The sequence below is a fragment of the Lactuca saligna genome, chromosome 1 (genome assembly GCF_052625555.1).
Source record: "Lactuca saligna cultivar CGN05327 chromosome 1, ASM5262555v1, whole genome shotgun sequence".
In the NCBI taxonomy this organism is placed as follows: Eukaryota; Viridiplantae; Streptophyta; class Magnoliopsida; order Asterales; family Asteraceae; genus Lactuca; species Lactuca saligna.
In genome coordinates, this window is record NC_136417.1 from 52,344,127 (window position 1) to 52,416,215 (window position 72,089).

The 72,089-nt window shown below is 34.7% G+C and overlaps 3 protein-coding genes, 1 long non-coding RNA gene and 1 pseudogene across 6 annotated transcripts in view; 1 reads left to right on the forward strand and 4 right to left on the reverse strand.

Moving 5' to 3' along the window:
• Window positions 1–13,012: 13,012 nt before the first annotated feature.
• LOC145036146 (Late embryogenesis abundant (LEA) hydroxyproline-rich glycoprotein family) lies at window positions 13,013–13,681 on the forward strand. Its single transcript, XM_078984620.1, has one exon. The coding sequence runs from the start codon at window positions 13,113–13,115 to the stop codon at window positions 13,653–13,655; it is 543 nt and encodes a 180-aa protein (XP_078840746.1). The 5' UTR covers window positions 13,013–13,112; the 3' UTR covers window positions 13,656–13,681.
• A 6,293-nt stretch (window positions 13,682–19,974) lies between these two features.
• NLP1 (nitrilase-like protein 1) lies at window positions 19,975–22,283 on the reverse strand. Its single transcript, XM_078984628.1, has 9 exons — window positions 22,066–22,283; window positions 21,590–21,638; window positions 21,388–21,479; window positions 21,115–21,266; window positions 20,971–21,017; window positions 20,817–20,850; window positions 20,531–20,697; window positions 20,351–20,447; window positions 19,975–20,265 (listed from the first exon to the last, which is right to left on the reverse strand). The coding sequence occupies exons 1-9, from the start codon at window positions 22,149–22,151 to the stop codon at window positions 20,090–20,092; spliced, it is 900 nt and encodes a 299-aa protein (XP_078840754.1). The 5' UTR covers window positions 22,152–22,283; the 3' UTR covers window positions 19,975–20,089.
• Window positions 22,284–27,240: 4,957 nt separating this feature from the next.
• On the reverse strand, window positions 27,241–30,798 carry LOC145036165 (glucan endo-1,3-beta-glucosidase 14-like). Of its 2 annotated transcripts, XM_078984639.1 has the most exons (5): window positions 30,620–30,738; window positions 30,355–30,447; window positions 29,184–30,217; window positions 28,969–29,095; window positions 27,241–27,570 (listed from the first exon to the last, which is right to left on the reverse strand). In XM_078984639.1, the coding sequence occupies exons 3-4, from the start codon at window positions 30,003–30,005 to the stop codon at window positions 29,030–29,032; spliced, it is 888 nt and encodes a 295-aa protein (XP_078840765.1). In that variant the 5' UTR covers window positions 30,006–30,217; window positions 30,355–30,447; window positions 30,620–30,738; the 3' UTR covers window positions 27,241–27,570; window positions 28,969–29,029. The 2 variants fall into 2 exon arrangements, with proteins under 2 accessions (XP_078840765.1, XP_078840762.1); XM_078984636.1 differs by lacking the exon at window positions 30,355–30,447 and having other exon boundaries at window positions 30,620–30,798.
• Window positions 30,799–68,480: 37,682 nt separating this feature from the next.
• Window positions 68,481–70,478, reverse strand: LOC144998215 (uncharacterized). Its single transcript, XR_013660199.1, has 2 exons — window positions 68,860–70,478; window positions 68,481–68,729 (listed from the first exon to the last, which is right to left on the reverse strand). It is a non-coding gene; the product is annotated as an uncharacterized LOC144998215 (long non-coding RNA).
• Window positions 70,479–71,068: 590 nt separating this feature from the next.
• LOC145036176 (ferredoxin, root R-B1 pseudogene) overlaps window positions 71,069–72,089 on the reverse strand; it is a 1,282-nt pseudogene continuing 261 nt past the window's right edge. The window contains exon 2 of the transcript XR_013678433.1: window positions 71,069–71,711. The product of XR_013678433.1 is annotated as a ferredoxin, root R-B1 pseudogene (transcript). The remainder of the gene's footprint in view (window positions 71,712–72,089) is intronic.

Consider the following 72,089-nt stretch of genomic DNA (forward strand, 5'->3'; position numbering starts at 1 on the left):
AGGTTTCCAAAAACATAAAGAACACTCAAAGCCGAGTTATATTGAAGAAATAATAACCACTCGTATAATTACGACACGACGTTAAAACATAATTTGACGTAAAAAGTGGAATCTCAATAAAATACATTTTAGCCTTAAAGTATCTAAACAAAAGTCGTAGATCTCGTTGAAAGATGAGCGTGCATGAAAAGATCGCCCAAATTGGACCTCGTATGAAGAAGTTACGAATTTTCAAAGTTTCGTAACAGTAGTAGAGGGCTAAAAACTCGAATTAAAGATCGAGTGTTATTTAGCTATCGCCACCTAAACGGAAGTTGAAGATCTCCTCGGTGGTAATAAAACAATAAAAAGACAAACGAAAACCAACGTCGAATAAAGAACCTATGAAATTTTAACGAACTTTAGGAGGCCCGGCCTATTAAAATTATATCATTAAAAATAGAGTCCAAACTAGCCGACGAAGTCTAAATGAAAGTTGTAGAGCATAATCTCACCTATGCGTGGATATAAAGAACGCGAAAAACGGAGCTCGTACGCGAAAGTTACGGAATTTAGAAGAGGGCAGGCCAGATTACGCCCCGCGTACTCTAGGAGTACGCCCCGCGTACTAGACCCAGAGTCGAGTCTCATCGACCCGCCCAAGCTACGCTCGGCTAGACCCAGTAGTCCCATCGACCCACCCAAGCTACGCTAGCTAGACCCGAGTCGTAAGCCATGACGCCACTTTACGCCCCGCGTACTCCGGAAGTACGCGCCGCGTACGGGGTTTTCCAGCCCTATAAATGGAAGGCATAAGCTTCGAGTTTAGGCACACCTTCACCATTTCTCAGCCATTCTCCCAGCTCCAGAGACCCTTTTCTTACCTTGGTTTCCGCACTCGAGCCCCCGACGAAAGAATTACGTTGCAGAGATCCCCGAAGAGCCCGACGACGCAACTATCCGCGATCGAAACTCTGCTCAACTCTAGCCCCTCTCTTCAAACTTAACGAGTGAGTTCATACCCCTACTTTTCAATTCTTTTTCATTTTTTAGGGGGGAAATACAAGTACATTACACGTTAAAGTATCGTTTTATAAACATAAATGAAATTTCTGTCTCCGAATATCGATACAAACATCTTATGTATACAAGAGTGATTATGTCACTAAGTGATTTCTACTAAAATGGAATATACTATTTGAAAAACTATAATGGGTATAGTTAACAAGTCAGTCCTACATTTTACATATACATCTTGAAAAACGAAACACTTTCAAAAGAAGTAAGGTCATTTCATTGTAAATCTACTTATACTAGGCAATGTGAGATATTCAAACTTCAACGTACATTTTTGTATGCATTTCAAGTCCTGTATTATATACCATAATCTCTTGGAGGGAGAGCGTGATACTTGTGTATAGATCTATACGGGATTGACAATCCCGCACCTAAACTACTAGCTATAGTTAGACCGGCAGGTCTGGGGTGACAAATGTCATAACACTGCAACACTTGAAGAATGTTGTTACAGGCCGTCAGTGTCATTAGTATGGTTATAAAACTCACATAAAAAGTATAAAACAAGATTGATTTACGAGATTCATATGTGCATCGCAGTTTTCCTACATTATATTTCCATACTAAATTATTGTCATCATTTGTTTATAAAAGTTACTAACCCATTCCAACTTGGGAACCTTTTTCATTTTACAAGAAAATATTGGATTTTCTGAAAACCTCGTTTACCAAATTACTACCAAAAGGAATATACTTTTCAACTCGGAACACTCATGAACTCACCAACTTAATTGTTGACACTTTTCAAAACCACTTGTATTTCTCAGGGAATCAGTGATACAGGTAAACTACCAGCTTTTGGAAGAAGGAACACAAAGGATGTTTTTATCATTAAACATTTATCATCATATTGTAATATTCTTTTGATAACATGTATAACGCAACAATGTACGTTTTCATCTTTATATATATGATGGTTATGTTACTTTCTTTACAATATTCAATCGTTGTGATACTACGTGAAGTCATCCACCCCCGAATGTTTCCGCCATTCTGGTTTGGGGGTGTGACATGATAGGTTATCATCCTCAATTTGTGTGCTAGTGATTACTAAAAGTTTTATTCTTGTTTAGTTCTTGAATCCATTCAAGACCATTAATACTCCCACTGATTCCTTGACAAACAAACATTCAATAGTTAGTGTGTGTTCTTATCAAGATAACACTTCATGTAATTGGTCTTAGTTGGTCTTTGTTTTAGCCAAAACATCACAACTGCCAATATAAATGTGAAAGAGTAAGAAAGCATATCCACTCCACATTTCATGAGGTGTTGTATACCTATTTAGTTATACGTCATTCAAGGTACAATATGGAGTAACTAGAGTATAAATCTAAAACTCGTTTTGGAATGAAGTATGACTCATCTCCTTGATTTAACCATTTCAACAATTTTAGATTCCTCTTCTTAGTCATGTAAATCCACTAAGGTGTCCTTAGAGGATCAATTATGATATGGTTCCATATTTATTAGGATGATCATATAACACAATACTAAAGTACTCTCATTTCCTTTCAGATTTTCTGCATAATTGATTATTCCTATTCGTTCTGCTATACATTAAAACTTTTCAAGGTATTAGAAGTACACTTAAACTTATAAGAATAACCATATTTACTGAACTATCAGTAAATCATGACGAATAGACTATATCGTCCTTTGTGGTGGATATAACCTATACACATCAATGCGTACTAGATCCTTTAGTCTTTCATTTGACTCTCTCTCTCACACACACACACACACACACATATATATATATATATATATATATATAAACAAGGAATTTAGTCTTAATTTCCCAAAGATCAAGATTCTTAAACATCACACAATTCACATCATATGATTCCAAATTTTTGTCCAGTTGAAACTTGGGTGATGAGAATCCTTCCTTATCTGGTAAATTATGACAACCAAGAATCAAATCCTTTTTCAACATTGCTAACAATAGAAATATAAACACCAATTTTCAAAGATTCCATTGCAAGGATACGTAAAATAGGATAAAATCAAATTTTACTTTATTTATAAAAATGCAGAAAAAATTGTCATTGCAATGCAAACACATATGAAAACTATGTTACTGAACATTCCTAGAAATATATCATAACTCCTAAGTAGCAGCTCAAAAATCCGATCATCGAATCATGTGATTAAAACTCATCTCTTCACGATCAGACTCAGCTTACTTCTTCTTTTAAGCTTCCTTTCTTTTATTCGATCCTACAAAATATCAAAATGAAATCTTATCACATCATGTATTAAGAATCTATATATAGGAACTTAATAGAGTTAGATAGTGGATATACCTGAAGTAGAGTCATACAGTTTGACTTGATTATCCTTGTGATCTTTCAGGTAGATGTGGCAGCTTCGCATCCAATGCCCCTTCTCTTGGCAATAGAAACATGTGGACTCTTTGGGAATGACACATGGGACTATCTCAGAGTTTGCCTTTCTCTTATTATCAAACTTTTTGATCATGGTTGATTTATATCCTTTAAGATAAGAACCCATTTCTGGACTATCACCTTTGCCATCACCATTGTCCATAGAAATTTAGGATGTAGATCTTCTAATCAAATTTGCGTTACCAGTGCGCCAAATCATTGCTGATTCAACAACAATTAGCAAATATGTCAAGTAAATAAGGGCCATGTCGTGATATGTCATATAGTAGTTTTTAACAAACTGACCATACAACTCATGAAGTGATTGAAGAACCAAGTCAACAACTAGCTTCCTCGGGAAACCGACACCCAACATTCATAGTTTGTCAAGGTGCGACTTCATGTTTAGAACATGTGCACATACAGAGTTTCCATCTTTTTGTTTACATTCCAATAGGGCTTCCGTCACCTTGAACTTTTCTAGTCGATGAAATTGTGGGTCAGGGAGAATTACTGGAGGAGGTATAGGAAGAGAAATACGATTTCCAGTTCCACCTTTATACGAAGAAGGGAATAATCTTTCACCTTTATCGCCATGTGGAATATCATCTTCGAATGGAAAGCCTTCTCCAAAGGATTGAGGAAGACCATAGTTGTCAAAACTAGACATCTACAAAAGGGGAGAAATTGAAGTTAGCTGATTTAATCCTTAATATAACACCCAAATAAAATATTAAGGCTAGAACCTAACACAATAATTCACAATTCGGAAGAGGGATGTCATAATCCGGTTGCAAATTACTTGAAGGTAGGTAAATGACGATCTACCAATTCCACCAAGAAAAACGAAATGAAGAATTCGGCTTTAACCGAAATGAAATTCCTAGATTCTTTTGAGATTCATTGAACTTTTCAATGACATGTTGAATCTCGATTATGCCCTTCAATTTTGTAACTGGGATATCGAGAATCACAAACAAGGTGTGAATAACCATGCAAATTAGCTTGGCACTCTCGAGCCATTAACCACCTAATCAATGTGTTGGTTAACCACACACGCTTCATTTATCTATGATAACTCTCGAGATACCCTTTGCCACCCTTGTTAGACCAAGTTAGTGTATCAGTTAACCACACACGCTCCACTAACGACTTGGGAAGGTGCAAAGTGAAATTTCATGGAATAGCATCATTTTCACATTTTCCTAAAGTAACTAAGATCGGGAATTTATAAAAGCGTTTAGTTACTTTGTATGTTCATTATACTTTTAATGGGATCTTAGTGTCCTATCCTACCCATTCGGCTAACGACCATCCACTAGTCAAGAGTGTGGTGGGTAAGACTAGATACCCAATTGCGGTCATTTTACAGGCCGCTTCCTTAAACACCCCTTATAGACCAGCTTTATAAATGAGACCTACTAATGGTAAGACTGACTTTTAATTATACATACATATATACATATATATATATATATATATATATATATATATATATATATATATATATATATATATATATATATATAAAACTATTAATATTATAATAGTATAAGGGTGTATTTTTAAACTTTTAAAATACTAAGTGGTTTAATCTTTTAATAAATTAATCTTTTAACTTTAGTAATTTTAAACCTATCTATAGATATGTTAATTGTATTTTTAATTTAAACACTTAATTAATTATTTAATAAAATCCATAAGGGTGTATTTTAAACTATTCAAAATACCAAGGTTCTAAATTTAAGATTTCAAAATTAAAGCTACTTAATCAAATTTTAAATTATAAAACCATGAGGTGCATTTTTGAAACCTTTCAAAATACTTGGGTTTAACCATTTAAATTTCCCAAAACTAAAACTTTTAATTTTAAATTTAAACTATTAAATCAAAAGGGTGTAATTTAAAACTTTTTTCAAAATCTACGATAAATCTTTGAATCAAAATAATCTAATATTATAGATATTTAACCAAATCTTCAATTTTGATAAGGATATCATATACTAATGAGAAAAATCGAATTTAGCCATTAAAAACGAGTTATTGTAATTATCCAAATCAAAAATTGATCAAAAATCGAAAATTTTGGCACCAGACGAGTCAACTCGTCGAGTTTGGCTGCCAGACGGCAAAAAAATCGATTTTCATGTTCTATTAACTGTTCACTCTTGCACAATTTCAACTGAAAAACAACCTAGGTTCTTATACCAGTGTTGGGTTTTAAGCATTACAACAATCCTATGGTGTACAAGCAACCCTAATAGCTTTGGATCTAAGTTTTTCTCTATTGAACATGCGAATACAAACTCCAAAGCAATAACCCTAGATCTAGTATGTACAATTTCGAAATTCATGTATAAAACTTGGGTTTGATGATTACCTCACTTGTTATGTAGTGTGACAACCGTCAAATTTTGGTCAAGTTAAGTCAACAAGTCAACTCAGTAGTACTTGTATATTAGGGATTACACTATGTTTCTTAATGTATAACTTGCCATTTCAATACAAAGTATCACTCGAAAGTTTCATATGTTCAAAAAGATCTAAACCCTAAATAGGGTGAGTGATGTAATGACTCGATAATTTCAATTACCTATCCTTCGAGGATAAGTAACATTTAAACGTGAGACATAGTGAAGTTCATAATCCTAACACTACGGGGTAAAACCATAAGAAAAACTACAAGCAACATCTCTCCCAAATCTCTCTCAACTTTTTTATTAAATACCGACATCATCCTATCCCTTCCTTTGTTGAAAACGGCCCAAAACAAATGAAGAAACCCCAAAAGAACAAGCTCATTTCGGAATACACTGTTCATTTTTGGAGACTCTCTTCTTGGTCCGGATACCTCTTAGTCCGGAACATTTCTGACTCCGGACCATCTGATCTGCCCCGGGAATTCCTCTTGACTTCGGAACCTGCTCATCTGGACCAACTCGCTTCAGAATACCCTCTCATCCGGACGAACTCGCTCCAGAACTACTGGTTTGCTTCGCAACTTTGCTCGCACCGAAAGATCTCGCATGCCCCGGACAATCTCGCATTCTTGGAAGATGATGCCTTCGGAACCAAATCCACTATGGAAGCTGCTAATCAACTCCAAAACCTCCTGGTTGACTCCGGACCCTCGCAAATCCGAACACCATTCCGTAATTTTGACCATTTCGGACCTTTTTTGTAATTGTAAGAGTTTTTACGCCGGAAATTTCCTCAAACTCGTATTTTTCATGAATTAAATCCTCTAAACTCCTACTTTATGCCAAATTTGAAGGGTTAAAACACATCTTCTTAAAATAATATCAAAGATTATATTATAAAGAATATTACCTACTTCGCCACTTGTGTACCCACTTGGTTTGAGATTTACCTTCCCAAAGTAAATATCATTTCTTATTACATCACTTTATCTCCTTCCCTTCATATATAAACATGAGTGGAGTCATGTTTCAATCCTTACTTCCAGTGAACAAAAATCCTTCACTTTTACTCTCAAGATCAAAACCCATTTTCCTTTCAATACTTATATTCAAAACCTCCATGAGACTATTATCTTACCTTCAACAATTGTTATTTGAATATAAGGTAAGATCATCTAATCTAGTGTTATTACTAGTACATTTCGAGATTAGTCAAAATATCATACATTATTTTGTGTTAAAAATATTAGGATACGACTACTATTACGTATTCTAAACTCGAAGATTAACATCTCCATCCCGTTATCTAACCGCGATCATCACATAAGGTGAATTCATGCCGCTACAATTTTTAACGATTTTTCTATATTTTAGGAGGGATACAAGTATAACACAAGGAAAATTGTGTTAAAAGACAAACCATTATTTATGTTTTCTTACAATTTATGTATCTTTTTACATAAAAATATCAAATATACAAAACGACATTACTACCAAATTTAAAAACGTTTACATGCAAAGTTGTCAATATACAAAGGCATTCATTTTATCTACATACATTTTAAACTATAATACGTATAGTTTGGGGATCATTGACGTTATTTTTACCCTTTCGGGATTTAGAAATAATTATATAAAAATATAATTATTTTCATACTATACAAACACTATGAAAGGGTAATACTTACATTTACAACAAGAAGGAGTTTTCATTTCACTTGACATGAACCTGTTAATGAATAAATTTGCGAGACATTCGGCTTCACGGTACTTTTAAAGTACTGCATTAAAGTCCTGTAATTGTAACCAGAATCTCTTGTAGGGGGAGTGTGATAGTTGTGTATAGATCTATACGTGATTGACAATCCCAAACCTAAATTGTTAGCTACAGTTAGACCGGCAGGTATGGGACGAAAAATGTCATAACATTTCTGATGCCTAAAGAATGTCGTTACAGTCCGAGTGGGTCATAACATGGTTATAATAACTCACATAGGGTATTAGCAATACATATGGTTCCTAGCGAATAACAAACACATAGAAAGGAGTTTTATTGATATAAAACTACATCATACTATTACAAGAACATTAGCATTCATACATTTTTAGGTCTTAGGGTAGCTAAGTGTAGCACCTGGTTTCTGGTACGTAAAATCTATCTAAGTATTTGTTATTTTTAGCCTTGGACTCGACGAGTTGTAGGTCCGACTCGCCGAGTAGGGACGGGGTCCGGGAACACGTTTGAATTGGCGACTCGGCGAGTCCCCACTGTCTGTTGAAACCCTAAATTTCAAGGGTTTTCACCCTATTTAAGCCTTCTTATCCGCCCCAAGCTCGCCCCTTCACCCCCCCAGAGCCTTATACTTCGTTTAAGCTTGTTCCTTGTGAGTTTGAAGCATTTTGGTGTGTTTTCTTGAAGATTTGGAGAAGGAAGGAGAGTAGATCAAGAAGAGAAGAAGGAGGCCAGGCTTATTGGTGTTATATCAGTGATTTCCTTGAGGTATAACTCATTTTCCCTCTGTTTTCATGTTTGTTGTCCCTTGTAGCTCCATGAAAGTCTTTCTTCAGCCTTTCCCCAAGCTTGTTTGTGTATTATAGTGGATGATAAGTTGTGTAGCCTCTAGATCTAGGCATGATTGAGCTCCAGGAGCTTGGATCTACTGCCTTTATGGAACCATAGTGCATGAAAGCCCTAGATCTACTCTTTTGGTTCATTTTGAGCCCTAAATCTCTCATTGGTGTTTATTTACACGTAAAGTTGGAAACTTTACGTGTAAACCAGGCCCTAGGAACTCAGATCTATCAATGGCATGGGCTGGATTCAAGCAAAATCGCGTGTATATTATTTGTATGTGACAGACTCGGTGAGTCGTTCATCTGACTCGACGAGTCGAGTCGCGAGTTCCTGAGTTTTCCCCCTTTTCGTGTTTGCGGGTTGGAATAGTGAGTCATAGGGTGTGACTCAGTGGGTTGGAAGCTAGACTCACTCATGTAGTAACTCGGCGAGTCAATGCCATGACTCGGCGAGTTCAAGGCAATCTTCTTGCCTCAAGAATGGACTCGGCGAGTTGTTCATACAACTCGGAGAGTCTAAGCATAGAGTGTTCTTTAGATGAAGGCGAACTCAACGAGTTGTTCATACAACTCGACAAGTAGAATGAAGATCGTTGGGTCATCAGCTTAGAAGGAAAACTCATCGAGTCAATGCCAAACTCGACGAGCAGAGATAGGTTAGTGGTCAGATAAAGGGATAGGGACTCGGCGAGTTGACAAGCCAACTCGGTGAGTCGGGTCAACTGGAAATTGACTTTGACTAATGGTTTGGTTAAGGGTAAATGGTCAGTTTACCCTGAGGTCGGTTAGCAGTATTTGACTAAGTGTTTGATGGGAATTACAGTTGGAGGATTTCCGGAGCAGCAGCAGCAGACAGACCGTTCCCACACAGATCAGTAGCTACGAGGTGAGTTACCTTCCAGTAGCGGTGGGTCAAAGCCCACAATGTCGGCCCACCAGTAGGGTTGTATGATAGATGTTTGTCTCTGTGATATTCATCTAGGTTTCCTACTACCTGTGATATGCTAATGTGTTGGTAAGATATGATGATATGTGCTAATGACAGTAGGGGGAGATAGTCCCCAGTATACCGGTCGATAAGGCCGAAGGGGCGGTCATGCCCAACCATGCTAGATAGATTATGTGATATATGTGTTATGTGGTAGTAGTAAGGGGTGAAATAGTCCCCAGTATCCGGTCGAGAGGACCGAAGGGGAGGTCAGCTCCCAGATATGCTAGTCAGTATCCGGTCGAGAGGACCGAAGGGGAGACCAGCACCCAGATATGCTAGTTAGTATCCGGTCGAGAGGACCGAAGGGGAGGTCAACTCCCAGATAGACTAGTCTGTATCCGGTTGAGAGGACCGAAGGGGTAGGTCGGGCACCCAGATATGCCTGAAAATATATTGTATGTTATGTGATTGTATGGTATGTGGTATGTTGGGGGAACTCACTAAGCTTCGTGCTTACAGTTTTCAATTTTGGTTTCAGGTACCTCTTCTTCAAAGAGAAAAGAGTTGCCGCGGTAGCGGCCCATCACACACACGCTTGTATTCCGCACCATGAGATCTTCCTGGGGATTGTACTCTGACGTTATTATGTCTTTATAAACTGTTTTCCAGACACGCATACTTTTATGAAATGATGTGGTTGGTGTATGTTTTGCTAAGTATATGTTTTCAAAAATGAAATTTTTGGCTCGTATTTTTGGGATGTTACACTAAGACTACAATACATTTTTACAAGAATTATTGGATTATCTGGAAATCACACTCCATCATTTCTTACAAGGAAAAACGACACACTTCTCAAACAAAACTCTTATGAACTAACCAACTTAATTGTTGACACTCTTTTCAAAACTACTTGTATTCTCAGGAAATCTGTGAACATGTAACCGACCACTTCTGAGGACGGGACTCTAATGTGTTAGTTTAAAACTCATTTTGTCATCATACTGTAATTTATTTAGAAACATGTAACACATGAAACAATGTAACCTTTTAAATTATATTTATGATGGTTGTGTTTACTTTCTTTACTACTATTCAACTGTTATGATACTATATATGAAGTCATCCGCCCCCGGACGTTTCCGCCGTTCTGGTTTGGGGTGTGACAGATTGATACCAGAGCATTGTTTATAGTGAACTAAGTATATCAAAACACATATGATATGCAAACTATAAATACAATGGGACTAAAACTCTCTGACGTAACACTTTTATGTACAAGTATACTTCAAAATGTTACAATATTTTTATAAAAGTATAAGTACAATCACATTCACCAGTTCAATGTCTAATGATAACAAAACAAAAAGTATTAAGATGAGTTGAACACTACAAGTAAGCCTCAGGGTATGTAATAAAATCAGTTGTAAATATAGTCTGATCAACTATATTTATCCGGGATATGACTAACGTATGCCGAGGAATGGTCGTAGTAAACAACAAGTCAAAAACTTACCAAAGAAACTCTAGAACCAAACATAAAAGTTTTAAAATACTATAGGAGTATTTGTAACGACAATGTTTAGGACTCGACATTTATTAAAAATTTATAAGGAGCCTCTTGGTAAAAACTAAAAACCCTACTAGTAGATCTATAATTACAAGGTGTATACGCTAAAGTTGTATATAATAATAAATTTATAAACTTAGGATTTTTTATTCTACTTTAAATCATGTTCCTTGTTTGGTGTTTTTAAGTGCTTTAGCATGTCCTTGGTGCACCATGGAGAAGAAGAACTCATTGAAGAAGCATTAGTTGCATTGGAGCTTATAGATGCAGAACTTGTTCACATTGATATTTCTTCTGGAGGTATAAAGTTTGAATCTTGATGATGAAATTTTTAGATCTAGCTAGTTTTGGGTGTTATGAGTTTTTGGTCACTTTAGTGCATAAAGTTTAGATCTTGAAAATTTGTGACCTTGTTATGGATAAAGTTTGAAATTCTATCCATCTAAACACCATATTGATTTAGATCTAATAGCTTGAGATTTGGACTTAATGGATTAAGTTGGAAAGGATGCATTTTTTGGTCCCTTTGAGACTTAAAGACTTGATCTTGGTTGGTTAAACCATTCTAATGGATACAGTTGGAAACTTTATCCATTATGGAGTTATTAGGAACCATAAAAATATCATCTCAATGGGTTTTGATGAATCATGCTTAAGTTGATGTTCATATTATAAGTTTAGATGGATAAAAATGGGTTTTGGGTCCCATTAGACATGCAAAAGAATAAAGTTGGCAACTTTATGGATTAAGACCTTATTTAGAGGTTAGATATGAGTTTGGACGTTTTGGTCTTAAGCATTAAGTGCTTAATATAAAGGTTTGGTCATCTAATGAGTACGTTGGGCGTACATATGTGTAAGCTCAACGTGATGCAAGAAGTCCCCATCCTTGAGCTTTAGCGAGTTGTACCTTGTGCTTCAGTATGTCGTACGCGGGGCACATGAGTTGGGTACGTAGGGCGTACTCGCGAGGTCTTCTTTTGGGCCTTTTTGCCCTTGGGTCTTTTATAGTTTGGGCCATAGGTTATTGGATCATATATGAGAATGGTAAAATGGTCTTTCACCCATTGGAAGTATAGAATATGGATTGGACATTGGATTTTAGGAAATAACCTTAATTAGTGATTAAGATATCTGATTATGTTCAGTGTGAGGTTTCGGATGAGAGTAGCGCGTGTGTCTCGGTTTATCTCGGATTGAGGTGAGTCTCGTCCTGTGTTTGGCGGGTCGAATGCACCAATGCCGATTCATGATTTATTATGATTAGGATGCTAGTTGTTTGTGTGACTCTTGCATGTGTAGTATATGATATGTATATCGGATGGGGTCCAATACCAGGCGGGGCCTGTTGAGTGTACTGTATGTTATTTGTCTAAGTGATTCTTGCATGTGTTTTATGTGCCTATATGAATGTCGGGTGGAGCCTGATGAATGTGATGGGGCATGGCCCATCTCATGTTATTGACAGATCTGTTCCGAGTGGGGATTGATATCGAGCGGGGACCGATGGTTGTTGGGCATGACCCATTGTATGTTTGATATGTATGGTATGTGATATTTTGGGAAACTCACTAAGTTTTGTACTTACAGTTTTATTTTTATGGTTTCAGATACTTCCAATACAAAAGGGAAGGACCTGTTGTGACTGCACTACATCCACCAATGTTTTCGCAAATTTATGATTTTAGGATTATACTTTGATATATTTTCAAATGATTGAAAACGTCAAATAGTGTTTTATGGTTGAATTATAAATGAAAATTTTACCTTTAACATTTTTAGAATATTACAATAATCTTATTATATATTGTATGTCTTCTTGTAATCTTAGTGTATTTTCTTTTAATCTTATAAAAAATATTATTTTATTATAATATTTTTTTTTATTTTTTTTATGTTCGACAAATTATCATATGATAATTTTTTATTTTGTTTGTTTGATAGAAAATATTATTTTACCGCAACACTTTTTATTCGAAAAAATAAAAATAATATGAAATTGCAAAAAGGAAAATGTAACTAAAATAAACACACACTCGCAGAGAAGAAATGAAATTTACAGTTTTGACCTCACCGATTGTCAATAGTATCAAGACCAAAGTACCAACGCAAACATTTTCTAACCCAGATTTTCAGTAACACAGAGAAAACGAAACGCCGCCAGGGTCAAAATGGTCAACTGGAGCTGGACCTCTGCCCTAATCGGAGCAGCAACGGCAACCGCCACAGCAGCACTGATGTCGGCAAAGCCGAAAGATCCGACGTTCCACCTCGTCTCCATCAACATCACTTCCTTCAAGCTCAGCCTCCCGTTAGTCGACGCCGAGGTCGTCCTCACCGTCCACGTAACGAACCCCAACGCCGTCCCCATCCACTACTCCTCCACCGAGATGTCGATTTTCTACGCCGGATCCTTGCTCGGCACCGCTAAGGTCTCTGCGGGATCCCAACCACCAAAATCCTGTCAGCTCCTCCATCTTCCGGCACGGCTGAATAGCATGGAGCTGGCACACCACCCGGTGCAGGTACTGGCGGACTTGAAGCGGCGGGAGATGGTGTTGGATGCGACGGTGGATATTGAAGGTGTGGCCAGGGTTGCGTGGTGGGGTCATAGGTTTAAGGTACACGTGGATAGTCACGTGACGGTTGATCCTGTGTATCTTGATGTAGTTGATCAGGAAAATAAATCAGATTTGGATTTATTTGTTGCTTAAATAAATGGTAATGTTAATTGATGTAATTTTTGAGTTATTTTTAGATTAACAATTTAGCTGTAAAAAATAAATTACATTCACATATTTATCATCTCCTATCTACCATCAACTATTACTACTACTTATATGATTAAATTAGTTAAACATGATCTCATAATATCTTATCTAACACATAATCTTCTGAGGACACAGATGAGAAGCATATAAACATGTAATTATCTAGATATTTCATATATATGTGTAAGATGAAAGTAACTATGCTATCACTTGTTAAAGTGATTATTCGAAACTTGGACATCGTTTCGCTTCTAGCAATTGACTTTTCCTTTGACTAAACCTATTATCATTATTACAAAGTCCTAATTTATTATTCTTTATGAGTAATTAATAGTCTAGATTTCTCAATAATCCCAATGTCTATTGATCTATAGTTGATAACGGACAATTAGGTATGATCATACCGGAGGTAGGGTCCGTTTGGTATACAAAGTATACTGTTTAGAAATCTTACTTTAAACACTTCACTAAATCCAACCTAAACATCATCATTGTAAGTAGATCAATCAGTAATATGATGTTGGAATCACTGACAAATCTTATCTATAGGTTCATAATAGCTACTTATGACTATAAACAAAGTTGTAGAACTTGTTACTCGGTACCTGTTCGGCCGACTACCGAGTAATGAGTACTCAGGAGTGCCCGGGGATTTAGGAATTCATGTAGAAATATTTTTAGAGAAATTATATATATCAAAATCATAAGTTGATTAAAATATATAATAAAGTTAGATAAATGTGAATATACAAAAACTGAAAAACACAGAATAGTCTCATTTCGTGAGTAATTACTGAAAATATATATGTAGTAATAATCACATGTGTATGTGGTAAATAGTAAATCATTAAGTATATTACACATATTAATCATCGAGTTGACTGAGTTTTCAACATTGCTCAGTTCAGTAAGGGCCGATTGTGGAGTACTCGGGATTCTGTAACTCGCATCGGTAAGGGCCGGGTAGCGAGTACTCGGAAGAGTAATCGGCCAACTCGGTGAGTTTTACAACACTGACTATAAATATAAGTTACACTTAAAGTGTAGTACGCTGAGCGTTAGAGAATTACCCTATGCATAATGTGCCACATGTCAGCATCTGGTCACCAGCCGTGGGGAGGAAGGGGGTATGCCAAAGCACAACACGTGTCACACCCTCGTTTGCCGAAAAGTAATTATCTTGTAAAATTCATAACTTTCGCGTACGAGCTCCGTTTTTTACATTTTTTATATCCACGCGTAGCTATCAACGAGATCTATAATTTTCATTTAGACTCCACCGGCTAATTTTGAATTTATTTTTAAAGTTATATTTTAATAGGTTTAGACTATTAAAGTCCGTTAAAAATTTATAACTTTGTCATCCAACGTGCTGATTTAATCGTGAAACTTCGAATAAGCATAACTTTTTCATTCGAAGTTGGATTTTAGCGTTCTTTATATGTATGGAATCCTTGTCACGTATACTAAAATTTTTGTTAAACTATTTGTCATAAATCTTCTATCAAAAAAGTTATTTATAACGCCTATTATCTCTAAATTGACTAGCCCAAATTTGTGAACGTTACATTAAATTACCATTCTATGATTTTGTTTCTTTTAATACATCTACATTCGATATTATTTATAGAATAAAATCTTTGGTTTTGAGTTCCAGGGAACATCGATATTATATTTTACATGATGATTATTCCAATTTCTTAAGGATCCCTCTCGGCTATAACTAACAGGTGTTCTCCATATTTTAAACCTTCAATAAATATATCCAAATTCATATTCTAAGCTTGTTTATCTGGGCCACTATTAACGTCGGGATCAATAGTTTTCCACTTAACTTTCTTTCAAAATTGCATCCCCTACTTTCTTATCAAACTAGGTATGAGACTTGTGTACTACACGAGTTTATTAAAAATAAAAATTTAATATCAATATTTAAACTTTAAATTTAAAATCAATATTTAATATCAATATCAATTTTAGAGCTCTCATTAATTATGATATTTATTACATTATAAATATATCAATTCTTTTTCAAGGAAGCATTTATTTCTCTCAATATTGTAACCGAAATAAGTTGTGATATGTGAACAAATCAGAAAATTACATGTGCAGATAAGTAAATTTTAAAAAGCTATTAAAATGCCATGTATCCAAATCAATGAGGACATGATATGTGGCAGAAAATAGGTTTTATTTATTAGTATAGATGATACAACTTCTTAATTATTCCCTTAATCACATGGAAGATGATCATACATTTGTGAGTCAACATCTATATCTTCTGCTTCATCTTCAAATGTTAATAATTCCTCCTCAACCTAATATGGATTCATTTTAGTGGTCATCTCATACATTCATCCTATTTCCATTAACATAATCATATTCAAGAAATTAATTGTAAACTGCATCATTGTGCAATATATTTATACAACTAGATAAACTTTCATTGTTGAGACAACAATAAACATTCGTACAATTCTCTTTAGTTAAATATTCAAGAAATCCCACAAACTTTGTAAAACACATTCTACTGAAATCCACATCCCAAACAGATGCTTTACAAGGTTCAAAATAGACAAGAAAGTTAGGCACAAACCTACCTTTGAAGTGAAAATCCATGATCACTAAGTTACTTAGAAAAGAAATTGAAGCCATAAATTTTCAATTTTCAGTAACTCTTGATGATTACAACCATCGATTACATTATGTGTTAGGATATTTGGTTTGATTAAACCCTAATCGACCTTAAAGGATGGGAGTTTAGGTGTAACGTTTGTTTTCCACATAATGATCCATGTAATAAGCAAAGTAATATATGTATACAATTTTGGGAGATGCAACCGGCAATACGGATTATCGTCAGTCATTAGGCTACTTTTGAACGAAATCAAAAGATGACAAAAATGACAGTTATTTACCCTCCTCAGGGGTGTTTAGGGTTGAGATTGACAAGTGCTTATTAACTTATTAGTTTTTAAAAAAGTCAATAAACTTAAAAATTGTTTGGGAAAAAAATGCTTTTGAAAACAACTTTGTACTACCCTCAAAAACAAGTTTTTAAAAAGTCACACTCACGACTTTATGAAAATGCTTATATCTTTTTCACCTAAAATAAATATAAAATTATTATAAGATAATACAAATATTTTTTAAATATAGTTTATGAACTTATAGATTATTGTCGACACATAAGTTAATCCAAACATTTTATTAGAAACTATTTTTTCACAACATAAGTTAATAAACAGTTTTATCGAAAAGTGCTTATTGAGTTAAATAAGCAATCTCAAACACCCTAAATCATTTTCCAGCCTTGTTATATCGAGAAATTTCCAGCCTTGTTATATCGAGCCAAAAAATTCTTTATGAATCATTTGACTCAAAAGTTTTAGAAGCCCCACTCGCTTTTCCCGTAGTGTTTTTGTCTCCTCGTTTTTTCTCTCTAGGGTTTAGGGCTCCAACATAAATATCCATTTTCAATATCACTCCTCCCCCTTCTATCTCTCTAAATATAGTAACTCCGGCCTCTAATTCAACGATTATCATCTTATCTTGAATGTTGGGGTCCTTTTTCATTTTTGTCAACAATTCACTTCTAAGTGAAAGTTCAAATTTCAATTCTTAGATTGGAATTGTATTATTATGAAGCATTGTAGGTGTACTATAGCGCAAATGTACTCGATCTATGGATCTATGTAATTCTATCTTATCAACGATGCATCAATTATTTGTGCAACACATACCGATGAATTTCAGTCTTATGTTGATAAAGAACTCATGTTTGTTGTTTTTATTCTTTATTTGTGTGTTGCAATTGATGTAAAGAACTCATGTTTGTTGTTTTTCAATCTTTATTTGTGTGTCAGCATTGATGTAAAAAACTCATGTTTGTTGTTTTTTCTCATGTTATAGTTTTGTTATGTTTTGATTAAGTACAACACTCCACGCCTTCAACGAAATGTCCAAAAGAATCTTCAAATTTTTTTTTTGAAAGGGCAACCTAGGTAACTATGTGACTTTTGAATGGGTTAAAACATAGCAAAAAAATCCCCAACGTATTGTTTTCTAATCTTGTGCTATCAACTATTTTTGAAAGGGGAAATAGGTATAGATGGATAGAACGAGACATACAATGAAGATATCAAAGATTCAATAGAGTGTCAGATTTTTAATCGTGTGTCATCAATTATCTCCTTTTCATTTAAAGGCACTTTTGTCATTGTTTCTAATTCAACGACCGCCAAAATCTCTTTTAATAAAGCCTTTCTTTGCTTCTTACTTGGAGCATTACCATCGATATAAAAAGAACAAATATGAGTGTTTTGTTGTATAAATATTAAGATAAGATTTTGAAATGATTTTTGTATCATTTACTAATTAGACCTAGTAAATGTGTTGTATCATATCCGGTTTATATCGTATTAAAACATCAAACGAGTTGAGAGATATCGGTCGTAACCCGACTTGTTTAATTATCGTGTCGGGTGACCTGTTTATTTTTCTATCAGGTTTTAGGTTAGGGTTTGACCTTAAAATGTATCGTGTCATATGAGGTTGAAACACGAAACATGTTAAAAGTGCATGAATTGGATTAGTAGAAAAGAAAATATGAAAATTTGGGGAAAAAATAGATGTTAGTACTAAATTCATAGTAAATTTTAATAAAGAAAAATAGAAAAAATAGTAGAAAGACAAAGGGGCAGGATCATGAGAAGGATGAAGTGGCTGAAAAGATTCTGTAGTTTAGGAGATTATTAACATATATAGTTGGCCGTGTCAAGTTCTTGTTGATGATTATTAACATATATATAGCTTTGAATTAATACTTTTAAGCATGTTAACCATGATTATTAACACATTATCTAATAAACAAGTGAAATACTTTACTAACGCACTAAGAAAAATAATGACCTAAGTGGGACGAATTACAAAATACATTATCATTTTTTGAAATGCATTTTATGAGTTATTTCATTTTCCAACAAATTTTCACATTATGTTTTTCCCTAAAAAACGAAAAAAATGTTTTTTAAATTTGATATACATCAAACTTAACACCAAACAATACGTCATCACCGAAAAACACTAAACCTCTTCCACTTCCAAACACAAATATCTTCCTACATTAATTTGTGACCACTAAATCATAACCAAAATCTCTAATCCAACACACACACTCACCTATATAATAGCATCACCCCCCTTCCATGAAACTTGACTTTACCAATTGGTCTCTCTAAGAAACACTTTTCTCTCCAAAAAAACTCTTCCTTCCTTTTCTTCTCTATTAGTTTTTTCATGCAACCACAAAAATACAACAAAACAACACTTTTCTCTCCAAAAACTACTCTCCACCTCTAATTTTTCATTTCCTTTTTTTTTTTTTCATGCAACCACAAAAAATACAAGAAAACAAATGGCTGCATGTGAAAGCCCTCAACCCATCTTCGATAGCTTCAATGATACACACGAGTTCAACGATCAATGGGCTCAAAAACACGAGTGCACACAAGGTTTCGGTGTTATGATAAATCATCCAAAATCAAGAATTTCAGGTGATTTGAAAAGATCAAGAATTAGAAGAAGGGAAATCCCACCACCAATTTCTTCAATCGGGAGACAGGTGTGTTTTGAATCATATCGATTTAATGGTAGGCTTATTCTGAGAGAGGTAAGGATCCAAAATCAAGAACTTTTGCATGCATATAGAGAAGACGGGCGATTGAAGTTGCAATTTGTTCAGTACGATGATGATGTGGATGTCGAGAGGGAAAACGGACAAAAAGTCGGTTATGAGGTTGAAGCCGATGATGTTATAGAGAAAAGTGAGATTAGGGAAGAACCATTGTGATTAGCATGCTTATTATTTAGCATGCAATTTGTAAAGTCCAAAATACTTCTCTTGCAAATAAAGTGTTCTTTGATGTGAATGATACAATTTATAAGAATCATTATACTCTTTGCAATTTTACGGTTTATTTTTTCAATCAAACCACAAAAAGTTTCATAGTTTTTTTTTTCTTCTCAAAATGGTAAAAAGAGCGAAAACCTTATCTAACAAAATTACAGACGAAATCTAATATAATATGTCAAAATGGTTAATTTAAAAAATAAAAACTTGTCCAAGTTTTTTTAAAATTGATTTATCTAGTGTAGCAACTTTCACCAAAAAGTCGTTACATGTAATAAATTTAGGCACAAGTACATGACAACGTGTAGCACTTTGCAGCATTCCACCCGTGATATTAAAAAGACACCGAAAAAAAAAAACATAATGTGTTTTTTTTATTTTACTTAAAGTTCAAACGCTTAAAATATTATTACAAAATTAGTCCCTTTCATGATGAAATATTGTTATGAAAACATTTGATAATTAATTATAATGAAGGGTTGCTTCCATCTAATGTCAAAAGTACCTTGTATAAATCAGGGCGTCGATCACGGAATATTCCCCAGCTATGTCTTTTGGATTTAATTTGATCAAGGTCAAACTCTGCTACAAGAATAGCTTCCTCTTTATCATTAGCAACTGTGATAATTTCTCCAGTAGGTCCTGTTTTTGTCAGGAAGTTAAAAATCAGGGTGTAAAGTGAACATACATTCAAAGTTGGAGGTAAAAAACCGACATTTATAATTACCTGCTATAAAGGAGTTCCCATAGAATGTAATTGAACTTTTACCATGTTCTGTTTCAATCACTTCCTTTCCTATGCGATTTGATGCTATCAGAGGTACCTGAACGCATAGATTTTTATATTTTATTTTAAATTTATAAAAAATTAACACGATTATAATTTATATTTTTATAATTAACAAACCAAATTAGCTCCAGCATGCCCTTGCATTACGCGTTTCCAATGTTCACGTGAATCCAGACCTTCGTCTTGAGGCTCAGAGCCGATAGCAGTGGGGTAAAATAGTAATTCTGCACCTTGAAGAACCATGGCTCTAGCAGCTTCCGGAAACCACTGATCCCAACATATTGCTGAAAAGAATTGTGTTCTTTTTTAAAATATACAAGTAAAAAGCTGCTACTTTTTTTTTTTTTTTTTTTGTTTAATAATAAAAGTGGCAAACTGGTAATGAAAAATTGAAAATTCATACCTACGCCTATCTTAGCAAACTTGGTTTGGAACACCTGTAGAGTAGAATATAAATTGTCAAAAGATGAAATGACTATTTTACCCTTACATTGAAAAGTCAAAGTGGGGATTTAATATGAAACATGGGTATAACTGTATTAAAAAAAAAAACTGACCTTGAAGCCAGTGTCACCTGGATTGAAGTAGAATTTCTCTTGGTATCCTGAAAAAAACAAGGGGCTATTAATTTTAATTAAACTTACATAAAAAAAATATAAGAGATTTTTGGTAATTTAATAAATGATAAGAATATATTAAACCTGGTCCATCTGGGATGTGGGATTTTCTATATATTCCAAGATCAGTTCCATCAGCATCAATTATGGCTATTGAGTTGTAATGTGCATTATTTGCTTCCTCAAAGAAGCTCACAGGTATAACAACTCCTAATTCCTTTGCAAGTTTCTGCATCCTGAAAATTATATGTTTGATCTTAACTAAAAAGAAAATGGTATCATGTAAATGTAATCAAGTTATGTACAAATTTAATTTATGAATTATGATAATATGTTGGGATGTGGAGATGTGTTAACCTTAAAATGGTTGGATGATCTTTGTAAGGTTTTGCTCTCTGAAAGAAATCTTCCTTTTGTGCTTGACAAAAGTAATATCCCTCAAATAGTTCCTTTAACAAAATCAACCATGAATGTAGTTGTTGGAATAAGCTGATATAGAGGTAAAGGTGAAACAAAATGTTTAATTCTTTGAGAATCTTATTAAATTCGAGAAGCAAACCTGAATAAGGATGATATTAGCACCCTTCTCATGAGCAGATCTCACAAGCCTGTAATGCAAATTGCAAAACATTCTTTGAGAACATGAACTACTTTTTATGACAAATTCGTAAGCCTGTGAATTTGCTAAAAGTGGCACAACAGGTGAAAATGACAATTGGAAACATGAATCCCGTTGATTGAACCAGAATCATAGCAATATTCGTTTTAATTTAGATCAAATGCACTTCAATCACAACTCCAAACCTAGTTCTATTTGCTCAAATCCTAAACTACTGTCCCGATACGTAAGGGGAATTATTGACACTTCTTTCAAGCTTCTACGACTTATGCTTTGTAAAGCTTATCCATATCAATAGTATATTTTGCAATTTCAGACGCAATAAAGTTTAAATCGAGATATGCAAACTGGAAATCGTCAAAAAAAACCCTAAATTTCATGTAGTGAATGGAGCAGAGTGAGTAAAAGAAGTAAACCGTTCGGCGGTGTCGACGTTAGTGGCGACATCGTCGGAACAAGCAAACTGGAGAGCTGAAACCACTACTTCCTTCCTCCGCGCCATTCTCGAAATTCAATCCTTTGCTCGACGGAGATGGAATCTGAAATTGCTTCTTTTGGCTGCTTTTATGCGATACTTTTGCGTAGTTGCGTTATTCCTTTTTTAGTGATGAAGGAGTGTAGAGTGTTTGTCAAACGGGATTTGTCTAAGCTAGTTTTAGGTTGGGTTAAGGAGTTAAGGTAATGTGCTCGATTAATACTAAACTTTTGAAATTGTCCCTTGTTTTTATATGATTTAACTTTTTATAAGTTTTAAAACTTGTTAACTTTGGTCAAAATAGCAACAATGGATATCATATTATTTAAGTTGTCTAAAGTATGGAACGTTTTTTTTTTCTCTATACACATTTTGTTATATGTTTTTTTTTGATAAAACTTCAAAAATAATCATGTGGTTTTCGAAAATATCAAGTTTAGTCCTTAAGTTCAAAAAACCTCACAGATAATCCTTGTGGTTTCAAAACTTTTAACAAATGGTCATTCTGCCTAACTCCGTCAGCGTTCTACCGTTAAGTGAGGGGCATTTTCATCATTTCAATACAAAGGGACCATTTATGAGGTTTTCTCTATTTAAAAAAAAAAAAAAAAAAAAAAAAAACAAATATAATTATTTAATTAAAAGGTATCTCTCTCTCTCTCTCTCTCTCTCTCTCTCTCTCTCTCTCTCTCTCTCTCTCTCTCTCTCTCTCTCTCTCTCTCTCTCTCTCTCTCTCTCCTTGTATAACTAATGGAACAAAAAAAAAAACAGCACCACCACCACTCTCCCTCCCTCTAACTTCTTCCCTCCCGAGGACAACCCAAACCTCCAACACCACTGACAAACCTTCATCACTACCTGCCATCTTCCTTGCCCCACTCTCTCTGAGTTCACGCTGATAGAACACAAGGAAGAGGCAGCGGAGTTGCCACAGCACGCCACCCATCACCGCCACTCGTAGCTCCGCCATCAGTTACATATATATGTTTTAATATAAAATTTACAGACCTGCATCGCACAATGACTTGAACATTAACACCTTTTTCTCTGTCACGTTTACCATTCATTTGTACTTCTGGTTTGATATCTCTTACCGCCTTGTCACTGGACCTTGGGGTGTGTGAGGGTGAGCTCGGGACCATATTTCCTCTTTTCTCCATAGTTAAGATATGGTTGCTCAAATCACGAGTCTTGCAGATTTTGAAACTCAACGATTCAATGGATTCTAATCAGAAAAATCCAAGGTGTGCATAAAATCAGTTTTTGACATAAGCATTTTATGGAACACAACCTATCCTAAAAACAAATTCAATAACAGGAATGTTCTCATACAAATTCTCGTAATGTACAAAGACCAATGACCTATTGGTTAATTAGTTCTAAGTCAAATTTAATAAGATTGTTATGGTTCTTTAATTAAATGTAGTTGAAGAGACAAGAGTAACATAACTCTCGCTTTGTACTCTGTATAAGACCCGTTTATTTTGACATCCCTGTAGCCCACCATTAAAAAGAAAAAAAAAACCAAGGACGCAATACAAGAATTATAAGAAGCTTAACCTAAAACTTGGATTGCAAGTGTCGATTCATTACCATGGACGCGGATACATTGATAATAACCTGGTAAAGGACTCAAGTAATTAAGGTTATAATAACCTAAAAATCAATGAGAAGATACCTCTAGTCCCTAGTAGTTAAGCTGCGTTGCCTCTTCATTGTGTTTTATCGGCGTGAACTCAGAGAGAGTGGGGCAAGGAAGACGGCAGGTGGTGATGAAGGTTTCTCAGTGGTGTTGGAGATTTGGGTTGTCCTCGGGAGGGATGAAGTTAGAAGGAGGGAGAGTGGTGGGTTTTTTTTTGTTCCATCAGTTATACAAGGAGAGAGAGAGAGAGAGAGAGAGAGAGAGAGAGAGAGAGAGAGAGAGAGAGAGAGAGAGAGAGAGAGAGAGAGAGAGGGCCTTTAATTAAATAATTATATTTGTTTTTTTTTTAAAAGAGAAAACCTCATAAATGGTCCCTGGGTATTGAAATGATGAAAATACCCCTTACTTCGTTTTTGTTTTTATATGTTTTTTCGTAACTCGTTTTTATAATATTATATTTTTATTTATTTTATTTTGTTTTTAAATATTCTTGTCCAAACTTGTTTTTATATTCTTTTATTTCGTTTTTTCGTAATACGTTTTCATAACTTTATATTTTTACTTATATGGGTTTTCACAATCTACATTGGTTTCATTTTTTTAGTTCGTTTTTACTTGTTTTTTATTATTCGTTTTTACAACTTAATTTGTTTCTTTGTTTTTATACTTTTTTTTACAATCTATTTGTATAATTATATTTTTTTTATTTCGGTTTTACATGTTTTTTTTACAATTTTTTATAGCTTCATTATATTTATTTGTAAAACTGAAGTTGTAAAATAGGCTGTAAAAAAAAATTGTAAAATTAAGTAAAAGAATGAACTTGTAAAAACAAATTTTGAAAAAAAAAAATGTAAATATATGAAGTTGTAAAATCATATAGTAAAAAAATATAAAAATGAACGAAAAAATAAAGTAAAAAGGGATTTTAAAAAACAAAGCTTAAAATTGTAAATATATTTTGTGAAAAAAAAACATGTTATATGCAGTAAAAGTAAAGTTGTAAAAGCAAATTGTTGAAAAACATATAAAAATGAAGCAAAAAAATGAATTGTAAAAAATTATATAAAACAAAGGAAAAAATGAAATTATAAAAAAAAATGAAAAAATACATATACAAACAAACGTATGCAACTTCAAAAACTTAATGACTATAGAAAAAAAAAAAAAAAAAAAAAAAAGTTAAATGGTTTTAGATAAGTTGCATGAAAACCTTTGTCATTTTATCAAAAATTAACAATTTTAATGGTATTTTTAAAACTTAAAAAAAAAAACCAAATAAACACTTTTTTTTAAAGTTGAGTGATTAAGATCAGATCGGAGATCAAAAGATCCTACTAAAACGAACTAGTCTTCAAATTTGTTTGCATGATCTTGTTTGTGTAATATTCGATATAACTTGATGTTGATTAAGAGATTGATGTATTGAATCAACTTTAACTTTTTACATATAAACAATAACTTATTGTTGACTCGGGCAAAAAAATAAGGCCCTTCACTTTTTATACATGAACAATAACTTATTACTTGCTTAGATTCTTGATGAATCGATTGTAATTATTTTCGTCATCTACACCAATTTTGGCTCCAATCTCGTTTTTTTCTTTTTTCCCCAATGCTTGCGACGAGTTAATATCAAACAATTTTTTTCTTACAATAATATAAGTAGATACATAAAAAACGAGCCCTGAAAAATTAGAGGTCATGGGCGTTCGCCCATGCTACCTCATCCACTGATACAACCTTGATTGTTGGGAACCGCAAAAACTAGAAATAAAACATCATTATCAAAAAAGGAAGGAAGATCAGTATGACCATGTACAACATACATAATATCACAAAGGAAAAATATGAGTGTCATAATAATATACCTAGTTTGAAATGAAGGGTGAAAGTGGTCAGACTTCTTACGACTTTGAAATGCTCGATTTGAAGTTCAATGAACAAAAATTTAAAGCACCACTATAATGACAAAAGATGTAAGATCAAAACAAGTTAAGATCTTACGATCTGAATTTAGATATTGCTTCGTATAGCCCTATCGGGATTTTTTTTTTGCTTGTAGGAGCTTAATTGGAAATGTGGCCCTCCCTAAGCGGTCAAGGGTTCAGATCTCGTAATGGACAAAAGGTATAGAATTAAGAATATGATTCGTTGGTTTTTGTGTTTGTCGTTAAAAAAACATCTTAATGACCATGGTTTATAGAACGTTTACAAGAACAACATAATGAAAACCGCAAACTATTATTACTATTAATATTACAAGTATTATTACTATTAGTATGATACTATTACTTTTATTATTTCTATTTTTTTTTAATGGAAGGTGAAAGTTTTATCTATTTGGGAGAAGGTTAACACTTTTTAAAGTTGTTCTTGATAGTTTAGGAACTTATCTTCTTCTATTTTTCAAGCACCTTTATTAGTTATCAACTACCTTGAGTCGTTGCATGCCCCGTTTTTTTTTTTTTTTTTGGAGGCAAAATTGGTGAACATAAGATGATTTAGGTCAAATAGGCTAAGATCATATCGTCTAAAGAAGGCATATTGGGTGTGTCAGTGTGTGTGGGTAGCTTATACGCAACCAATAACGCACTTTTTTGAAATAGCAATAATGGCCTCCAAATGACCCATCGAGGTTATGGGCCAAGCTTATTTCATCAAGTCATGGGTCAAACACGAGGTTTGACTCGAGCGGTTCTATATATAAAAATCAAAGTGTTGGAAAAACCTTGTTGTTTCCCTTAACAATCTTAATCAAAGAACAATGATTTTTTTATTTTTTTTTAATCTTGAGAATTCGTACATTCTTTTCAGCATATGAACACTTCTCACTTTTGAGCAAACCTTTACTTTCTATCCTCACAAAAAACCTAACTTAATAAAATGAGAACCGAGAAGGATACCATTAGAATTGAGACCCTTTTTCATGTCTTTTCCAATGACTTGATAAGTTAACTTTACAGGGTAGTGATTGTGAAAAAGTTCTATTTCTCACATGATCTCATCAACAAAAGCAAGCCACTTAATTTTCTGAATCCATTACAATCTAACAACTATATTGTTTATAAAAATCGACAGTCTGGATTTACTTTTAGAAAAAGTTTTTTTTTTTTTTTTTTTTTTTTTTTTTTTTTTTTTTTTGCATAAATATATCTCTACATGCCCTTTATGTACATCACCTAATTGTATTGTACAAGATAATCGATGATTGATAGAAGCATGAACCTCAAAAATATTATTCCTTCAACTAGGAAAAAGTCCAAAAGAGTGCAAAAAAATATGCCAAAAAAAGTAATTAAAACCCCCAAATGTTGGATTTTTTATGAGACTGAATTCGGAAGCGATTGATCATATTTCGAGTGGTGTCATATCATTGATAGCAAATCTTGCTTAATATTCAAAACATGAATAATTGCAACCTAAAAACACTACATCACAATTATTTATCACATTAAGCCAATCAATCACCAATACAATAAACAAAAGAGATAACATTGAATAATAATAATAATAACAACAACAAACAAATACATGATGACAATAAAATAAACCTCTAAAATGTTTCAAGAATATATATCTCCCTCTTTTTTATTGATATAAATATAAACTATAATAATATATCATTGCGTATAAACATAATAACGAATTTCTAATATACTATAAAACAAAAACAATAAATATTGTATTGAAGTATGTAACCATGTTCTAAAAATGTGTACTACGAAGACGACAGGTTCCCACTGCTTTGAAAATATTGATGTATCATCCATGAATATGAAAATCTGAATCCTTAAATCTCACCTGTTAGATTTAGTTTGGCAAAAATATCATTAGATTAATTGAACAAACAAAAAGCAAGTGTCTTAATCTAATCGACATATTTGAATTCTTTTAATCCATAATCTGATACAAAAATTAGTGGAATTATGACCCGTCTAATTTGGCTGCATTGCATATATACCAAATTTCAACATAGCAAACCTAATCTGGACCCTCAATGTTAGGAAATGTAAACCCAATTGCAGGCTGCCACGTGGCATTCCATTTTTTCACAAAATATAAATATTATATTGTTTTGTTCATTACCTTTGAAAGATCTCAAAAGAGCACAAAAAAGAATTTTCAAGTGTTGGTCAAAATGTAAGAAAGAACAAGGCAAGATGTATTAAAGTTGGATTCTTTAAACTTTTTTTAATGTAAAGATAGCCAACTTGTATAAAAAGTAGCATACTATTATTATTTTATTATCGTTGTTATATAATAACCTTGAGTTTGTAGAAGAAAAAAAGAAAAGGACATCAAGATATATCCTTTTCAGATATTAAATAATAATAACAGTGAGGATACAGTGTGGACAAGAACTACGAGCTTTAAACTTTTATTTGTTTATTTTTATTTTTTTAATTAAAAGGGTCTACCAAAACGATAGGATTAGAGAAGGGTGGCTTTTTCATATTTGATTAAACAGAATTTGGACTTTTGTATACTATAAGACAAGAAGAATTTAATTTGTAATAAGATTCTATATTCCATGATTGTTTGTGAAGATAAGATGGGGTGGACATTAGTGGCCATATTTTTTAATAAATTAATAATGTAGTAACAGCAAGAAAATACACAAGATAGTATTGTGTTCTCATAGTTGACATTCTCTGTATGTAACAAAAAAAAAAAAAAAAAAAAAAAAAAAAAACCGTTTTTTTGGACTAATGAACAAACTAAATATAAATAAAACGACCATTTTACATTTTTGTACAAGTGATATTGAATGATAAGTGACTATTTATTTGAAAAACGTTAAATATGTAACAATACTTGTATCGGTTAAGTCGTGTCCTTAACTCCTTATAAAGTCCATTAAGCTAAAAAAAATATCTTTACAAAGTTGTGTAGCAATTCTTGAATAATTTCTTAAATCAAACCCATATTTCACATCAAAAAAAGTTCATTTCACAATTTTCAACAAACTTTTAGAATCTAGATCCTACAAAAATTTGGGTGGTTGATAGGGTCCTAGTCTAGAATGATTGTCGTGTTGGCTTTAGTTATTTAATGAACGGATGCATATTTTTTCAAATTATAATCTATTATTTCTTGAAGATATATTTTTATTATGGCCATTATGAATTCAACTAATTGGTAGGTGAAGATTATCTGTAAATGTACAAAATGTACAAAAGATTGGAGTTCTTAAATTACCTCAAATAATCATCCTCTTGAGTCACGTTTCTTTGTATACTTGTCACCAAATTATAACTATTCATCTCGCAAGAAAATACACTAGGGATCCAATAAGCAAAACGAGATGACTCAAGATAGATAAACCCTGCAAATATATAGTTTATATAAGCCAAAATCATTCAATTTTTTTAAAAAAGTTGTCATCTTTAATGAAAAAAAAAATGTGATCTTACGTTTTTCATGGAAGATGAGTAGTCTATTCGTGGAAGGATATAACTTTTTACTCCAAGATTATAAACCAAACTCCCATCAGGATAATACAATCCGAAGTTCCTCTCTGATGTGGGCCCATCCTTCTGATTCTCATTGAAAAGGGCAAAAACGTAAATATCAATAGGTTGCGAAGGTCTTGCAGGAGTACTTTCTCCTTGTTGCATTCTTTGCATCAAATTTCTGTTATAAATTCCAGCGTTTTGAACAGTTGCTCCAGCTTCGTTTTCATCTCCCTTTGAAGGCCAACCAGTTTCAGAAATTTTAACTTCAATATCAGTATGACCTAATGCTTTTATCGCTGAATAAACAGCGTCGATTTGTGCGTATAACATATTATCGTATTTCAGATTCGTATGTGGATCAATTGATCCAGAATTCGGTTCAAAAAGAACGTATTCTAAAGGGACATTGTTTGGATCACCTTTGTATGCGAAATAAGGGTATGCGTTTATGAAAAAAGGGGAATCGACTTGAGCGTGAAAGTTTAGAATTGGTTGAATGTATTGAATTAGGTTTTCCTGAAATGTCCCTTGAGAAGGTGGGAAAGAAGTTGCTAAGATTTGAAGGGAATGAGCAGTGGTTATGTAAACTTGTTTGCTTAATCCGAGATTGACTAAAGCTCCATACATGGTTTTCATGGCGGGAAGGAGATATGATGCTAATTGAGTATCTTGTCCTCCGAGAACTTCATTGCCGACGTTGATACAGGTGATTTTGGTTTGCGAGAGGTATGGTTGTACGTTTTGTTGAATCCATGTTTGAGCTTGTTGAGGATCTCTCATTCTTTGAAGGTATTCGTTTCCTAAACCAATGATGAATTCGATGTTTGTTCCTGCAAATGCTTGTAACACTTGTGGATCGGCATCATAGACTTTTACTCTAGTAATGTTTAAAGATCTAAGAAGGGTTGATACTTGAGATGGAGGTGGGAGATTGTTGGCAATTCGTCCATAGTTGACTCCGACTCCAATGGTGAAGACACCGATAAATGATTCTGGGAAACATACAATTGGGTAAAATTTGGACATTCAGACTCAGATTTCTAAGAAATATTAAAAATTAATCACTAACTAGTTGAAATTCGGTAACTAGTAACAGAAAAAAGACGAGAAAAGGATTCATTTAAACAACCGATAGGATTGAAAACTTTATTTCGTTTTTAGTAATGATCCAGCATTAGTGGACTGAAAGATTGAAACCGAAAATGAATTTCCATCTCTGCTTCTGCGATATGATTCGATAAATCAACAAAATTAGCTAAAAAGCGAGAATTTTTCCAGAAAAGAAAACAAACCCGACATTCAATCAAAAACAGAGAACAAACACCCCCCAATTGTGAGTAATTAATTCGAATTTCAGGAACTACTGAAAAGGGATTCGAATTTTAAAGAGTTACCTGATAGTGTAAGAAGCAAAAGAAGTGTACGGAAGATAGCGGCCATTGGAATTGAATATTGTGAGGTTCTGCCGCTTCTTCGACGTGCTCCTCCGCCGGAAAAGCTCTGTGACTCCTAAAATGAAAGGAGAGACAGGGTTTTGGAGGCGAAGGTGTGCATGTGTGCTTATAAAAAGAAGGATGAGGTCAGTAAAAACGAAGCTTTGGCCTCTTTATAAAAAAAGTAATCAAGTGAGAACGTACCGCGTCGATTTTTTTACAACCGAACCAATGAGTAGGCGCCGCGTAAACACTGTCCAAAACTTATCAGGCTAATTATCCTATTATTTACGGTATAACCGACTTAAAAATGCGTATTTACTAGAATACCCTTTTCAAGGAGAATTTGATTTTCAATTTGACTTTGTAGACATATGGGTTTGTTTGTTTGTTAAAAATGGCAATATGTAGAAAAATCAAGAGATCCATGAGGTGGCAGCATCGGTGGGACCTACAATGACAACGTAGCCGCACATCACGAATAGATCCTCGAAGGTGTGAGAGAGAATCGCGAGAATGTGATGAGTTTAGCCTTGTGCATCAGATGCCCTCCTTTGTGACGATGTCAAACAAAATGGCAAGACCCTCAAACAATGTATAAGAAACACCAATGGAAATTCCTTTTCCATTACAATGCAAGCGATGTGGTGTCGGACAAGCTCATAAATTACCTCGACAACATGAATAATAACGTATAAAAGCAGGATGAAGGAAAACCATGCATATATAATCTGGAGGGATAACCTTGGGGTACCGGTGCCTAATGTGCAATCGTGATTAAATACCTAAAATGTCAGCATGCCCTTTTGTCAAGGATCTAGAAGAGTATCAGCTACCCTGGAGGTAAAGCTCTTAAATCTCATAGTCTATGATAGTACTACTAACCCCGATAACCATTGTGAAACCTAGACATGACATATGAAGTCACTCCAACTTGACCTTGGTTTAGTGAACATATCTTGCTACCACTTTCAAAGTATTAACATATTATTTGTTTAAATTCATTAAGTTGACATTCATAAACTTATAGTAGATATGTATGCGGATTATCATAGCATATTGACAAAAGAAAGGAGAGTCCAACTAGGAATTCTTTACAAGATTCAATGAAGTCGCCTTGTAGATGCCTAATCATGGTTTCCATATGCTGGTTGATGCTTTCACTTATGAGATAGTCTAACAAATTATTTTGGAAGTTTATCAGTAAAGAAACATAAACATGAAAAAAGTTGATTGCTACATCAAATATAAAGCATCTACGAATGAGAAATATAATTCAATATGGATGGAGGGATATTATGCAAACAATTCCTTAAATAGATGTAGTTCAGACACATACTGTAACGCCCCATTTCTGGTATGTGATTTAAATAGAGTAATTTTCATTTCTTAAGGGGTACTCGACGAGTTGAGACGGGATTTGCAAGCGGTTTAAGTTGCCTACTCGACGAGTCCATATTCTAGGACTCGCGAGTCTGCCAGTCTGGATGAAACCGTAATTTCAAGGGTTTGCACCCTATTTAAACCTCATTATCGCCCCAAACCAGCCCCCTTCACTCCCCAGAGGCTTATTCCCGAAACCCTAACCTCCTTGAAGTGTGTGTGAGTGATCTTTGCCTTGTGAAGGAACTTTTGGTGCATTTTGGAGAAAGGAGAAGAAGGAGAAGGTTGAAGAGCTCAAGGAAGAAGAAGTAGATCCAGAATACACTCCTCTTTGGTCATCCCCTCTGGTAATAAAGTTTTCATCTTGATTATTGTGCTAATAGATCTAGTTTGTCCCCAAATTGTTGGTTTTAAGCTCAAAACCCCCAAATCCTTTGAGATAAAGCCTTGTGACCGAGTCATATCTCAGATCTAGCCTCTCTTGAGCTCCAAAAGCTCAAGGAGACCACCTTTTTGTGTAGCACCTGGTTCCCGGTACGTATTCCTTGTAATGAATAATTTTAATTCATGCAATTTTCCTTGGACTCGGGGAGTTGAAGGACCAACTCGCCGAGTAGGAGCGGGATGAGACGCGGGGTCTGAGCCTCGGACTCGGTGAGTCGGTTCCCGGACTCGGCGAGTAGGCCCTGTTTGGGCAAAAACCCTAACCCGGGTGTTTGCACCCTATTTAAGGACTCTAACTCACCCTCCTTTATCCCTAACACTTCCAGAAGAGCTGTAGAGCGAAACCCTAGCCCCTTTGTGTCCTTGTGAGTGATTTTGGCCTTGTGAAAGAAGTTTGAAGCTTAAGAGAAGAAGAATTAGGTGGAAGAGTGCAAGGAGGAGAAGTAGATCCGACATCCACCCTGCAAGAGGCTTCCATTCAGGTAGAAAAGTCCCTACCTTGATCTCTAGTTCATTAGATTCCCTTTTTGTCCCTAATTGGTGGTTTTCAAGCCCTAAAATACCAACTCCATGTATTTGTGCTCTATGATCCGAAAGGACTTCAGATCTAGACCTTATGGACGTATTAGAAGTATAAAGTTTCTGTGGATGAAGTGATTGAGGTCCCCATTGAGTGTATGACCTCATAAAGAGCTTGGATTTGCCTTTTGGAGCTTGTAGGGCCATGCATGCACGTAAAGTTTGCAACTTTACAAGATAAGCATGCCCTAGGAACATAGATCTATGGTTTTGAAGCGTTGCATGTCTCAGATTTGGTCTATATGGGAAATGGGTCAAGGGACTCGACGAGTTGTATGAAGATGGCCTTAGACTCAACAAGTTGGATGAACAACTTGGCGAGTCCTATGAAGATTTCCTGGTACTCGATGAGTTGTTCTTCAAACTCGGCGAGTCAAATGAACTATTACTAAGTAAGAGGGGTTTAGGTGTTGAAGGTCCGACCCTTCGTATCTGCACGCGGAATTAGCAATTTAACGTGTAGTAATGGTCCCAGAAACCCAAATCCTCATAAAGGATGCTCTGGTGAGGATTTGGAAGCGAGTAGGAGATCTGCTCGTATGGACTCGACGAGTCGGATCGCGAGCCGGTTCTATCGTCCCAAGTAGTGAGTTAAGGGTGACTCAGTGAGTGGGATGGGGGACTTGTAGAGTAGGACCAGGTTAGTGGGAGAAAGACTCGGCGAGTCGGTGCCATGACTCGGTGAGTCCAGTCAACTGGAAGTTAACTTTGACCAAGGAGTTGACCTTAGACCAGGGGTGGGTCAGTCATCTGACCTAAGGGTGTGTATAAGTGGCTAATCTATGTTTATGATTTATAGCCGGCGGATTACCGATTCAGCAGTCAGGCGCTTAGCAAGCAGACTTTCAGCAACTACTTTCGTGGTGAGTTACCCTCCAGTAGCGGTGGATCTAAGGCCACAATGCCGGCCCACGAGTAGGAGACGTATGATAGATGATTGTCTTTGTGATATCATCTAGGTTTGTTACTACCTGATATGTTATATGCTAGCATGATATGTTGTATGTGATAGTAGTAGTGTTCGGTTGTTAGGATCGAAGGGTAGTCAGACACCCTAGGTACGTCTGTCAGTATGTGATGATATGTTTGCATGCTGGCTTGTTATGTTATATGCGATAGAGGTAGTAGGAGGGGACTAGTCCCCGAGTTCGGTTGTTAGGACCGAAGGGTAGCTCAGGTACCCCAGATATGTCTGATAATATGTTTATGTTATGTTATATGTGATAGTAGTAGTAGGGGTGAAATAGTCCCCAAGGTTCGGTTGTTAGGACCGAAGGGTAGTCAGCACCCCAGAATGGCTCGACATGGGTAGGTCGGCACCCCAGAATGGCCGTACGGGTAGGTCAGCACCCCAGAATGGTCGTATCGGGTATGTCGGGCACCCTAGAAATGCTTGGTAGTATGTATGTGATATGATTGTATGGTATGTGATACGATGGAGAGACTCACTAAGCTTCGTGCTTACAGTTTTTTAAATTTAGTTTCAGGTACATCTTCAGCGAAGGGGAAGGAGCTGGCGCGGTAGCGGCACATCATACACACACATTGGATTTTCGCATTATGAGATGTTCTGGATTGTACTCTGACATTATTATTATTTTCATGTTTTGGGTTTTCAGACACGAGATATGTTTTATGAAATGATATGATCAGATGATGTTTTACTACAAATGTTTTACAAACCACTTATTTTAAATGAAATTTTTGGGCGTGAAAATTGGATCGTTACATTTTGGCAGTCATGGATTTGTTTTTGTCTAATAACCCCCATAATAATAAAGTTTGAGTGTTATTGCTTCATTGCATCTTGGATACACGTAAAGTTAGCAACTTTACGTGTTCAGATAGTCCCAGGAGCTTAGATCTATGAATTGGATGCACTAAAGTGGATTAGAATCAACTGTATGGAATCTGCATGCAAAGAACTCAGCGAGTCGTTCTTCTGACTCGGTGAGTCAGATGAAGTTAGATTCGACGTTAACTTGGAAGAACACACCGAGTTGTTGCCAAACGCGACGAGTTGAAGCGAGTAGAGAATTGGAAAAGGTGTTAGGGACTCGGCAAGTTGGCGTCCCAACTCGGTGAGTCTGGTTAACTAAATTTTGACTTTGACCAGGAGGTTGACTTTGACCAGGGGTAAATTAGTCATTTTACCCTGAGAACAGTTATCAGTATCTGATTTAGTGCCTATGAAATTTGTAGCCGAGAAATTCCGGAGCAGGAGTCAGCTTGTTTCAGACTTAGCATCTCAGCAGCCAACGTTACGAGGTGAGTCCTCTTCCAGTAGGAACGGGTCTACGGCCACAATGTCAGCCCGTTTAGATAGCAGTAGTATGTATGCTTGATGTCTTCGTGATTCAAGCATGTGTTGTTATGTGTAGTATGTCGGGCAAGCCGATACAATATGTGATTATGCTATATGTTCCTGATATGTTATATCCAAGTTACTTCGGACTTCGGTCCAATGCCGGATGGGGCCCAAGTTACTCCGGATTTCGGTCCGATGCTGGGCGGCGCCCAAGTTATTCCGGACTTCGGTCTGATGTCGGGCGGGGCTCGATGCAGTGGGCGGGGCCCAGTATTTGTTGTATGTGTTTATTATGTTGATGTATGGTATGTGGTAGTTTGGAGGAGCTCACTAAGTTTCGTGCTTACACTTTCAGTTTGGTTTCAGGTACTTCGGCTGGCAAGATGAAGGGCTCGGGTTGGTGGCATGACACACACCACAGTTTTACCCTAGGAGTTATACTTTGATATTTTCCACGTGTTTGATATCGGTTTGATTTGATACATTGTTATGACTTTTTGAGATACACGGGACATGATTTGATAATATGATATTCGAGATTATGTTGATAGTTAATGTTAAAACAAAAAATTTTGGATCATATTTTTGGGTTGTTTCACACACGCACTAGTTCTCGACCACCATATAAAAGGTAAATATATCACCACAAGAATATGATAATGTATGGAATGTATACGAGATTCTTCGATCTTTGATTCTTAGCAAGAGATGTCATGAAAACAATATCCAAAACACTTGTAATATTTAAAAATTGATCATCTGCTAATCATATCTTTTCATTACAATGATTAAGATTTTGATCACTTATTTGCAAGAATTATCTTGGAATGAAGGCATAGTGATCCATAATCCAAGATCTATGTAAACACTCTTTGCAACATATTAGCGCATCATCAGAAATGGATACCACATTAACTTATTTCTTATCTTTACTTATTGCATGTTTTAGGCATGAATTTTGAAAATGTTCATTCTCTTTGCAATCCCATCATATAATATCTTTAATGTACTTAGACTAACCTTTTTTTTACTAACATCATTTACATGTCCTCCTTTTTTGTATTTACCAACTTCTAAATCAAGAAACCTTAATTTGCAGTGAGAGTTTTCTTTACATGTTAGATAATTCATTGATAAGTCTAAATGTTGTACACACCATTTTTTTTATAATGACAACCTGACTATGCCAGAGACGTGTAATCCAACAACACCCAACGATCATGCTTCATCAATATATGTTTTTACTCGAACAAGGTTTCATGTAACTTAGTTCGAAAAAGATTTTTTTGATATGTATCTTCTAAAATTCAGAATCGTTGTTTTCGAACTTATTATTCTTAACCTTCATATGTTTAACCATAACTCTGACACTAGCTAGTTGTTAGGGTTTAGAATGAAAAACATACAATTAAAGATGCCAAATAAAATTAAATAAAACATAAATTAATATGTTTCATACGATCGGGGTAATCATGTTATATATACAAACAAACTAGACATGTATTACTAATTTCAAAATAATTAGGACTTACAAGATACACGATGTGTGTACACACACAGAGAGAGAGAGATCACAATTATATAAGAACCACCAAAGACCATCATAAATCTTTGGTATCAGTTGGTCAAAATCTTTTTCTTTGATCTTTGAAAAAAATATATTGTCTTCAACTTTTAGTAGAAATTTCTAGTTGTCTAATCTTTGGTTCGATCTCTTACTCTAGACTATCTTTGGAAATTGGAATTATTTTTAAAGTTGTTCTCTATGTAGAATCTCAATTGCTTCAATAAGGTCTATGAGTATACAAACTATAAAACTCAATACTTTTACAATTGGATCGAGGTTGGTCCCCAAATCAACTGACATCCATGACATGTACCTCTCATGAAGCCTTTATATAATCTTTCTTTTTCCCATCAACAATCTAAAAGGCCAACTAAGCCAAGAACAATTTTCAACTTTTTTTTTGTCACCATTTTCATAAATATGTCTACTAAAATCTTCATACAAAGGTTTTTTTTCCTCAAGGAGAACATGCATTTATTTATCAGTTCTTTAATGAAGTAGTATCATCTAGATATGTTCCAATATGTTGTGAACATTAATTCGTTACTTACACTTCATTCTAATAGTTACAATGAAAAAAGTAATATTGTTGCTTCATGTCTACTCAGATAGGAAGTTCTTAAACTAAATACACTCTTTTTCGGTTTTTTATAATAGTCATGTTTTATGTTTCTATAGTAGTTGAAAGAGCAACACTCTTCTATAACATAAAGATCCAAATAAACAGATGTACCCCTAATAGTGAACATATAATCTATAGTGTTTTCTCCCAAATCTACAACGATGAGCCATTCCAAGATAACATATATTCTTCTTAAACATAATGCAACCTCAGAAGTGTCATTCAAGACACGTAGCAACCACTTGAATGTTTTTTTTTAGATTACACATAAATATGTTGATATATACCTTACACTACATGAGTTATGTTTTGACTCGTTAATACCATAGTATACATCATGATGCTCACCGCTGACGACTCCACACCTCAACAACCGATTGGTAAGAACTTATAGGAATGAAACTTATTCTTTAAATTGTGTAAGACTATTATTAAGTTTGCACAACTACTGGTTTTTATTTCATGTTGCACCTAATAACCATTTTTTTTAATTATTTCTTAGTTGCATTAAAAATAAATTATATATATTTTCATACAAGCATCAAATCATTATACATGATTGTCAATAAATAATAATGATTGCTTGAACCTACAAAAAATAATAAAGTTAAATAGGTGACATGGTTTATAATTGGAGGACCCAAAATATTAATAAGAACTAATTTGTAACGACCATTTTAAAAATAATCAATGGCTCTAAATGCATGATCCATGCGGTTGGCTGAAAGGGTTGTTACTTGGTCCCTGGATTGGCTGGAGGGGCAGCAGAACAAATCATTATTTCAATACACATTAATCACAAATTGTGTGCAATGTTTTATTGATCATTAATAATATTTATTTTTTAATCGTTTATAAACATTTTGATTCATGGTTTATAATAATATATTGTTTAAGAGTCGTTAAAAGTGGAACTTTAATTATCTGTTGTGGATAAATGTAATATTTTAATGTTAAAGGGGTTATCTTTTATTTTTATAACAGTTTTAATATTAATTATTTATAGTTTTGGTAAAGCAATAGAAACAAGAAAGTAAGAAAGAAATGCTTCAATTTGAAGTTAGCATGATCACTTTGGAAATAGTTGACACTTTATTGTTAGCGTAGACTCAAATATAGTGTTGCTATAGTTGAGTTGAAATGATAAAATATATCTAACACAGAAATAGATTTTGGATGATGGAAATTTGATTATAAATAGATGAAATTTATGTCATCATTATATGCAATTTGCTTTTTTATATAATTACAAAAGGTTATGAAGTTAGTAAGACATGCATTTAAGATCGAAGGCAAGAATATATGAATAGTAAAAGAAAGTAAATAATTTATATAAATCGTGTTTTTTTCTTGATCAAACTTTAATTTTATTTTATTTTCCAAAAAAAAAAACTTGTATTTTTTTTTCTTTTTTTTTTTTCCGAAAAAACCTCAATCTTTTAGTTTTTTCCAAAAAAAAAAAAAAAAAACCTTTAATTTTTTTATCCTAAAAAAATACTTACATTTGGTAAGTTCTTTGAAAAAAAAAATAATACAAACTACTAGAATGATCAAATTGAAAAAAAAAAAATGAACAATTATAAGGTGTTTTTCATAAAGGAAAAAAAAAGTTAGGAGATTTAATTCGGACACAATATATAGGTTATTTTACTTGGAGTTATTTAATTTTGGAAGTTAATTATAAATACATGTCACAATTAACAATTTCAATTCAAAGAACCTTATCTTATTTTTCTATCTATAAAGAAAGTTAATCGGATGACAAAGATGCAAATATGCAATAAATATTGTAATAAAGTCAATACGGTAGTAGGATTAGACAAGCAATCCATGATAAATAAATACTTTTTTGTTATTCGGAATTGCCAAAAATAATACTTATTTTAGTCGTATGTATACCATAAGTTTTGATTTTATTCCATTTTTTCTAACAACTTGCCATCATAAAAGCAGCTACCGTTCGGTTGACATTTTTTAAAATCATTTGCTTATCGATTTGCATGGGTGAGATATGTTTACATGCCAAATCAATTAGTTGTATAAATATAATATAATAAAGTATTCGTATTTGTGATAACCATTTAAATCAGAATATGTGTTGATGTGTTTGTTTTTCCAATAAATATAATAAAGTATTCGATATTTGTGATAACCATTTAAATCAGGATTTGCATTTGTTTGTTTTTCAATAATTTTTAAATTTTTTTTTATTGGATTAATTTTTTTATTGGATTATTATATATTAATAAATATTATTTTTAATATAAAATATTTATTATATTAATAATATTATTTTATTAATAAATATTATTATTATTATTATTATATATATATATATATATATATATATATATTAATTCACAAACGGGTTGGTGAACAGGAACTTTTAGTAAATTAGAATTTTGCCACATGATTACTCCTTTTTACATATCTGCCACATTAATTTTTGCTTTACACGGTTCTAACCCCTGTTCTTTAACTGATTTAACACATTGGACACACCCACCGCCTTTATCTTTCCTTCTTTACTCCTTTTTACATATCTGCCACATTAATTTTTGCTTTACATGGTTCTAACCCCTGTTCTTTAACTGATTTAACACATTGGACACACCCACCGCCTTTATCTTTCCTTCTTTATTTGTTTTTCCCACGTAAGGTCAAACGTTCCTTCACCATTCGTCAAACCTTCCCGCTGCTTCTCAACTCTTCTTCCTTTTTCTGTCGATCACTTCTTCAGGTTTGTTTCTGTTCTTCGTTGTGTATTGTGTGTTTTTCGTTTCCTCTTTGCATCATGGCTCTTCCTTCCACTTCCCGTTTGGAATTCCGACAAGGGGTTTCGTCGTCGGCTTTACCTGCTTCTAAACGGGGACATTCTCCTCGCCTGGCTATGTTTCCTACGCAGATAATAGATATGTTGTCCCATACAATAAAAGGTTATGCAGTCGTTTTGACGCTCATATTAATGTGGAGTACTGTGGTTGGAATATGATGATAAAATATTTGTTCATGCAAAAGGTACGCCGTTAGAGTGAGTGCGCTTGACTAATATAGAAAGTCAAGTTTGATTGCAGCTAGCGCGCTTGACTAAGAAGATAGAAAGGGCTTTTCTCGCTTGGTTAGTAAAGTCAAGTTTTTGGCCTTATCTTGCAGGTGACGACGACGTCGAGTTGACGGCAGAGAAAGACTGGGCATTCATGATGCAGAAAAAAGAACAGCTTCTTCTTCTATGATGACATCTGCAGCAGATTCAATGGCCTCGAGGAGCGTGGAAAATACTTAATAAAGCACCTTAGCAAGACATGACTATGAATCCATTGCATCATAATAAATTATTATTTTTTCTCCGACTTTTGAATTGTCGAAGCAAGAACTTTATGCGAGAGTCGAAGCACCAAAGGGAGAATTGAGAATTTTTCTGATAGGAGATAAGGGTGTTTTTCCTTGGCGCTATAAAATTCGCCCACCAGGGTTTATTAATTTGCAAATTCTTCCTCAGTTAGTTAAAAGAATGAAATTGGCTGATATTATGACCATACTAGGTAGTATAGATATCATTATGGGAGAAGTTGATCGTTAAAATGATAATTGATACTCTCACTCATTGCTTACATTCGAGAAGTAGCAGATCTTATTGAAGCAGCTCAGACGAAATTACAAGAAGCTTCGCATTTTAACCTAATTAATCAAATGCGAACCACAAAATTTTCATTCCAGATGCGAACACAGTTTAGTTCTTGAACTCTAAACTTGCGAAATCAAAAATTCATATGTTGAACCCATATACGAATATTAACCCAATTGACTTCAAATTGATTCACAGATGCAAACAGTCGATTGTTTTACTTTCGCAAAATGAGCATCAACAACTCCACAATCGAGTCTTTAAATTCTTGCAAACAACAATTTCACAGTCCTTGACTTCGCGTTTTTCTTCACAAATCATCCCTTAATCATCAATCCAATTGCGAATCAAAACTCATATGTTCTTGCTTTATCGATTCATCGACTACACTCATACAAATGCGAACAATACTTAATTTCAAAATCGATTGAAACTACTGGTCCCAAAAAACTTACTATTAAAAAAAAAAAAAAATAAGAACAACATCCGATACTACGTAAACAACTCTCTAACAATTCCACCACGTGCTCCTCTCACTCATTGCTTACATTCGAGAAGTAGCAGATCTTATTGAAGCAGCTCAGACGAAATTACAAGAAGCTTCGCATTTTAACCTAATTAATCAAATGCGAACCACAAAAATTTCATTCCAGATGCGAACACAGTTTAGTTCTTGAACTCTAAACTTGCGAAATAAAAAATTCATATGTTGAACCCATATGCGAATATTAACCCAATTGACTTCAAATTGATTCACAGATGCAAACAGTCGATTGTTTTACTTTTGCAAAATGAGCATCAACAACTCCACAATCGAGTCTTTAAATTCTTGCAAACAACAATTTCACAGTCCTTGACTTCGCGTTTTTCTTCACAAATCATCCCTTAATCATCAATCCAATTGCGAATCAAAACTCATATGTTCTTGCTTTATCGATTCATCGACTACACTCATACAAATGCGAACAATACTTAATTTCAAAATCGATTGAAACTACTGGTCCCAAAAAACTTACTATTAAAAAAAATAATAATAAGAACAACATCCGATACTACGTAAAAAACTCTCTAACAATTCCACCACGTGCTCCTCTCACTCATTGCTTACATTCGAGAAGTAGCAGATGTTATTGAAGCAGCTCAGACGAAATTACAAGAAGCTTCACATTTTAACCTAATTAATCAAATGCGAACCACAAAATTTTCATTCCAGATGCGAACATAGTTTAGTTCTTGAACTCTAAACTTGCGAAATAAAAAATTCATATGTTGAACCCATATGCGAATATTAACCCAATTGACTTCAAATTGATTCACAGATGCAAACAGTCGATTGTTTTACTTTCGCAAAATGAGCATCAACAACTCCACAATCGAGTTTTTAAATTCTTGCAAACAACAATTTCACAGTCCTTGACTTCGCGTTTTTCTTCACAAATCATCCCTTAATCATCAATCCAATTGCGAATCAAAACTCATATGTTCTTGCTTTATCGATTCATCGACTACACTCATACAAATGCGAAAAATACTTAATTTCAAAATCGATTGAAACTACTGGTCCCAAAAAACTTACTATTAAAAAAAAATAAAAATAAGAACAACATCCGATACTACGTAAACAACTCTCTAACAATTCCACCACGTGCTCCTCTCACTCATTGGTTACATTCGAGAAGTAGCAGATGTTATTGAAGCAGCTCAGACGAAATTACAAGAAACTTCGCATTTTAACCTAATTAATCAAATGCGAACCACAAAATTTTCATTCCAGATGCGAACACAGTTTAGTTCTTGAACTCTAAACTTGCGAAATCAAAAATTCATATGCTGAACCCATATGCGAATATTAACCCAATTGACTTCAAATTGATTCCCATTGACAATTTCCACATAAATATTTATCATCATTTAAATGCAACACAGCGCCAAAGGCGCACACTTGATTCCTGCTAGTTATTATTATTATATATAATATTTATTAATATATAATAATCCAATAAAAAAAATTAAAAAAGAATTAAATAAAAAAAAATCAATACTCCAATAAGATAATATTATTAATATATTAAATATTTTATATTATAAATAATATTTATTAATATATAATAATCCCATAAAAAGAAATTAAAAAATTAATTAAAATAAAACTAATATATGATACTTCAATAAAATTAAAAAGATGATATGCAGAAATGATCTTTATAGTTTGGTAAAAAGATTCAATTGCAGAAATGGTCTCTGAAGGTAAAATAGTAATTTTAAAAAAGTTAACAGTCAACTTCTTAAAGTTAACAACATAAGGATTAAATCCGCACAAAGCATCTAAAATTAGACCACTGGTACACCACCAAACATTTTTGGACAAAAATTGCATAATTTTTGATAACCACAGTGACAATTTTTGCAGTTTTGTCTTTGTTTTATAAATAACAGCCATTAACGGATAGGTTTTTGTCTTTTAAATCGACAATCCATAATTTCTTTAATTATTAGCAGCAAAATTATTTAAGCAAAATGAGAAGAGCGAATAAGAGTAAAGGGTAATAACTTTGAAAGCCTTAGACTAGAGGGTGTGGGGTGCGGTTTCAGTTGATGTGGCACTGAAACACCGCCCCTCCCTGCGGTTTCAAAGTACGGTTTGGAGACTGCGATAAGAATTGAGAGCGCTCCCATTCTCTCTCTCTTCCTTTATCTCTCTATCTCTCTCTTCTTTCTCTCCCTCTTCCACTCCTTGGGTGTTGTAACAAACTGCAGTAAAAGGAAGGAGTGGACAGTCTTCTATCCCACTTCGCCTAATGTAAAAAGAGTTGCAAGGTTTGTTTTCTCTATTAAAGAAGAAGCGCATCACATAGCTGTTTTGTGTAATGGGGTTGAAAAGATTGCAAGATTTGCTCAAGCCTACCCACGCCAAGCCTTGTATAAGCATTTGCAGAGCTTGACATTTGCAACTACTATATATATATATATATATATATATATATATATATATATATATATATATATATATATATATATATATATATATATATATATATATTTCATAAAATCTGATTTCGTGATGGTTGGACTTGGCTGGTGTGGTTTGGTTTCAATTGAACTGACCGGTATTTTTTAGGGTCTAGAACAAATGGTGAAAAAAAAAACCGCAAAGAAACTGCAAAAAAAAAAAAAAAAAAAAAAAAAAAAAACCTTGTGATTTCAATTTTTTAAAAATCGAAGTTGTAGTTTTCGTTTTCGTTTTGCAAATATGGTTATTGTGGTTTTTTGTTTATTTTATGTCAAATCCATTTCCATAAGCTATGTCATATCCATCTTTTATTAACTTTAACAATTTGATTATTAACTTTTTTTTAAACAAAATTATATAAGATCCATATGGTTTATCTAATGTAGAAATTCAGTACTTGCTAAATTTTTTTAATAAATATGGTCCATATTAAAACTTGCATGATAGGTCTTTTTGTTAATACTGTTAGTTTAATTTCATTAGTATGAGACTAATTTGGTGATTTTAGTCAGCTGAGATTGTGTTTGTGGCAATGCGTTAATCACAGGGCTTACTTAAGTATTTTTTTTATATTTTAAGATTAAGAGTCTTGATTTTTCTAAGTTTATAGTTTTCAAAATTTCATTTTAACCCTTTACTTTAAACTTTATAAAATGTTACTTTCACCTCTTTATTTTTTTAAAGTTTATGTTTATCCTTGTATTATATATAATTTGATTTTCAAAACAGCTTTCGTTCATTAACTTAAAATTCAATATTTTACGTTCTTATTTATATATATATGTCGGTGTAACTTCAAGGTGGTTAACGTTTCGACATATTCGATGTAAATTAGATAAATTATAACCATTTGACGATCATGGCTTCAAAAGATTTACCCTTCGAAGAAAATAGAAAAAAGTTGGACAATATTTCAAAAATACAACCACCGGATTTAATCAAATAAAAATCAAATGCATAAATTATGGCCACTTTTTTCTTTTAGATAAATGACCAAAATTAATCCTCCTAGAAAATAAATATCTCTCTCTCTCTCTTTCTCTCTCTCTCTCTCTCTCTCTCTCTATATATATATATATATATATATATATATATATATATATATATATATATATATATATATATATATATATATACTCCGGTTCTGATTTTTTATTTGTTTTTTTCATTTTTTTCCGTTTTTTTATCTTTTATTTTTTATTTTTTTTAATGTTTTTACTACATATTTGAATATTTTGGTGTTTTTTTGTGTGTTTGCTTTTTAATTTATTATTATTTTTTTTATTATTTTTATATATTTTTGAACTAAACAACAATTCGAGTTTTTAATATTAAACATATTTAAAAGTTTTAAATAATAAAAATATTAGGGATTTTTTGGAAAGAATTACAAAAAATATCTTTTCGAATTTAAACAAAAGATAAAAAAATATTAGATTAATGATAACCATTCAATTTCTAAATTAAAGGTTGATATTTGTCCTTACAGTGTTCACCAATTTTTTAATTTTTTTCGAGATTTTTTGAGTAAATTACACGAATGGTCCCTATTGTTTAGGGTAATTTACGCGTTTGGTCCCTAACTTATTTTTTTAACTTGGAAGGTCCCTACTGTTTGTTTTTTGTTATGCGGTTGGTCCCTATCTTACCTAAAAAGACTATTATGCCCTTGATCTTTTTAATTTATCTAAATAAAAACACCCCTAATCTCACCCCCTCACCTTACCTCACCTACCTCATCATTTTTTCCTCTTTAAATAATAGTACTTTTAGATAAGATAAGGATCAAACGCGTAACAAAAATAAACAGTAGGGACCAAACGCGTAACAAAAATAAACCATAGGGACCTTCCGAGTTAAAAAAATAAGTTAAGGACCAAGCATGCAAATTACCCCAAACCATAGGGACCATTCGTGTAATTTACTCAGATTTTTTTTACGAATATGTTTCTAAATTAAGGGCTAATATTTGGCTATACTACTTTCCACACCTACCCATATTTGTCTCAAGGATCATCACAATAACCCTAACAACATATACTAGCATGCGCACACACGAAATCCTCACACCTAAAGGAAAGTTACACATCTCGAGACTGGCCAGTTAACCTCACACAACCCATCCTACCACTAACTGCCACACGACCCTCCATTGGTACTAGATAACTATCGCAAGAATACAAGCACATATCGTACATTTTAAACAATCTTAGACTAAAAGATCCAATCCTACGACAATTGGCTCAGACAAGAGTTACGCAGTAGGACCAAATCCATTATCCTAAGATCATTTAAACCAAAGAGGATGCAATGTATACGATCAGCCGGAGCCATCCTACCACTAACTGCCACACGACCCTCCATTATCCTAAGATCATTTAAACCATGTAGCATGCTAGCAACATTCCAGTATAATAACATGTAAAACATGATGTCAATCCAATGGGTCGGCATTGGTGCCTTCGACCCGCAAGTACCATGAGGAAAACTCACCTCCCAAACTAAATAGAACTGATGAGGCCTGACTCAAAATATCAGCTCTCTAAACGATAACTATTTCCACCAAATGACTGATTCCATTAAAATCCCAAAATACCCTCAAGGTCAAACTCACTAAGTCAACCGAGTCAACCCAGCCGAGTCAACTCAACCGAGCCAACTAAACAAAGCTGACCCATGCAAGTGTGTGCGGCGTACTCCGAAGGTACGCTTAGCGTACGCGAAGCCTCATAGAAGACCACCATTGGGGTGGTTGACCGAGTACGCAAGGCATAACCTCGCAACCCCAAAAACTTCATTAAGTGCTTAATGGCTTAAACACTCAAGCCCATACGTCAGATCTATGGTCCAAATGCACCCTAAAGTCATAAAGTTTCAAACTTTATTACCTTACAAGTCCACGAAGTGCTTAATACAAGATCTTAATCCATTAAGACCTTCTACAAGATGCATGAAACAATTCTAGCAGTTGGGACCTCATTTTTATGGCTTAGGACCCCTCCTAGGGTCTGGAAGGACAACTCATAGTGATAATAACCAACGATGCACAAAATGGGACCTTTGGGACAAAAAAAGCAACATAAAACACCCAAAACTGGGATCTAACAACCAAGACATCAAGGTATAGACTTTATACATTCTGGTGGGGGTGTTAATCAGGTAATTTTTTTGGGTTTCGGGTAATTCGGGTTTTTCATGTTAAAAAAAATATCCGTAACCCGACCCAAATTAAATTCAGGTGGTGGGTCGGGTTTGTGTAATTCGGGTATTAGCCGAAATATATAATTTTTTTTGAATTACACCTTAAATAAATTTAATTAAGTAAATATGTCGTGCTTTATTAGTCTTGTTTATATAAACAAACGAGACATAAACGAAGTTACTCAAACTTTGAACATTGAGATTTTTTAGTTAGTAATACTTGAGATATCAAGTAATCTTTTAAGCTTAATTTAATCTAATAAGATGTCAAAAAACCAAATACTTAATGATCTTAGTTTAAAAGTTTAAAATGTTTAAGATAATTGTAGCCATAAGTTTTGCCATGTTCTGAAGCTTCGTCAAGATAATGAGTTTGTTAGTTGCAATAAAAACTATAATTTAGAAAACAGTTAAGTTTTAAAGAACATGGTGTTATATAAACAATTGTTTTTAATATTGTTAGTGTCATACTGTCATATAATAAAAGAGATTCATGTTTTACAATAATGATAGTTAGTTTAAGCGTGATCAAATAGCTAATACAAATTACAAGCTCTATGAATAAAAAGAATTTTCAAAATAATTCGAGTAATTCGGGTATACCCGAAACCCAAAAAATGTACCCTATACCCAACCTAAAAAAAATTCAAATTACCCGAAAAAATTTACCCTATATCCGAAAAAATCGGGCGGGTAATTCGTGTATTAGGTATTTTTGACAGGGCTACCTTCTAGAGCTTCTCAAGAAGACAAAGATACAAGATCCACAAGCTTGCTTCCACTTCAAGGCTCCTTAATGCAACTTCTTCTTCCTTTAACACACCAAAAACACGTTCTTGAGCTCAAAACACACATTAAAGGGGATAGGGTTTGCAAAAACGTCTCAAAGTATGTGGAAGTTGAAAAGGTGGAGAGAAATGAGCCATAATGTTGCTTAAATACCCCTCAAACCCTAAAAATTAGGGTTTCCTCCTGACATTAATACTCCCCGTGTACATAAGTGTACGCTCAACGTACTCACATGTACGCTTGGCATACTCCTCCTGCAAAAATTACAAAATTTCCACTATGACTTCAAAGCATAATTCTTGGACTTAGGGACCAACTTGATATGAAATAGAATTATAGGGATGAATTTAGAAGTACATAAACATCAGTATGTTACAATGTTCCCCCACTTGAACTAGACTTCGTCCTCGAAGTCTACTGCAGTGAACAAATCCGGATACTGCTCCCGCATCTCACCCTCCGGCTCCCAGGTTCACTCGGAGCCCCTCCGGTGCCACCACTGTACCTTTCTCAAAGGGACTTCCTTGTTACACAAAATATTTACTTTCCTTTCCAGGATAGCCACTGGCCTCTCAACATAGTTCAGGCGCTCATTGACCTAAATATCATCTAAGGAAACCACTACCTCCTCATCCAATATGCACTTTCGTAACTACAAGACATGGAAAGTGTTGTGAATATGAATGAGCTCCTTAGGAAGATCCAATATGTAAGCAACCTTGCCAATGTTAGTAATCACCTGATAAAGGAGCAATATATGGGGGACCAACTTCCCCCTCTTCCTGAAGCATATCACACTTTTCCAAGTCGACACCTTTTATAGTACCATGTCGCCGGCCTGAAACTCCAACTCGGATCGTTGTCGGTCGGCATAGATCTTCTGTTGACCTTGAGCCATTGGCGGGTCTTTAGTCTCTGGCTGATCTGCTAACTCAGCTATGTGGTCTGATGGACCACTTCGGTTTGCCTCATAACCTTGTGACCAACCTTGCCCCAACAAACCGGGGTACGACATCTCCGCCCATACAAGAGCTCGAAGAGCGGAGCACCAATGCTGGAGTGATAACTGTTATTGTAGGAAAACTCTGAAAGAGGCAGGTAGGAGTCCCATCTCCCATCGTAATTAATAACACAGACCCGCAACATATCCACAAGGCTCTGTATCGTCTGCTCACTCTAGTCGTCGGTTTGCGGATGATAAGCAGTACCGAAGTGCAACCTTGTGCCCAGTTCCTCATGGAACTTCTACCAAATAAGGAGGTGAACCGAACATCATGGTCTGAAACAATGCAGACCGGAACCCCATGGAGAGCAACGATCTCGTGAACATACACATCGGCCAACTTCTCGGCCAAAGAACTCCCCCGAATCTCCAGAAAGTGGGCACTCTTGGTCAATCGATAAACAATGACCCATAGAGCATAAAAACCCTTTGTCATCTTCGACAACTTGGAGATGAAATCCATCGAAATATGCTCCCTTTTCCACATAGGAACCTCCAGAAGTTGCAGCTTGCCATGCGACCTCTGATGCTCAACCTTGACCATCCTGCGGGTCATGTATCTCTCCACATACCATGCTATCTCTCTACTCATACATGGCTACCAATAGCTCAATCTCAAATCCAAGTACATCTTGGTGGGCCCCAGATGAATAGAAAATTGAGACTTATGAGCCTCCTTTAACACAATCTGTCTGACCCCACCAAACTTCAGAACCCAGACCCGACCATATCAGGTCAAAACCCCATGACTATTCGATACAAATCTGATAATCTCACCCCTCATCCTCTCTTTTTTTCAATTCTCTTCCCGAACACTCTTGGCCTGAGCCTCCCTGATCAATCCCAAAAGCGGGGAATCCAATTTTATCCACGTATACGATGTCACACCCCCGAACCAAAACAGCAAAAACATCCGGGGGCGGGTGACTTCATCTTGTAATATCATCACAGTGTATATAATTGAATCAAAGACAACATCATCATCACAGATGAAACATAACAACCATCATAGGTTACACAAGTGTATTTGTTTACAAATTACATTCCAAAGGTTAAATGTATGATGATACAAAAAAAACACAACAAAAATCCATGTGTTCTTGATGACCAACCTGCTTAACGATTCCCTGAGAATACAAGTTATTTTGAAAACGTCAACATATATAATGTTGGTGAGTTCATAAACATGTTTGTATGAAAAGTTTTGTATCATCTGTAAATAGGGCTGTAAACGAACTGAACGTTCGGCAAACCGTTCGTGAACTGTTCGGCGGGAAGTTCGTTTATGTTCGTTTATTTAATAAATGAACGAACATGAACAAAAATTATCGTTCATTTTGTTAAATGAACGAACATGAACAATTGTCTCGTTTGTTCATTTATTTTCGTGAACGTTCGTTTATGATGTTCGTTTACGTTCGTTTATGTTCATTCGTTTAAGTTTATTTATATTCATTTATATTCAATTATTTTTTATTATATTGTTATATTGTATGTTCGTTTATGTTCATATATGTTCAATTGTGTTTTTTTATCTTTGTTCGTTTATGTTTGTTCGTTTATGTTCGTTTAGCATGTTCACAAACATAAATGAACGAACATGAACAAAGAATTTGATAAACGAACGAACATGAACAAGAAAATCCCGTTCGTTTATCCGTTTGTGTTCGTTTGTTGTTCGGCTAACTTAAACGAACGAACATGAACAAGACCTTGTTCGTGTTCGTTTGGTTCGTTTACAGCCCTATCTGTAAACACTAGAAAATCCGATATTTTCCGTACAAATGGTTTAAGTGTTTTATTTCAAATCTTGTATTATAGCATGCGTGTTCATATTTTTTAAAACGTATAAAGAGAGAATTCCAGAAAAATCCTATATTTCCTTTTGTAAGTAAAATGTAATGTACAGTGTTTGTTTCTCAAAAAATTTGATATTTCTGTCTATAAAAGAGTTGTAGTCTTTAAACCATAAGACTCGAGTGTTGTAGAAATGAATAGCTCGTACGGTTATCAAAAGTATCATATATGTATTCCGTAAATTTTACAGTGTTTGTTAATCTCTATGTGATTCGTTATAACCATGCTTGATATGACCGATCTACTTGTCATGACGTTCTTCAGACGCTGCTTGTTTAAGGTAAGACATTTTTCACCCTAGTCTGGCCTAGTCTAGTTGTAGCGAACAGCTCATGTGTAGGGTTGTCAACCCCGTATAGATCTATACACAAACTCCTGATCTCCCTCCAGGAGACTCTGGTTATAACTACAGGACTTAAGGTTGTATACTAGGTAGGTACGGGTGAAAAACGCGTCTCGTAGGAGCCTTAACTAAATTTACGCGAATAGTGTATCACATTATTTACCGCTTTAAAATAATGTTTCGAGTATGTGTTTGATTACAAAATATTAATGATAAAATACCATTTGTTTTTATCAAAATGTCAAGTATTTACTGTTATTAACCCGATTAGTATAAAATGTGTTGCAAAACCCAATAAGCATGTAAATAGGTGTTTAAGGTCCGATAAACATGAAATGAATATACAAGGCCCAGTCAGCATGTAAATGGGTAATTGAGGCCCAATAAACATGAAATGAATATACAAGGCCCAATAAGCATGTAAATGGGTAATTGAGGCCCAATAAACATGTAAATAGGTATTTGAGGCCCACTTTAATAAAAATGACATTTTCGACCCATTAAACCGAGAATTTACATTATAGGTCCATTTTTGATAAAGATAACATTTTAAGTCCATTAAGGCCGAAAATTTACATTTTAAGCCCATGAAACCATAAATTTCCAAATAAGGCCCCTTTTTTTACGAAAAATGACCATTTTTGCCCATTAAAATCATGAGGGCCCAAAAGAAGACCATTTTGTCAAAAATAATGCTTTGGACCCCTATAAAACCGTGAATATCATAAAATCCTTTTTTAATCCAATATGAATCTTTCGGCCCCTTTAAAATCGTGAGTCTCATAACAAGGCTCACTTTTGCTTATTTGTCAAATTTGGCTCCTCATGAGGTTTTATTTAGTTTTCAAGTATCCCTTAACATGTTTTATCCTTTCCACAACCAAAATAAGTTACATAAAGTAACTTGTTTTGCTAACATCTTCGAATCTTGAAGGATATATCGAGTTTATGAGGGTTTTACATATATCCATATCATATTTGCACAACATATCATGAAAATACACACAAGCATGCATAAATACTTATATCTAACACAAAACCAACTTGTATTCTCCCACAAACCATAGTAAAACTGAAAACAAGGGGGTATGAAGCTCACCTTGGGTGATGGATCAGTTTTGATGAAGAAATGAAAGAGAATGAAGGTGTTTTCGGCCTTGGATGTTTCTTTGGGGAGATCTTCGAAAACAAGGTGATTCTAGGAGCATAAACACAAGAATGATGTTGTTTTGAGGAAAGATCTTAGCATAAAATGGAGTTAATCAAGTTAAGTGTGAAGTAACTTACCTAGTATGTGAGTTTGAAGAACCTTATTGAGTACACACACACTCACGAAAACTGAAGGGAAGGGATGAGGGAATTTCCTTTGAGTTTGAGAGAGAGTGAGGGACTTGCAAGTGAGTTTGAGGTGGAAAAATGAGGGTGATAGTGGTGCTCTCGGCCGAGATTAAGAAGAGAAGAAAAGAAGTAGTTGGATGGTTAATACATGGTGGGTTAACTCCTAATCCTAGAAGTTTGTTGGTAAATTAAACAGGATTACCACAATGCAATAAAGAGGTGTCAAATGGTTGGATCTTTTCAATTACTTTTATCCAAAACCGATATTGGAGAGGGGATGAAAGAAAATACTATTGGGCTTGGGTTTAAGATGCAACCGAGAATCATAAGCCCAAATGGGTTTTCAGCCCATGTGGCTCACATATGGGTTTTCGGCCCATAAAATTAAAGAAGATGGTTTTCAGCCTAATAAGGCCCATGATGAGTCTTACGGCCTAAAATGTTATTTATTATTGAATGTGGGTCCAACTAGGGACCAAATGAGGTTTCTTTGCCCAAAAGAATCAAGTTTAAGGGTTTATTGGTCTTTTAGGCCCAATAAAAGGATCCTGGTCCAATAAGAGTTTGAATTGTGAAGTTAAGGTTACAAGCCCTAAGTTGAGTGAATGTAGTGTATTGAATTAGGTTTAGAGCTTTACGTGTGAGTTTCGATTCGAATTCTTGTTGTTGAATGAATAACATGTATAACATCATACTTAAGGTTACAAGATGCATCAAAAGTAATTACACCTAGACAGAATTTCCTAGCCTTAAAATACTAGTTGTGACACACGACACCCCATCTGAAGACCCAACCTACTTACGGTTAAAAGCATCCACCACTACATTCACTTTATCCCAATGGTAAAGGATATTGCAGTCCTAATCCTTGACTATGTCTAGCCACCTGCGACGTCTCATGTTCAGGTTTAGTTGATCCATAATATGCCTCAGACTCTTGTGATCCGTGTAGATAGTACAACGGACCCCATACAGATAGCGTCTCCAAATCTTGAGGGCAAAAACCACTACCCTCAACTCCAGATGCACGAGGACTACCCCAAACTGGTGATGGATGCATCACAAAACACCACAAAGTCCTCAATTCCTTTCGGGAAGGTTAATACTGGGGTCTTGCATAATCTCTGTTGCAGAGTCTCAAATGTCGACTGCTGCTCAGGGCCCCATCGGAAATCCACCCCTTCCTCGTCAAATGAGTGAGCGGTACCGCAATCTTGGAGAAATCTTGAATAAATCTCTGATAGTATCCTGCTAAACCCATGAAACTTCTGATATATGAGGGAGATTTCAAAACCTCCCACCTCATCGCGGCCTCGATCCTGGCCAAATCGAATAAAATCCCATCTTGGTTAACGAGGTGCTCAAGGAACTGAACCTCTAGTAACCAAAACTTGCACTTCGAGAACTTATCATAAAGTCGTTATCGCCTCAAAATCCTCAGAAGTTCGCAAAGATGCTCCACATGTTTCTCTCTGGTATTGGAATACACCAAGAAATCATCAATAAACACCATATCGAAACGATCGAGCATCGGTCTGCATACCCGATTCATCAAATCCATGAACACTACAGGCGTATTGGTGAGCCAAAATGGTATCACCACAAACTTGTAATGCCCATAACGAGTTCGGAACGCGGTCTTCTCCACGTCCTCCTATCTCACTCAAACCCGATGATACCCAGACCTCATATCTATCTTGGAGAACCAAGATGCACCCTGCAACTGTTAGGTGCATTTTATGCACCATTGAAGCATGTTTAATTTACTCTTTTTCATTTCAATTTAGTAATAATCCATGCATTTTACTTGTTTTGGGACAAAACTTGGTTTATTTTCACACTTTTATTCCATTTCAGGTGGTTCGGAGGTTGTAGATGAATCAGGATGGTGAAAAAGGGCTGGAAACAAAGATGCGGATTTTTCGGAGCAAAATTGAAGAAAACAAGAAATTGTCACAGAAGAGTTGACACGGGTCGTGTCAAATGGTTTATCAACGTACATTGGTTTCGGATTAGAAAATTTTCCAACTTTTTGAGTGACACGGGGTCGTGTCATTCCTTCACAATTTGACATGGGGTCGTGTCTGTCGCATAACCTCCTGGGGCAGTTTTCTTTTATGATCTAATTTTGGGATTTTTAGGGGGGACACAGACTCTCATTCACTCCAGGCGACCAAGGACGACTCTTAGAAGAAGTTTTTAGTTTGTAGCTTGAAGAAGTTCATTTGGAAACATTTTAATTTCATCTTTGTAAGCACTTTAGTACTTTAATTTCCTTTCTAGACTTGTTAATCTTGTTTTAGTCATGTGTGCCTAGAACCCTAGTTTCTCCAACTTTATGTTTTGACTTCTTGAGTTATGATTTCAATCATATGACTTGATGTTTGCTTTTAATTTCTATCTAGTGAATTTGATTTTACTTTAATCAAATGTTTGTATCTATTTGTGATTCTTATTGGCCATTTGAATTAGGCTTAGGTCATTCAAGTTATCTAATTGCAAAATCCGTAATTGTTTGGTGAATTGGACTAAGTAACAAGCACTAAACTGATTTCCATTGAATGAATTTAGTGTAAATCTTGTTTACACACTCTTACACTCACGAGCTTGTGAGAAGTATTGGGTGTTGTTGGGAACATTCACATAAAGTTTAATGTAACCTTTTAATCTAATTCTAAGAGATTGTTTAGATTAGGTTAGTAAGGTTAGGGTTAATCAAAGAGCTTGTTTTGGTTAACTAATGTAGTGAATGAGAAGTGTTAGAGCTTATTAACACTTTCAAGTACCAACTTAGATAGAATTGAGCCAATATCTAATCATCTTTGAATCACATTGCCAAGTTGTCATACATAGAGTAGGAGTCCTTACAAATTCTAAATTTAATTCATTCCTTTAGTTGATCACTTGTGTTTTTAATTGTTTTTTTTAATCATTGCATTGAAAACCCCCCTCTTTAGTGTTGGCAACCATAGTACAAGAGGTATACACTGATTGTCCCGTGTCTCTGTGGATCGACCCTTCTTGCCTTGTACTACCTTTTGGTGCAATATAGTAGTGTTATTTTTGGAGTATATCGTACCCGTTTATTTGCTGGGCTTGACACTCCTAATAGCAACTGATCGAAGAGATCATCAATCCACAGAAGGGGATAACGGTTCTTCATCGTTAACTTGTTCAACTCTCGGTAATCAATGCATATCCGGTGTGAAACATCCTTCTTCTATTCAAACAATATCAACGGTCTCCACGGAGAACTGCTCGGCCTAATGAACTGCTTGCCTAGCAGCTCCTGCAGCTCAGATGACAACTGTAATGCCCGTAGATCAAGGCTAGCCAATTTAGAGACAATGAGCGCCAAAAATGACTTTTTTATGGAAGATTATTTAGAAGCATTAATCTTAACTAAGTTTTATTACATGTTACAAGGATTCCGTACATATAAAGAACGCTGAAATCCGAGTTATAACGAAGAAGTTATGACCTGTCGAAGTTTTGCGATAGACTCGGCATGACACAGCGCGGCATAAATAGTGAATTTACGTTAGAGAGATATTTGGCATTATCGATCTAAATGAAAGTCGTAGAATACGTTAAATCGAGAGCGTACATAAAAAGAACGTCCAAATCTAACTTCGTATGAGGAACTTATGATTTTTCTAAGTTTCAGCTTAGCAGTATGCACCCCAAGTTCGAATATGAGATCGAAGGATTTCTAACCGAAACAATCTAAACGAGAATCGAAGATCTCGTCGATAGTAGTTCAACGGTAAAAAGACAGACAAAACAGACGTCGGATGAAGAAGTTATGAGTTTATAACGGAGTTTTCCTGTCCCGGCCTACTAAAAAAATATAATAAAAATTAAAGTCAAACTTAGCTGAAGAAATCTAAACGAAAGTTGTAGATCTTGTTTTTACCTACGCGTGTAAAAAATGAACTTCAAAAATGGAGCTCGTATGCGAAAGTTGTGAATTTCTGAAGTTCGGGACGCGAACCCCAACACTGTGTTAGAGTTCATGACGTGAACATAGTGTTCACTACGTGAATTCAGTATTTATGACTTTTGGAGCCTGACAGACGCAAGTCGCGATGACGCACCTGATGACTACTAAACTCACGACATGAATATTTGAGTTTCACGACGTGAATCCAGAAAAATGGCCATATAAATAGAAATCGAAGGGCAACCGGCCATAGTTGCTAATTCCTTCACTCTCTTACTCCTGATACCCTCTCTAGCCCTTTTGAAGCACCCCTGAAGCCCCGGTATCATCCCGACACCCGAAGCAAGTCCCAAAGCCCCGAAGATCCAGAGGAGAAAAGAGTTTCAAGCTGAAACTTTTCCAACGAGAAGCCCGATGTGTGAAGCTATCCCGGTTTCATTGAAGAACTTCTACTTGAAGAGTCGTAGTGTTGTCCGAGCATCGTCTAACCAAGTGAGTGTGTAGTTACTTTCTTCTAACGGATAAATATGAAGTATTTGCTATGAAATACGTGTTATGTGTTTATATATTGTTTGTTTATTTGAGGTGGATGTTGGGTGAATGTTTTATACCGGTTTGTATATGATTTAAACTATATATGTAATTTATATCTACAAATATGTTGGGTAGAACATAGGTAGATGAAATAGTTGGTGTGTGATGAAAAATTAGTTTGAGAATGAGACAAAAGATGATATAGATCATGAGATGAGGGTGGAAGGTGGAAAATGAGTGAAACCTTTACCCAAACGATGGCCCCGTCATTCAGCAGAGTAGGGATGACAACCACGGACTATTCTAGACAATCCTGTGGAACACTAGCAAGCTTGCAACTTGTAGGTGTTGTGGACTTGATGTTCACCGGTGTACTCTAAATAACCCTGGCAGCTATAGATTTAGTGCCTCGTAATAAAACGATGGTAGCTATGGATTTAGTACAGTGTAGATGAATGTTGGTAGCTATAGATTTAGTATAGTGCAGATGAACGTTGGTAGCTATGGATTTAGTATTGTATATATGAACCTTGGCATCTATGGATTTAGTGTTTGTTATAGGAACCTCGGGCGTCAATGGACTTTGTTCCAATTCCTTAGGTCAATCCTTAGGAATGAATGAAGGAAGGATAGTCGATTGTTAGGATCAATCCTTAGGAACGAATGAAGGAAGGATAGTCGATTCTTAGGGTAAAACCTTAAGAAATAAAGAAGATAATGGGAATGATGATTGAATATAATAATTATATTATCGTGGATTGAAAACCATATATGCTCACCATGCTCCCATGCCTGACCCACTCAGTTTTCTTTGCATTAGAGGTAATGGCACAAGAGTAAAAGTTGGTGGACTTGACGAGAGATATTTGGATTATAGATCAGTAGTTATAAATAACAGTTGTAAGGTCTATTTTATACTGTTTATGCTTTCGGTCTGTATCGGAACATGACATCCCAAGATTTTGTTATTTAATGAAAAATGCATTTCTTTAAAGAAATGCTTTGATAAATTCTTATCACATTTTGTTTTTGGAACAAATTCCGCAACAGTTTTCTTTAAACGATTACTCAGATTTTAAAACAAAGCATAAAAAAATCGGTCTATCTGGCCGTGAAATTAGGAGATGTCACAACAACTCCTGCATCTCGCGCGGTGCCAAGTGGTATGGCGCCTTGGCAATCGGAAACGCACTTGGCACAAGGTCGATCCTAAACTCGACCTGCCTCTCGGGAGGCACACCGGGAAACTCCTTCGAAAATACATATGCAAACTCCTTGACAACCGGGACCTCTGACACTAAAATCTAATCCCCAACACGCATATCCACCACATAAGCCAAGTAGCCCACACACCCATACTGAATGTATTGATGAACCCTGACCACTGAACAAAACTCTAATCCCATCCTGGTGCCCTCTCTATTGATGACCAGTTCTCCCTACTTGCAGTTCGAACTACCACGTGTTGGCCCTCATAATCAATCATGGCACCAAACCGACTCAGCCAATCCATACCCACAATCACGCAAACATCCCCCATGGGAATAAGGATCAAATCGATCGGATAAGGCACCCCGAAGATTTCCAATACACAACCCTGATACACCGATGATGCAGAAACCCCGTGTTTGTTTGCGATAGAACCCGCAACGGACACTCTAACTCCCCAATAGGCATATCAAACTCCCTGTTGAACAAAAGAGATACAAAGGACGGACTCGCACCCGAGTCGAACAACACAAGATCAGGCAAAGAATTCATTAGGAATGTACTTAATAGAGGCACATATATAAGCATAACACAAAAAATAATCAACAAGATAATGGATAGAGACATACCATTCACAACATCTACAACTGCTCTGGCCTCCTCGACAGTGAGCTAGAAAGCACGACCTCGGGGCCTCGGGGGCTCCACCATACCCTGACTCTCATCAGTGATCCTCAAAGTAGTCGGCACTGGAGCCTACGTTGGCTTCACAGCAATCAAGGGACATTGAGCCTTCATATGGCCCATCTGATCATAATGATAACAAAGCTTGGTGCTTGGAGCTGGATCCGGCTACCGATGGTCCTTCGCAATGTGACCCTACTTGCCACATTTGTGGCACCCGAAGAAGATTGACAAGCTCCATCATGCACCTTACCGCACTTCCCACAAGTGCAGCCCCTCTGACTCCCCGACCTAGAATCAACGTTCCTAAACTGTATCGGTGCAGGCTGCGAATGTGTCAAGGCCGGTCTCTGCTCCATCGCCTGCAACTCACTCTCAATCTCACGCCGCCTGGAGGCCTCCTGCAACTCCAAAAAAGAACCATTTATTTGTTGGATACAAACTTTCCAATCACCGTCTTGAGCATGCTCAAGTAACGGGTCATATGAGCATGCTCAGAGGCGAAAAACTCAGGACAAAACATGGCCATCTCCGTGCACATCTTGGTGATCTCCGTCACCGACTCCATACCCTGCCTCAAATCCAAATACTCCTGCGCCAATCTATCACGCTCTACCAGCAGCACATATCTGGAGTGGAACATCTCCAAGAACTGCTCCCAAGAAATAGTAGCTCTCTGCTCAAAAGAAAACGAACTAGTAGCAAGTCTCCACCAATCATTCGCTTCGGACCTCAACATCAGACAAGAGCAGGTGAAAAAGCATCCCCCAACATCAGATAACCATCTCACAGCTATAATCGGGTCCTGAGCTACATCAAAAAATGGGGGCTTCGTGTTATCGAATTCCCGATACTGAAAAACTTGACCCGTACCGACCCCTGCAGTTGCAACGGTTGCGGAGGCTGCAGCAGCAGCAATCTCAACAATGATTGCATATCTATCATCAAAGAACTCCATCACCACGATCTTGAGAGACCCAAAAAGCTCAGGTATCTTCCCCCAAACAATAGACACAACCTCCTCATGGATAATCTCTCTGATACGGTCCTCTGACACTGCTGGCCCACCTCGACTGCTAGCTCCCGATCCTGACCCGGATCCAACCTCAAACCGTATTGTAGTCACCATACTGAAAATATACCATGGAGATATCAAATAACACACATATCATCAAGGGAACCAACTCCCAACAAAGCCCTAGGGGTTGTGATTTCCTTGTTACACGTACGGCTCCTATGCTTTCAGTAGCAAGGGGCCCATACTACCTTCCACACATGCCCGTATTTGTCTTAAGGATCATCACAACAACCCTAATAATACATACTATCATGTGCACACACGAAATCCTCACACCCTAAAGGGAAACTACACATCTTAAGACTGGTCGGCTGCCCCCATACAACCTATCCTTCCACTAACTACCACACAACCCTTCATTGGTGCCAGATAACTATCACATGAATATAATCACATACCACACAATTTAAACAATCTTAGAATAAAAAATTCAATCCTACAACGGTTGGACTCAGACAAGAGCTGCGAGTAGGACCAAATCCATTATCCTAAGATCATTTAAACCATTTAGCATGTGACTTAGCGTATTCACTTAATAGCTAGTTCACACGTGAAAGATTCATACAACATTCAATCAAGTACTCTACAAGAGATAAGGCATCATAAATCAGGCAATTCTATCATGCAGTTCCTGAATATCCCTATCCTATTACTAGCACGTTGTTTTAACATATCACAATATAACCTCAATTAAGTGTGTGGTAATATGGGGTCTACTTATTGGCTCCGTTTGATCGTACACATCGCATCCTCTATGATTGTTTTGAAAACCATTTTTAAATTGTTTTAAAACCTTTTTCCTTAGTTTGAGACTAGATTCACATTAGTGTTCCTCCAATTCACTCAAACCAAGGCTCTGATACCAACTTGTAACATCCATAAATTTCATGAAAATTTTGAACTTTTAAAACCAATCCATAAATCATCATTGTTTACAAAGTAGTTTTCAAAACATTTTTAATATCATAGTTTTCCCAAAATCATAAAACAAAACACAAGGATGTGTACGATCATGCCTTCGCCTTCTCGCGATCATCTGTAAGCCCAAAGCTTAGTGAGTTCCCCCAAAGTACCAACACAAAAACAAATAACACATATACAATAACATCATATTATGGGTCCAATCAACCATCGGGTTGGAATACCCCAGGCCCCTCAACCATTGGGTTGGAATGCCAACATACTATGGGTCCAATCAACTATCGGGTTGGAATACCCGAGGCCCCTCCACCATCGAGTTGGAATGCCAACAGACTATGGGTCCAATCATCATTGGGATGGAATACCGTCGGGCCCATTTAACCAACTGGTTGGTTTTCCTTGGCCTGTAGGCTTACTCACAAAGCAATGAAGCCTCAACCACCGACCAAACATTTACACATATATCAAATATAATAGTCTGCAGCCAGTCAAATAGATATACAAATCACTAAGCACAACATCATCCTATATACCAGGATATCGATCTAACAGAACATTTATGTACGATAGCATGAAAAACAAGATGTCGATCCAATTGGTCGGAGTTGGTGCCTTCGACCAACAAGTACAGTGAGAAAAACTCACCTCGCAAACTGAACAACGCTGACGAGGCTCGAATCTGAATCTCATCTCTCTAAATGATACTTGTTTCCACCAAATGATTGATTCCAATAAAATCCCAAAATACCCTCAAGATTAAACTTGGTCAGACTCACTAAGTCAACCAAGTCAACCCAGTCGAGTCAACTCAACAAGGATGACCCATGAGAGTACGTGGGGGGTACTCTGGAGGTACGCTTAGCGTACGCGAAGCATCGTAGAAGACCATTATCGGGGTGGTTAACCGAGCACGTGGGCATACTCCCACTTACACGAGGCGTAACCTCGCAACCCATAAAACTTCATTAAGTGCTTAATGGCTTAAGCACTCAAGCCCATACTTTAGATCTACAATCCAAATGCACCTTAGAGTCATAAAATTTCCAAATTTATGAATTTACAAGTCCACAAAGTGCTTAATACAAGGTCTTAATCCATTAAGATCTTTTACAAGATTCATGAAACAATTCTAGCAATTGGGACCTAATTTTTATGGCTTAGGACCCCTTCTAGGGTCTGGAAGGATAGCTCAAAACGACAATAACCAACCATGGACAAAATAGGACCTTTGGGGCAATAAAAGCAACATAAAACACCCAAAATTGGATCTAACAACCAAGACATCAAGGTATAGACTTTATACCTTCTGGGGCTTCTCAAGAAGGCAAAGATCCCAGATCCACAAGCTTGCTTCCACTTCAAGGCTCCTTGATGCAACTTCTTGTTCCTTTAACACACCAAAAACACACTCTTAAGCTCAAGACACACACTAAGGGGGCTAGGGTTTGCAAAAACATTTCAAAGAATGTGGAGGTCGAAAAGGTGGGGAGAAATGAGCCATAATGTTGCTTAAATACCACTCAAACCGTAAAAATTAGGGTTTCCTCTTGATATTAGTATGCCACGCGTACATAAGTGTACGCCCAGCGTACTAGGGCGTGTCCTAGTACGCTCAACGTACACACATGTACACTTTGCGTACTCATCTTAACCAAATTACGAAATTACCACTAGTGCTTCAAAGCATAATTCTTGGACCTAGGGACTAACTTGACATGAAATAGAATTATAGGGATGAATTTAGAAGTACCTGAACATCGGGATATTACAACTAAGGATTCACTAAACCACCTCTCACTTTGTGATACCCCTAGGGATACCTCGCCAATCTGATACCGAGATGAGAAATGCGAGAGAAATGGGAGATTCTTGTTTTGAATGGTTGTTTTTATTATTATTATTTTTTTTTCAAAATAACCCCTAATAAAATAACAACCATCACTCCCTACCTTTTTACAACCTTGATGCTACCACTTCATTCATCTTATTTGGCTTCAAAAAATCGTACATGGCTTTAAAAAATTATATGTGGAAACGTGCGTGCTAACACTCCAACCTTATTATATTGTATAACTAGGCAAATAATCATACGTTGCGACAGATACAATAATATATTTGAAATCTTTATAAATATATGTTTTTTAAATATATCAATGACGTTTTTGTTAGCTCTTAAAAGTAGGTATAAACATTGTTTGTTTTGAATTATATGACAATGTAGACATCTTCTAAAATTATATAATCTCAATTGTCTTAATGGTTTCTATTTGCGGGTTATTTATGAATAAAAAGAAATATAATGTATGACTTAATGATATTTATAATTCTTGTTATGTTTAATTAATTTTAAAAAGTTTATTTGCTTAAAATTTTAATTTCTATCATTATAATTATTTAAAGCATCAAAAATTATTATTTTTTATAGGTAACAATATAATTTTTGTATATAATATTACTTTTAACTATTGTTGTTATAAGTTATTTAAAGTAACGTATTTTGAAATTCTTAATTATTTTAGTTTCATAAATTTAACTTTTTAAAAGTTTATTTGATGAATATTTGTGGTTTCTTTGATTGTAATCATTTAACTATTCTTATTGTAAGTTATTTTTAAGCTATTTATTTGAAAATTCTTATAGTTTCATGGTTTTTTTGTTAATTAAGAATTACAATTTAGGTTTAACACTATAATTTATAATTTTTTTTATCTATTTATAAAATAGTCTAATTTTTTTCAAGCTTAACTGAATTTAAGTTCATCATTTAACATTATATTGAAATTAATAATTTGATTATTTTGCATATACTCACATATGACAACATATTTAAACTAATAAATTAACTATAATATGTTAAAAACTTAAAATCGTAATTTTATAAATATAAATAAAATTTAATATTTTAATATTATAGTTTAGTTAATTTATAAATTGAATTTGGTTTTTACATTAATGTTATTTACCGATTTATAATACCTATTAGAAAAAAATTGATAAGTTGATATAAATAAAAAAATGTTTCTTTTACTCCATAACGCGGTCCCACAAACACTTCTACTTTTGCATGCTACTTGTTACAGGATCCTCGTATGTATGGTGTTGACAATGCGGCATCTTCCTCCATGTTTGAGGGATCGTTGGACGAATAAGATTTTTGGTGTGAACTTTTTGGACTTTTGTTTCGTTTTGGATGCTTCGGCTTGGGTTTTGGGTTTCGGGTATGGTTCCTTTATCATCGCCGCCTTGTGGTTTGTTTTGCTCTCGGGTGAAATAGGTTTCGTGGAGAAGAAAAATATGGTTGGTTCCACCCAATAAATTAGTATGCACCTATGCATGGGGTGATTTATATTACAGGATTTGGGTGTCAGACTATCGAAACAGCATACTTGTGTTCTACCGTTTATGTTAATATAATATAACATGGTCGTTACTCTAAAGTTCTTTAGAACCACGAGGTGTGTTAGATATGGATAACGAGTAGATTGTAATTAAACAAAGGGAAAATGATTTAAAAGCCTAACGAAGTTTTCAAACCATTCAAAAAATCACAATCATGTTTTGTCTGTTCAAAAAAACTCAACGAACTTAACCTTTTGTCTAAAAAGTCCAACAAAGTTTCAAACCGTTCAGAAAATTCCAATTTTGTTTTGTTTAAGTTCATTGGGTTTTTTTTTGAACAGTCAAAACATGATTGAAGTTTTTTAAACGTTTTGTAAACTTCGTTAGTCTAACAAGTCATTTTTCCGATACGGTAATAAGCCACGTCATCTGTTTCTCTTATTTGACTTTCGAGAAAGTGTAACTTAGTTGGGCTTTTTAGATAAAATGTTAAGTTTGTTGGGTTTTTTTGAACAGACAAAATATGATTGGGGTTTTTTAAACGGTTTGAAAACTTTGTTGGGCTTTTAAGTCATTTTCCCTTAAACAAATTGTTTGAATCTAATGTTAAAAATACGGAGTGTTTTGAGAGTGTAGTAGTAAAATTGTAGGACTGGAGGCCACCTCAGCACACCATATATATAATAAGTAGAGGTACGTCGTATCGCCTAATTGTATGGTTGAACTGAAAAAATAAAATCTTCGATGACATTTTTTTATAAATTTTACGTATAGATGAGCATAGTCATGAACAACTCAACAACCACATGTGAATGTCGTTACGCATTTTGCCATTTGGAGTAATGACAAGGCAAGGTGGTGATGACGAAAACATGTCGATTGAAAACGTGATGACACGTGTTGATAGTAAGAGACATGTGTCGATTTGAATACAAGTATATGGAGCTAACACATTACGTAATCATTTTTGTTAATTTTTTGTTTTAGAATAAACGCGATATCTCATTTGCTGCTTATAATAATAATAATAATAATAATAATAATAATAAACGCGATAATTTCTTTTTAGGTGCTATTATTCGCGCTTTATTTCTATTCTATCTCTTATTTAAACGATTAAATCAAATTTATTTATTTGATAATCAAATAAACCAATAATTTTTTTTGATCAATTATACTTCTCTTCATATCAATCATTCCAAGATCCCAGCCACCTGTTATTTTAGATTTGTTTATTAAATTAGTTTTTTTTTTATTACATTAAGATATATTAAATAATTATTCATCACTTTTATTAATTACTATATAATCCCCAAATTTTGAATAAGGATAAAATTAATACTTCCCTTCTTCTTTTTCATTAGCTTAAGTTTTTTTTTTTTTTTTGTTTGTAAATATTATAAATAAATAATCCCTTCTTCTTTGTATTGTTAAATTATATAATGTATTTTAAATAATTACAAAATAAGCCCTTGTTCTTTTTCACTGAAAGCTTATTATGATATAGAAAACTTCAAATAAAAACCATATATTTATTATGTACTATATTTTTAGGTGGTATTCTAATACTTTCATATTTATAAATATTCTTTATTACTTGAAAAAAATGCAATTAAATCATGAATTAAATAAATATTGGTTGTATTTTATAAAAATAATATTAAAAGAAGATATAATAATAATAATAATAATAATAATAATAATAATAATAATAATAAAAGACAATAAAAAGACAAAAATAAAAATAAAAAAACAAAAAAACAAAAAATCAATGGAATGCAATAAATAGGAATATATATATATATATATATATATATATATATATATATATATATATATATATATATATATTCCCTTTAATTTTTTTGCAAAGTAATTAACATGGATATTAGACAAATTACATTACGGAAATAGTTTGTATGGAAATTTAAGTCATTCGATTCAATCTAAGGTAGAGATGAGCTTTTTTTTACCGAAAATATGAAGTGAACCGAATTATGTCAGAATAAGCATTTTGGTTCGGGTTTCGAGTATCTATATTACGCTTATTTGGTTATCGGGTTTTTCGGTTTAGGTTACCCAAATAAAAGCATAATCGGTTCCAAATACCCGACCGAAAATTTCAGCATGTTTGCAGAAATTTAGACAATTTTGAACTGTCATGGCATCTTCGTTATTTGTCCAATTTGCCTGATTTTTTTCCAGCTTGTGGTTCACAGTTTAAACTATTGTTTACGTAGTTATATGTTATTTTTAGTTATATATTCAATAAGATACATACCCCTAAACATAGGGTATTGAAGATTTGTTTTCTATTCAACATGTTTGTAGAAATTTAGGCGACTTTGAACTCTTATAGCGTCTTCATTATTTGCCCAATTTGTATGATTTTAGTGTTTGTATTTTACATTCTTATATCTCAAAAACATACCAAATATATAATCTGTGTTTACCTATAAGTCTACAATTATATATTTATTCTTACTGTGCATGTTTACTACACAAATATGGACATTTTTTGCACTTTTGAACAATTACATGTACATTCATTATTTTCAATCAACAAATTTGTTTATTTAAAAGTTTGTTATGGAATCATAAGCTAGAAAGTAATAAAAAATGCAGTGTTTATAATCATATTGTAAATGTTATTCGGGTTATGGAATAATAATATGGTTTATTTGGTTCTTTTCAGTTATATTAGATTGTTAGTCATGTTGTGAAATTTATTCGGATAATAACCTATTCGGACCGATTAATACCCGAACCGAGCAAACATGTATTAGGTTAATATGTTTGAGTTTCAGTTCTTCCATTTAGCCTTATTTGGATTTCGTGTTATTAGACCAGTTCGCTTCGGTTCCAACCTGAATAACATCCCTAATCTAAGGCGTTGTTTGTTTTTCAGAACTAAAACTTTTGCAGTCTATGGCCATATCTGCAAACTAGTAGAAGAGGTGGACAAACATTTGCAGTCTACAAAAAGATGATTGTTTGTTTTTTTAATATCCGTTAGCTGATAAAAATAAACTGAAATTTAAATAAACTGAGTTTATAAACTTAAAATATTTTTCAACACCGAAATTTAACTAATTGATCTTACAAAACTGGAATAAAATCAATACCACCGTAATATTTTAGTTTTACAATAACAAATTTATTTAAAGTAATTCATTTCATATTTTGGATCGAATTGTTCAGCAATTTCATCTCGTAACGGAGATATATTCACGGTCCACTGAAATACCACATGTCAGAAATTTAACAATAGTTTTATTGAGGTTGGAATTCAGAAATAAAAGCATAAATTCAGAAATAAGCACCCTCCAAGTTTCAATTTCATAAATCTTCCATAACAAATAAAAAATTCAAAATCATCTTCATGGAGGCCGGAAAAGTTCATAGATAATAGTATCACAAAAAAGCAAACCTATGTAATAAAATTCTGGAAAAAATCAAATTCAACCCCATGTTGTCTCGGTATGAACTAGGTATGAAACATAAATCCCAAGAATGACAAAATGTAACAAAACAATTTATGTAATTCGAGTTCATCGATTTCATTAAGGAACAAGAAACTTCTAGCAAGACAAAATTCAAGACCTTACCTGGTAGAAGTAGCTTCGACAAAGGCAGATAGAAGCAAAGCAAATTCCGACAAATGAAAGAGCAGTAGATTCCAACAATGGCAGTAGCGGTTTGCAACGACAAGGACTCGGGTGAGGGAGGCGTCGACGACGATGGCACTGGTCGAGGGGATGTTCGCTACAGAGGAGAGCCGGTGATTTTCGGTGTTTTTATAGAAAAAAAGAGGTGTGACCTAAAACTCAAAATAATTATTTAATAATTTATTTATTTATTATTTTGTTTAGAATAGATCTGCAAGAAAGGTATTTTCGGCCGCAGACATTTTTTCAGGCCTTTTAACGTGCATACATTTTGAGATGTGAAAATATCATATTAGCCCAACGAACTTATCGCTTTTGTTTTAAAAAGTTATCAAATTTATTTTTTTGTACATAAGGGGAATGAAGTAGATTATCAATGGTTTTAAAAAGTCATTATTGAAGAAATGATCGGGTAACCCGGTAAAATGTAAGCCATATCATTTTCCACATATAAGAAAATTAAATTTCAACCGCATCTTCTCCATTTTTCCAATAGCAGTATCCTTCCCTTCAACAATATTGTTGGTGGTGTAATCTTTTGCAGACACAATCACCTTTTCTCAACCTCCCAAGCTTTTTTCTCTACTGAAACCTTCTGCAAAACCCAACATCGTTGGAACTCGCACCTAGAAATGACACTAACTGTGTATCAGATTATCACCTAAAAAATCCATTTTTGAAATCTTGCCTAAAGTAATTGACGAATCATTTTAAGAACAATTTGGATAACTAAGTATAGAAAGATATTGTATTCACCAATTGTGCAGTTCCAACCAAAAGCAACTTGAAAAGCTATCCGATATTTTTTCTGCTTCCTCCACCATAGCTTGTTCATCTGGAAACCCTAGTACAAGGGTACACCATTAAATTGCTAACAACATTTAAAAGGGAGCTTGGCATATGAGCAATTTGGAGCATTTATGTCGATTCTAGGCATTTTGAGAAAAATTATTAGGCGGGTTCAACTTCAAAACAATTAAAATAACTAAACATTGACAACATTAAACTCGTAGTTCAGAAATGGATGATCTATTTTGTGATATGATGACGAATACTGACGTGATCTCGTCTACTTCTGCACAAATATTGTAATTAAGTGGAAAATAATGGAATTACTAGAGAATTCAAGGAATTCAACATATAAAAGGATGTGAGATACGATTCAGTTCACGTAACTCTGAATTCACACAAATCAAATTTTTAAAACCATTTCTAGGAAAGATCAATGAAATACATTTGAGAACAGAGACTTCCGGAGCTTATCCCAAATGTTAAACCACACTTCACGATTGGAATTGCAAACAAGAAAACCCTTTTGTGCGACAGATAAGGAAGAAACCTTGCAGGTAGATAGAATAGTCGAATGAGATAGAAGAAAGAGGTAGCAGAAGGCGGCACCGGCAGTTCTTGTAGTTGTGCGGAGGCGGTGTCTTTGTGGTGCGTCTTCCTTGTGGCTCCCATTACAATACAGATTTACTAGGGACCATTTAAACCAATCACTTTATATTTCAAAATGTACAATTTTAAAACAAAAGTAACAAGTTCGTTGGGTTAATATGATATTTTCCCTTTTGACATCTGTAGATGTCTGTCGTCTTCTAAAAAGCAAATAGACTTCAAAACTCTGCAGACGTAAATGTCTTCTCACCCGTAGACATAAATACTTAAAAATAGTTTTTTGCAAAAAACAAACACTGCCTGATTTTCCCTTAAGCAACCTATGCAAAGCCATAAAGAAAACGATTGAAAAACAACTTATCATATAAATCATTAGGTCTCGGCTTAGTGGTGTCAAAGACGCAAGCATTCCGATAAATTGTAAGACCCAAAAAACAGTAAGAAAAATATCATCAAGAATTATCTTTGTTCAATCTTTAGTTGAGTTTGATCCACCCACATAAACCATCACTTAGCTATAGTAAGTTTGGCTATTTAATTTCTTATTAGATGCTAATTTGACACCATAATTGACATGCTAAAGAACAAGAAACAAAAATATGTTCAATGGAATCAATACCTTCATCATATAACATAACAAGCACACACAACAAAGTTTGGGCACAATGATATATCATTCAAATTAGTTATCTGTAACCAATTTAGGATAATTCTTCATCCCAAGGTGTTGAGTTTAATATACACTTATCCTACATTGTAGTAACATCTCATATAGGGATGCACAAAAGAATCATATTCGGGCCAAAAATTTGATCCAACCCAAAAATCGAATTTAACTGATTAGACAAAACCAGATATGATAAATATGATCTGTTGGATTAGGAAACACATCCATATCCTGTGTATACAACCGTGTTTGACTACCAATCAAAAACCGAAGTTGTGAGATTATCACATGATCAAGTGCTCTTTTGGAAAAAAATGTTAAATAATCGAGATTTTTCCATTCAAAAAAAAAAACATTTAGAACTTCATTAAAAAATTTCTTTGCATTCTAGATTGTTTAACCATCAAAACATTTCTTGTAAAACCTCCAAAACATTATATCAACAACAAATTAAATAACTAATTGATGGAAATGATTTTTTTCTACTACCCAAAAATCAACTTTTTGAAGGGAAAAAAACCAGTATTTAAAACCGAAAGCAATTTCAATCCGCTCAAACACCAAGCTAAACTTACAATGACTCAATTTGGATTCTTCTTGCGCTTTCACGTCGCACTTGTTGCTTAGGTATCTCAACTAGTGAAATCAACACCAAATTTCAGTTTTACATGAAATTCAATGTAAAATTGCTCAAATTCATCGCCATTTTTACACAGTTTCAACGTTTAGGAATAACATAACACCATATTTATTGTTACTTACAATTTGTTTATTCAACTTTGAACTTTATAAACTTTAAGAAGATGGAACTGATGTTATTATTCCATAACCATTAAGGTGCCTTATTGGAATATTAAGAATAGATATGCGTTAAGAAAATATTTCTTTACCTTAATTCAATATCAGAAACGAGTTTTAATTTCACTTAATCACTTATTACTAACAACAAAAACTAACATTCCGCATCATAAAACACATCCAATTCTAGACAACAAAGTTTCAAAACCTTCTACCACAAACAATTCAAAATCCAGATAATAAACAAGAACCAACATAATCAGAAAAACATACCAAACTCAATAAAGATCACCTTCTTTGTGTGTATGAATCACACAATCAGAAGTAGGGTAAGAAATACAAGTCAACAAGTATCCCTCTTTCATTTGATTATCATCAAGAAAAGACCCATCAGACTGGTCAACACATCCAGTAGCCATCTTTCCAGCACAGGTTGAACACGCTCCAGCTCTGCAAGAATATGGCAGTTCAATTCCAGCGTTTTCAGCTGAATCAAGAATGTAACAATCATCAGGTGCTTCAAATTCATTCTCTTCTCCATCTGGTCCAACTAGCTTGACTTTGTATGTCGCCATGGCTGTTGTCCTGAAAGACGACCCTGATTTCAAGCCAAAAGCTTTTGAGACGCTCTTGATTGATGGAAGAGTGGAGGGGGATTTTAGGAAAGCGCTGGGAGTGGTGGAGGTTTTCGGTGTGGTTATGATGGTGGTTGGGGTAGTAAGTCTGATGGCCGACATTTTGTGACCTGAAAAACATTCGAAAGTTAGGGCTTCAATTCGCTATGTAAATGATAACAATTGAATGTATCAGAGACATGATCTATGTAAATTTCGCAATCCTTTATAGATTTCAACAAGTAATTTCTCATGCATGTAAGCTCTCATCGCAAACAAAAAGTTTTCCCCAATTTTGTAAATTTTGTAAATTTCTACTTCCAAAGTTAGAAGCTGAATCAAATCAAGTTCAATTTGTTCTCGATATATGTCGAAGTATCAATAGACGCAATAAGCTACAGTACACGCGATTCGAAAAGGAACACCGCTGAAACAGATCTAATCAAACTCAGATGATAATCTCATGACGATATCAACTTAAATCTAAGATTTAGAGCACACATGAATGA

Coding starts and splice junctions, on each gene's coding strand:
- NLP1 (XM_078984628.1), bottom strand. CDS start 22,151: ATGGCGCGGAGGAAGGAAGTAGTGGTTTCAGCTCTCCAGTTTGCTTGT. Junction 21,018..21,114: donor CCACATCCCAGATGGACCAG/GTTTAATATATT, acceptor TGTTTTTTTCAG/GATACCAAGAGAAATTCTAC. Junction 20,448..20,530: donor GGCATGCTGGAGCTAATTTG/GTTTGTTAATTA, acceptor CTATGCGTTCAG/GTACCTCTGATAGCATCAAA.
- LOC145036146 (XM_078984620.1), top strand. CDS start 13,113: ATGGTCAACTGGAGCTGGACCTCTGCCCTAATCGGAGCAGCAACGGCA.
- LOC145036165 (XM_078984636.1), bottom strand. CDS start 30,665: ATGGCCGCTATCTTCCGTACACTTCTTTTGCTTCTTACACTATCAG. Junction 30,218..30,619: donor TTTGCTTCTTACACTATCAG/GTAACTCTTTAA, acceptor TATGTTTCCCAG/AATCATTTATCGGTGTCTTC. Junction 29,096..29,183: donor ACTCATCTTCCATGAAAAAC/GTAAGATCACAT, acceptor ATATATTTGCAG/GGTTTATCTATCTTGAGTCA.